The sequence below is a fragment of the Agelaius tricolor genome, unplaced genomic scaffold, assembly GCF_023055355.1.
Source record: "Agelaius tricolor isolate 1412-34295 unplaced genomic scaffold, bAgeTri1.0.p SCAF_13, whole genome shotgun sequence".
Lineage (NCBI taxonomy): Eukaryota > Metazoa > Chordata > Aves > Passeriformes > Icteridae > Agelaius > Agelaius tricolor.
This window is the reverse complement of record NW_027269273.1, coordinates 18,570,124-18,640,302: the sequence shown is the minus strand read 5'-3', so window position 1 is coordinate 18,640,302 and position 70,179 is coordinate 18,570,124. Positions and strand designations below refer to the sequence as shown.

At 43.1% G+C, this 70,179-nt stretch overlaps 4 protein-coding genes across 7 annotated transcripts in view; 2 read left to right on the top strand and 2 right to left on the bottom strand.

Moving 5' to 3' along the window:
* ALOX5 (arachidonate 5-lipoxygenase) overlaps nt 1-22,180 on the top strand; it is a 25,318-nt gene extending 3,138 nt beyond the window's left edge. The window contains exons 2-14 of one of the 3 annotated variants that reach the window (XM_071439031.1): nt 873-1,071; nt 2,778-2,859; nt 4,437-4,559; nt 7,863-7,969; nt 9,495-9,667; nt 10,363-10,530; nt 10,617-10,820; nt 11,045-11,131; nt 12,321-12,499; nt 15,128-15,249; nt 17,340-17,440; nt 19,275-19,445; nt 20,656-22,180. In XM_071439031.1, the coding sequence (XP_071295132.1) occupies nt 873-1,071; nt 2,778-2,859; nt 4,437-4,559; nt 7,863-7,969; nt 9,495-9,667; nt 10,363-10,530; nt 10,617-10,820; nt 11,045-11,131; nt 12,321-12,499; nt 15,128-15,249; nt 17,340-17,440; nt 19,275-19,445; nt 20,656-20,835 (1,896 nt within the window). In that variant the 3' untranslated portion in view covers nt 20,836-22,180. Of the gene's footprint in view, nt 1-872; nt 1,072-2,777; nt 2,860-4,436; nt 4,560-7,862; nt 7,970-9,494; nt 9,668-10,362; nt 10,531-10,616; nt 10,821-11,044; nt 11,132-12,320; nt 12,500-15,127; nt 15,250-16,819; nt 17,146-17,339; nt 17,441-19,274; nt 19,446-20,655 lie in introns of those variants that run through there. The other 2 variants (XM_071439032.1, XM_071439033.1) reach the window with 2 other exon arrangements.
* Nucleotides 22,181-32,141: 9,961 nt separating this feature from the next.
* LOC139595578 (cytochrome P450 2H1-like) lies at nt 32,142-43,434 on the top strand. Its single transcript, XM_071439029.1, has 9 exons — nt 32,142-36,085; nt 37,091-37,253; nt 38,106-38,255; nt 39,971-40,131; nt 40,345-40,521; nt 40,950-41,091; nt 41,377-41,564; nt 42,029-42,170; nt 42,638-43,434. The coding sequence occupies exons 1-9, from the start codon at nt 35,909-35,911 to the stop codon at nt 42,817-42,819; spliced, it is 1,482 nt and encodes a 493-aa protein (XP_071295130.1). The 5' UTR covers nt 32,142-35,908; the 3' UTR covers nt 42,820-43,434.
* A 2,657-nt stretch (nt 43,435-46,091) lies between these two features.
* BLOC1S2 (biogenesis of lysosomal organelles complex 1 subunit 2) lies at nt 46,092-49,870 on the bottom strand. Its single transcript, XM_071439030.1, has 5 exons — nt 49,577-49,870; nt 48,674-48,790; nt 47,724-47,843; nt 47,127-47,231; nt 46,092-46,605 (listed from the first exon to the last, which is right to left on the bottom strand). Exons 1-5 carry the CDS (start codon nt 49,626-49,628, stop codon nt 46,574-46,576), a joined length of 426 nt encoding a protein of 141 aa, XP_071295131.1. The 5' UTR covers nt 49,629-49,870; the 3' UTR covers nt 46,092-46,573.
* Nucleotides 49,871-50,314: 444 nt separating this feature from the next.
* Nucleotides 50,315-69,087, bottom strand: LOC139595577 (broad substrate specificity ATP-binding cassette transporter ABCG2-like). 2 transcript variants are annotated; one of them, XM_071439028.1, is made up of 16 exons: nt 68,682-69,079; nt 66,904-67,181; nt 66,275-66,334; nt 64,890-65,004; nt 62,512-62,664; nt 61,649-61,806; nt 60,436-60,587; nt 59,163-59,279; nt 58,049-58,314; nt 57,413-57,495; nt 56,964-57,053; nt 55,419-55,543; nt 54,908-55,062; nt 53,363-53,452; nt 52,064-52,176; nt 50,315-51,192 (listed from the first exon to the last, which is right to left on the bottom strand). In XM_071439028.1, the coding sequence occupies exons 2-16, from the start codon at nt 67,179-67,181 to the stop codon at nt 51,045-51,047; spliced, it is 2,103 nt and encodes a 700-aa protein (XP_071295129.1). In that variant the 5' UTR covers nt 68,682-69,079; the 3' UTR covers nt 50,315-51,044. The 2 variants fall into 2 exon arrangements, 1 of the variants encoding a protein (XP_071295129.1); XR_011681062.1 differs by lacking the exon at nt 55,419-55,543 and having other exon boundaries at nt 51,057-51,192; nt 68,682-69,087.
* Nucleotides 69,088-70,179: the final 1,092 nt, after the last annotated feature.

Here is a 70,179-nt window from a genome sequence, read left to right as displayed (position 1 = left end):
TCAGAACTGCCATTAAAATTGGAAGTGTGAAGGTCGTAAAAAGATTAAAACCCTCCAGGATCATTTTAGGTTAATTTCATGTCCTTCTTGCATTACACCAACAGTAACTACTTTAGGGCTCTGGTAATATAGGCATGTAGGCTGTTGCAAGAGGAATGAGTTTCTTTTGAAAGTTGGCTGTCAATGTGACATTTCTATCGACTCCTTGGATCGGATTCATATAACTCTTTACTTTAAATCTTATGTGTACATATCTCTGGGTGTGACATTGTGCTTAAATTCCTTTCTACATCTGAGCCTTACAAACATAAAATGTACAATTGTCCAAATTTTAGCTGTATAAACATAAAATCTACCATTGTCCTCATTTTAAAAAGGGAGAACTGAAGAAGACCAGGAAGCAAAAGACAAAGTGGATTTTGGTGATCTGGATACTGTCCTTAGTCTGAAGCACACATAACTAACACACAAAGGTCTTTAAAATTCCTAGTCCAATGTTCTAATCTCTTTTGCATCTTTCCACTCCAGTTGCATGAGTAGATGTGCCCTAGCAGTACCTCCTTCAGCTCTTGCTAGGAGAGTAGTGAATGGTTTCATTGGCCTGCATGTTTTTCTAAGACTTGCACACATTTCAAGGAATAATACTCTTTTTAGATTGCATCCAAAAATGTTTCTCCATTTCTGGAGTGTTTTGCATGTTATTGTTTGTTCTTTTTTTCATCTTTCTGTTGCACTGCAGTCTAATAATAGGTCTTCCTTTTTTTCACCCACCAGAAGCTGGAAAGCTGTGTGAGAAAGACTAGGTATGCCTGGGCAGTGCTGGGGTGCTTTCTGCATATGCAGTGCATCACTGGCTGTATTCTGCTCTGCAGGTTGACTCCTATGATGTGACTGTGGAAGAAGACCTTGGAGAAATTCAGCTAATAAAAATTGAGAAACGAAAATACTGGTACCAGGATGACTGGTACCTCAAGTACATCACTGTTAAAACACCAGTGGGTGACTACCTGGAGTTCCCCTGTTACCGCTGGATTACAGACGAAAAGGAGGTTGTCCTTCGAGATGGAAGAGGTGAGAGCTATTAGAAACCAGATTTCCTGCAGAACACCTGGAATTCTTCCATCTCTCCTTCCCATTTCTCCACATACCTCCCAGTCTTCTGCCTTCGATGAAGATCCTCTGCCAGTCCCCTGCTGCATCCTAGAGAGTGGCTTTCCCTCCTAGGAATGCTTTCTGAGCAGCCTGTTGGGCACTGGTAGTTGGGTTGGATATTTTGGGAAGCACATACAAGGAAGAGTCCTAATGCTGGCTTGTTACAGTGGTCTTGAATTTGAAGGTAGACCCTAATGCCAAATTTTTTACTGCTCCACATCCCCATTGCTGGAAGCCCTTTTGATCCAATTAGAATTAGTGTTCCCTCTTTGTTTCATTCTAAGCTCCTAAGTGGCCCATGATTAATTGCCTGTGAATTGTCTTGTTTTCATGAGAATGAAAGAAAACCCCAAAGTTGCTCAGCAGGTGCCAACTGAAACAGCAGCTTACTTTTCTTTCATTCTCTTTGCATGCTGTCAAGTCCAGGACAAGGCAGGATGATGGATTGGACTGCTCCAAGTAATGGTGACCAACTGAGAAAGGTGTTTTTAAGTGTCTCTGACACCTACTTGCTGTGACCAGGGTTTGGGCAGACATTTGTCACTGATGTTTGCCTGTTCCTCTCTCTGGTACCTGGGGTAGGTTGGCTACTGTAGTGTTCTGCAGCATGAGTGCTTGAAAACAGCTGAAACAAGTGTGAGGTGGTAGGAAATAAATGTTTATATTCCCCCTCCATTTTTGGCCACTCCTGGCTGGGGCATTTTGTGTTTGAAGTCTTTTGTCCTATAATGACAACTATGTGTCAGTTTATTTTTGGTGTTTCCATTTTTCATAATTTGCTTTATAACAACTGTACCACTTCCAAGGAAGGCAGCTTTGTGTGGCTTTCAGAGTATGGTGAGGCAAAGGACAAAAGCAAGTGAAACTTTCTTGGTAACTTGGACACAACCACCTGGAAACCATTAGCCATGTACATTATCAGCTGTAGTACCTCTGATATTACCAGCCCGAACCCCAAACAAGCTTCTGTCATGAAACTTCTACTGGTTTTATCTGCCTCCACATTTGTGTATGTAAAGTGAGGCTCGTACCTTGCCCTTTCTCTGATCACTAAGGAAGTCTCTTAGAGCAAAATGTCTGGAACAGAAGTGTCATTGTTTTTTCTTTCTGTTCTCATGACTGGAAGATGTGATTATTTCCCCAAGCTGGCTGGGGAGAGCATTGCTCAAGGGGAGAAGCTTGGAGATGTTTCCTGCACATGTCATTTAGCAGAGAAGATGATCTCAAGTAATGTTGTGGTTTCTCTTATTGATGGAAAGTCCCTTAGATACTGAACTGTAAAATTAGTTCCCAAGACTCTCTTCAGACCATTTAACACTAGATATGTAGAGCAAATGTCTACATTAGAAAACCAAGGTTATATACAGTTGAGACTGATATTCCTCGTTTGAGCTAATTTTCCCTTGGAAGCACCAAGTCAGGAGCTTGTCTTCTTCCACAGATTCTCTAAGGACGTGTGTGTCCACTGAAAAGTACTAAATTGGATCATGTTAGCATTTCCCACAAAAACTTTGTAAAGGTATAGATCAGAATTTTGAAGGTTTGAAAACTTTGCTGTCCATCTCAACACTTGGGCAGTGATAGGTAGAGGAGCCTGATAACCCTGTCTCTTTTCCCTGTTACAGCAAAGCTGCCCCGAGATGACAAGACTCAGATCCTCAAGCAGCACAGGCGCAAAGAGCTCGAATCCCGTCAGAAAATGTACCGGTGAGTTTGCCACTGCTCCAGGGTCTGTCCTCAGCAGGCCACAGTCTGGCAGAGTATATTCCCATTACCACATGCCTCTAATTACTCAACTGCTGGATAAGAGAAAGCCTAAGTTACCATGTTGGCATATCTGGTTTTTACTTAGATGGAATCCATTGTACAGTGACGATCACCCTGATGCAAGTGGCATCATGGATACTTGTGCCTCAGATAAGCCAATCTGTGAGACTTCCATGGAAATTCAGTGATACAGCCTCTGTGTGGGCCCTCTGGCACACTGTAGTGCTTTCAAGGAAAATCTTCAGGGAAGATTTGAAGGCATATTTCATTTGTCTCTTACAAGCGGTACTACAGTTTTTGGAACATGATCTGAACATGTCAGCTTTTCCCAGAGCTTTTTGGCTGCTGCACCAAGCTAGCTTGAGTTGTTTCCTGCACCAGGGTGCAGTGCAAACCTGGCCCTGTTTGAGTGAACTGGAATGTGCTAACAAAACACAATTGTGATGTATAAAAATCTCACATATGTGTATTTTACATATATGTTTCATATATATATATATATGTATATGTACACACACGTATGTATTATATATCACATACATATTATGCTGCCATAGACATTTTTTCCTAGTCAGTGTCATGATGAGAAAATTCTGTCTTTTCTCAGAGGGTAACTCCAGAAGGCATTAGACATTGCCTTTTGCTAGAGATGTGCTCTGTTAAAATAACAAAAGTTTCTTGCACTTGTATCTCTTTATTGGGAGAGCAGGGCAAAGGGTCTATTCAGAATTGATGGAGTGAGGCTTGGTGTATGTATTGTTTATTTCATTTGAACAAGAAAGGCCGTTCCCTACAAATTACAGGAAATAGAGCAGAGGAAAATATGGTTCAAAAAGAGGTGTGCCACAAAATTTTATTTACATATGCAAGAAGGAAGGCAAAACCATTTGTAATTTCAGGGAAATAGCTACTAAAAATTCTGATGCATAGCTGATAATACACAGTGCAGTCTGCGTGTGGCAGGCAGTTTGGAAATACCATTGAAACAGTATTGTTTACAATTCACTTTCTTTTGTTTTGAAATAAAAATGGGGCAAAGAATGTGTGCCATGGCCATTCGGAGGTTGAACAGTTGAATCAAGACTCCTGGAGAGGGCCTTTTGAAGGAATCTAAATACATGCCTGTGTAGTTTTAGCTGCTGTATCTCAGTTCTGCAGAAGTGCAGTCCCAAGAATGAGCATGGATTGGGCAGCTGTCTCTCTGTTCCCTCCCCTCAGAACACATTTGAAGCTACTGCCAGTTTCAACCAAATGTGGCAAGTGTGTCAAAATATCACAGATATTAAGTTACCTCAAGTTTTGTGAAGGTAGGTGGCCAAGTAGATGCCTTCCAGTCTGCTTCAGGATTCTGTGGGGTACTGGTAGGTGTTGATGTGGTGTAAATCACTTATTTTGGCCTAAGTGAGTCTGACACAAAATTCTTTTATAGCAGTGAGCCTCCAAAACAGTAGAGGTCAGGACACAGCTCTCATGCTGATAAAGTTTTACAGTTAATCAAACCTCTCTTATTTTCTCAGCTGGAAGGAGTGGCATCCAGGCTTTCCCCTGAGCATCGATGCCCATTCTCACAGTGAACTGCCTCGTGACATCCAGTTTGACAATGAGAAGGGAATTGACTTCATTCTGAACTACACGAAAGCGTAAGTGTTTGTGGGACTTCAGAGTCTGCAGAATCTCTTTTGGGGCAGGATAAGGATCTGACCACCTTTTGGGTTTCATTGAATCTCAGAATTGGATTATTTTCTCCAAGTGCAGGATCAGCAGTCAAAGTATGAAATTAGGAATTGAAAGGATTTGTTGGGGTTTTTTTTTGTTGGTTTTTTTTTTTTTTTTTTTTTTTGTTATCAATATTTATGTTTTTCACACTGGGAACTGACTGAACCTCTGCATTCTTGTTAGCCATGGTTTTGGCTGTAGGCAGATGGAGACACTGGTGAACACTGGTGGAAACATCAGCAGCTCTACAGGCACCTGAGACCTTGAGCATCTCACTCAGTTCTCAGCATTGCCCCCTGGAGATACCTTTCTCCTCTGACTGTTGGTGATAATTGAATTTTCTGGTGACATACACAAAGGTTGTTACCAATGCACCCTTGACATCCTGCTGGAGAAAATCTCTTCAGAGCAGCCCATCAGTTATCCACACCTGAGTGTAATCTGCTTGGGGCAGCCAAGTCACTGTACACCCACTTGCACATATCATGTCATTGAGGAAAACATTGGATGGCCATTGGATGAGCCTGAATAATCAGTCCTGCAGAGCTCTGGAATATCACAGTGTCAATGAGGCAGATGGGACCTCTCTGACCCGTGAATCTCCTTCTGTGCTGTCTCAAGTGCCCAGGTCATACAACACTGTCTCAGATATCCCACCACACTATCAGGTGGTGGAATAGTCTGACATGAGACAAGAGTGGTCCTTACATGTCAGAGCATTCTGGGTACTTTATTTATTCATTTAAGCAGCTGAATTCCGCTACCAGCACAGAGTCAAATCAGCATGGTGTTAGCCAGTGCAAAGCAGCTGTTCCCCAGCTCAGATAGAAGATCTGAGTGATGCAGGAGCAGCAGCACCTGAATGCCAGAGATGAGAGGATTGCCACTCGGGGACATAAGCAGTTTGGAGGCTGCAATCCCCTTCCCGCAATCCCATCCTCCCCATCCATCCCATCCCATCCTGCCAGGCTGTGGCATGTTGTCAGAGGGCTTGAGCCACTGCCAAGTGAAACTTGGAAGTGACTCAACAGAGTGCAGGGACATCTATCTTTGTCATTGGCTGTAAGGGGCCCTCCCCATGAAATAGGAACCTGAAACTGTGTTGCTGACAGCCAGCCATTCTGGATAACTGATACGACACAAAACAGATTTTCTAAGCAATGGCAAAGCTTCTTGTCTGGCACATTTGGCTGAAAAATTTAGACCTATGTTTCTGGTCAAGTGAGTTGTGAAAATCTTTGGAGAAGAGTTTGATAGCCCTTATCTAGCTATCCTGATGTGCTTTGGGAGCTTGGAACAACTGTTTGCAGGAATGGAGTGGAGAAACATGGGGGAAGGCATGGGGCTTGACTTCAGTTTGAGTGCAGTAGGAAGGATGGCAGAGAGGTACGTCTGAAACCCAAAGGCAAAGTGTAGCAGTGGGCAAGGAGAACTTTTAAGGGCATATGTGAGTGCTGGGAGAGTTATATGAGACATAGGAAGATGTGGAAGAGGGGAGGGGAAAGCCCTTTTTCTTGGGAAATGTAAAAATGAACTTGGAGGGAGATAAATCTCAGATATTCTTTATGCTGTTGCAAGGTTGGATTTTTGGATGCTATTGGCAGTGGATAACTCTATAAGTTTAAAGGATTAATTGTGTGTAGGTGGAGATAATCCTGAAGGTGCCTGGTGCTGACGTGACCTACACTATCTAGCAAATGGAAACTCTCAGCCTGGATTCTGTGCCAGAAATGCAGGCTTGTGTAGCTATTTTGGACCAGTGTTGCATTTGGGCAGATTAAGTTCTACAAGCAACTCTGACTTTTTTCTCCTTGCTCTGGTTTCTAGTGTGTGCCAGAAACTTCCAAGTACTTGATTTCTTGAGGAAAACATATTTTTGTTTCCTGAGTCCTTTGGAAGTTTTTGTACAGTGATTCTGTGTCCCTGTTGGGTGTGAGAAGACCTCTGGAGACGCCATCACCTGTTCTAGCCTAGACAGTTGTGTGACTTTTACTTCCAAACATGCCTCCAGGCACCTCTTACCCTTGACTGCCATCTGCAGCAGCAGAAGGAGCCCATTTTTTCATGCACCCCATCTGGGCTTAGTGCAGAAGCAGCTCCTTTGTTTTGTCTGCATTGTGGTCATGCTGGTCTAGAGCCCTCCTTCCAGAAAGCCACTGGCTGTTTCTCCAGGCTTTTCGTCCTCTCCAGCCAGTTCTGGTCCAGTCTTTTCTATATGTTTGATGATTATAAATCCAGCCTCCTGGATTGAAATATTATATATTATTTAAATCCAGCCTCCTAACATTCTCCTCAAATTCTTTTTGGGAGGCTTTCATGCAGCACTGTGACTTTACTTTGTTGTCTGCCCTGCATATCTTCGTGTGCTGTGTGTGCTTTTATTTTTGTGTTTGAAGCATTAGTGGGAAGCCAGCTTTCTTTTTCAAGTTCATTATTTGCCTTCTACTCAAAGTAAATGATTTCCATCTAATAGCAGCAGTTTAGCCTTTATGCAATAATTTAGGACTCGTCATTTCATATAAAGGGAACTTGCTTGGCTGTGCTGTGTTTGCTGAATTAGCAGATGAAGTCAGACATTTCTGGCTCCCAGCCCGCTGTGTTCATGTGATGTGTGCAGCTAAGAGCCTTGGTTTCTGAGGTTAGATGTGAGCATCAAGTTTATCCAGCAGCTCAAGTAAATAGAAAGCTCTCAAAAACTGAGGCCTCACACTTTTGGGATCCAGTCTGGCCTTTGTTGTGTAGATACTTACAGTACCTGTTGTTTTTTTTTAGGAATAGTGGCTGCCCGATCCTGGGTAATCTTCTGACTTTGTGCTCCTGTCTGAGTCTCTTTGTGTCACCACATCACTTTCTGAATTGGTGTTAGTAGTGCCCTCAGCACTCTTACCTGATGTTAACCACTGACAACGTGTGAAGCACTAGCTTTTCTGACTACAGTTTTTAGAGTTCCTAAAGCACTACTCACCCTACTGCCACTGTAGGCTGCTGAGAACAATTCTAGAATGGAGTTCTGTAAATGCAAGAGCAGAAGTTGGGCTCTTGATGTGCCTTTCAGCCTTGTGTGTAAAGGTACAGCCTGCAATATTAATTCCGTAGGGTGGCTACTCCCACATTCCACTACTAAAGTTTATTGTGTTTAGATAAAAACACTGAAAATAATAGGAGTGGATATTGAGAAAACTGGAGATTATTTTTTTCCAGATATGTTTTGTTTGGTTTATTTTTAGGATGGAAAATCTTTATGTCAACCGTTTCATGCACATGTTCCAGTCTTCCTGGAGTGATTTTGCAGATTTTGAGAGGATTTTTGTCAGAATCAGCAACACAATCTCTGGTGAGTTTATCAGCATTTGCTCATGTTTGCGTCACAGAGTGACTAATTAGTTGTCTTGTTTGATCATCTGATTAGGATAGATGTGGCTGACCTGCTCTTCTGCTCTCCAATAAATAAGCTGTATTCTCTGAAGTTTTACTATTCTTCAGGCTGCCTAGGGATCAATTCACAGAAATAAGAGCAATTATGCTTTTCTTGGGTATAAACCCAAGCACACAAGGTGGCAGAAGTATTAAAAATCAATTGCAGCAATTTGTTACGTTTAATAAGGTTGCTTCCAAAAGTACTTATAACACAAGAATTAGATATGATCTACAATTAATTTCATTGATAACATTTCCATACTCATGAGGAAAGCTCCAATTCTGTGACATTTAAACATTAGGCATCAGTCTCAGTTATGTTAATACAAATCTCAGTTTGCTTTTTTGAAAGCCTTGGCAGACACAGGGAGAAGGTGTTTCAAGGCAATTTTCCGTCATGCAGCTTCTGTCCAAGGTGCTGAGTAATTTTTTCTTGATGTAGACTTCAGATACAGCAGCAGATTCATTAGGCAGTTGATAGAGATCATGTAAATGTCATTATATATAAACTTATCTTTTTTATGCTTTATTAAAAAGCATTGTGAGTTTTAGGACTTTTTTAAAATTATCACTGCATTCCCTTGGGGCCTATATTTTTAAAATTTTTACCTTTTTTAGAAAAATTAATTGCTTTCAGAAAAACTCCTGCCTTGTTTAAAACTAGCCAGTAGTGGAAAACTTCACTACCTTTATTTTCCCCTTGAAGACATCAATGGAGCTTTTCAAATTAGCTGAAGTGACAACATGACATTACAAAACAGAACACTGCAACTATAGAAAATATCCAGTAGTACTACATATGTAATAATGAAAAGATGGAGTATTCAAAACTAGAATTTTATTGAGATGTTAATCTGGGTTTATATCAGCAATTGAAAAATAAATAGAGGGAAAACAAGTCAAACAAGCAAAACAGCAAATGAGGAGTTTTACTGAGTCAGAGTCCTAACCCTCCCCCAAATTTCCTTCACCCAGCTCTAGCCTAAAAGAACTGCTCCAGCCACTGCTGTTCTTTTCCTACACACATTGATGTGCATTACCTTTCTCCTGCTTGTGCCACCTGTTTTTTAACTAATCCCTCTGTACTGCATGCCCTGTGAATTTGAAGAGGGGGATTGGAAGACCTGAGAAGGTGGTTTACAGATGAAGAGAATATTCTTCATAAAAGTGAAATATTTTATTCCTCATTTCTTCTACATATAGATAAACAAATTATCATCAATTTCATAATTCTCAGTGTGAGAAGCAAGAATTAAATTCTCCATTTAACTTCAGTGATATTTCTTAAGTCTGTCACATTTTGAATCCTTTTTTTGCTGCTTTCTGTATTCAAAGTGGCAGTGCAGTATAACAAAAAGGTGAGGGGGAAAGGAGGAATCCTACAATGCAGTAGGTATTGATGCTGCACAGACATTGATGCTGTAGGCTTGCTTTTCCTTTAGAATATGTGATGCAACACTGGAGGGAAGATTTTATGTTTGGCTACCAGTTCCTGAATGGATGCAATCCTGTGCTGATCCGGAGATGCACAGAGATACCCAAGAAGCTGCCTGTGACCATGGATATGGTAGAATGCAGTCTGGAGAGGAACCTGACACTGGAGGAGGAAGTGAAGGTATGGCTCTGGGTCAGGCTGGGCTCCACCTGTTCCTTCTCACATCCTCTAATCTCCAGAGTCTGTTCTTACTGCCTTCAGCCACATCTCCTTTCTTCAGGATGTGTGATAGGTCATGGCAAAGATGCTTGTCTCTGCAGGCTGGCAGTGCTCCTGCTGGCTTTTCTCCTGCTGTCCTGCAGCTGCAGGCCATGCCTGTCTCCAGGTCCAGTGGAAGAGCTGTAAGCTGCAGATGAACAGTCCTTTGCCACTGGTTTTCTCTGAAAGGTTAGGGATTGACTGAATGCCTCAGAGGGGAAAGGTGCCTCTTCCTTTCCTGGCAGGGTCATTCCCACTAACATGCTGAAGAAGGGTTGACAAGGGTGGTTCCTTGCTTTTGTTTGTACAATTAACACAAGGTTCTCTTCAGCTGGCAGGGTGGAACTTGCTTGTGTGTCACTGCATGAGTACCAAATACACAGATGCTTTTTGCTGAAAGGCTCACTGCCAGACTCTGCAGACACAAGTCAGATAGTTTGTGCAATGGTTCTTGCTGTCTCAATGGCATCATTCTTGAGCTGCCATGAGCAAGAGCCAGGGGTAGCTTGTAACCACCAGGCTCATATCAGTCTCTGCCAAGACTTCCCATTCCTTTGTTCCAAACTGCTTGCATATCATTAGAACACATCATGCTTCTCTTTTGCTTTTTTGGTTAGGTTTTTTTTTTTTCCCCACAGCAAGGCAACATTTTCATTGTGGACTATGAGCTGCTTGATGGTGTGGATGCCAATAAAACAGACCCGTGCACAATACAGTACTTGGCTGCACCCATCTGTCTGCTGTATAAGAATCTGGAGAAAAAAATTGTACCCATTGCAATCCAGGTGGGCTTGCTCTCAGGGTCAACTGTTTGTTGTCTCATTTTAAACATGAAGGACTTGGGGTTTCATATTCTTTCTACATCTTTCAGCTTGGTCAAAAGCCTGGACCAGACAATCCCATCTTCCTTCCTTCAGATGCCACCTATGACTGGCTGCTAGCTAAAATTTGGGTCCGCTCATCTGATTTCCACATCCACCAGACAGTGACCCACCTCTTACGGACACACTTGGTCTCAGAGGTGTTCAGCATAGCCATGTTCCGGCAACTGCCTGCTGTGCATCCCCTCTTCAAGGTTAGTCCTGGCAGGAAGGGAGGGTCTCTGTGGGGTGGGATGGTTATCACATCACTTGCACAAACCAAAATGAAGTTCTGGTGATCGTTCAGCTGAAATAGTTTAACTGGCTGCTCTTCAGGATAAGATACGGCTAAACCACCAGGACTTCAATCTTTACATCTGGCTGCTGTTGAATTCAAATTGAGAATTTTCCTTCTTTCATTGTTTGTTTCATTTCCCAGCTCTTAGTGCCACATATGCGGTTCACAATAGCCATCAATACCAAAGCCCGAGAACAGCTTATCTGTGAATGTGGCCTTTTTGACAAGGTGGGTAAACTCCTTGTGAATCTTCAGTGTTCATGTCAGTTCATCCTTATCCATGGTTCTTTGCTCTTCATGGTTCCATATGTACATATCCTGTAATCATCACATTTTGCTTTGTTCCCTGACCTTTCTATTAAAGGGCAAACATAAGTAATGGCACCTGAGAAACATGCACACAGAGCCAATGCCTTGTTGTGCTAAAGATGTTCTCTTTTACCTCTAAGTAGCCAAATCAGAACTGGCCAATGTCAGTCAGTATCTTGCTCATCGCTGATGTGCCTTTGGCTTATAATATAGGAGTGCATATAAATTCCTGCATATATATCCACATAGTTAAGCCCCCAGCTTCTTTTAAATACTCAGTTATTCATCTGTGAGCAAGGGGATTTGTGATTGTAAATGGAAATCTTCATCACAGAAATACACATAGGTAAGACAGATTTCTGAGACCACAAAAAGTGTGTTTGGATTGCAGACTGTCTTCTTGAGTTGCCATAAGCAGCAGACCTGCTAGGATTGAATCTCAGCTTCATCTGAGTCACTGAAATGTAGCTGTATGTCATACCTTTATCAATGGTTTGGGTGAGGGCTGGCATGCGTCCTCAATAAGTTCACAGGTGACACCAAGCTCCGTGGGAGAAATGGAATGCCACATCTAGGAACTGCATTGGCCCGGCACACAGCAGTCTCTGTGGCAACATGCTAGGAGTGTGCTATGAAGTTTGGGGAGGCTTCTGAAACCCTTTCAAAGAGGGAGCCTGTGTTTCAGGACACCTCTGTCCTTGTTGCACCACTGGCACCAGGCCAAAAATAGCTTCCTTGCTTCACAGTTTTTCACCCGAGCAGAAAAGAGGGGTTAAATCCAGACACCTTTCCTTGTTGTCTGTGCTCCACTTTGCATCCCTTTAAACAGAAGTGTCATGTCCATACCCCATGCATGTGGGATGAATGTGTGGGTAAAACCTGCCAGCAAAGATCTGGAGTTCCAGAATTTGCTGGTTCTGATGCAGATGAACAACAAGCTAGAGGACAGTAAATGTAAGGTCACAACTACAACAACACTGTATCATATGCTAGAAAAGCAACTTTTGGGAACTCTTGCACAGTGATTATCTGAAGAGTTTTGCAGTGCTGTCTTGGCACAAAGGGAACACAATCTCCTACTGTTCCCATCTTGCTGTTCTTCCTGCAGGCAAATGCTACGGGTGGAGGAGGACATGTACAAATGGTGCAGAAAGCAATGAAGGATCTGACCTACAGTTCCCTCTGCTTCCCTGAGGAGATCAAAGCTAAAGGAATGGACAGCAAAGAGGATATCCCCTACTACTATTACCGGGATGATGGCATTAAGGTCTGGGAGGCTATAAAGAGGTAAAAGACCATAGTTCTAGATATTGGCTAATAAAGTCACAGGGACACAGACGTCACTTTGATCTTCATGGCACCTTGTAAACAATATCTGGGCTGGTTAGTCACATAGTGCCTTTTCCATCCAGTATATCTTATCTGAGGAAAAATACTTAGTCACGCACACACTCTTAAAAGACTGGTAATTCCTGCTTTTTTCAGTGCTATTTCCTTGCATTCTGTACTTCAGAGGACCTTTTACAAATACGTACTCTTCTACAGAATTTCACAGAAATTTACTGAGTTGGAATTTAGCCTGCAAAAGGAATTTAGTTATTCCTTTTTTAGCTATGCACAAGCCAAGAGAGGACTCAGTTCTCTGAGCCAGCCACATGAGCTCATCAAGGTTCTTGTGGGCTGAAAATATAAGCTTGGCTTCCATGATGGTTCTCTTTGAAACTCTGTAAATTAGGTATAAACTGGTTGGAATAAAACCTTTCTTAAAATGCCTTAAAATTTCGAAGTCTGAGTTTAATCAGGAAGGGCAGTAATTTTGAATAAGGAGAGGTACTGCAAGGCTGCTCGACCACACAATCATGGCTCCTTTTCAGATCTGAAACACTGTTTTGCATGATTTATATGGATCTTATTCTGCAGTGGCATTTAATTTAACAAACAATGTATTTTTGCATGGCATAAGTTGCTTACCAAATATGCAGCTGTTTCTGATCACATGACTTTTGAAAAGCATGCTCATTAAAAATCAGATCTTTTGTGTACCCAAAGTAGGAGTTTTATGTTGCAAGGATAATGTTGGAAGTTCTGGGGACATCTTTGTCTGCTGTGTTTTCTCTGTGTTTTTACAAGGGCTTATCTTGCAATATTTCCTGCAATTGTGAGTGCCCATTTGAGAGAAAAGGAAGTTGTTACTTTGCTGTGGTTGTTTTCTTCATGAGGTCCTTTTTTTTTTTCTGTCCACCTACTGTTTTCCATGTTTTCTTTGTGGATTGAGATATGCCTTTCAAATACTTAGTCAACTCAATTCAGTTTGAGTGTTTGTGGGTGTTGACCTTGCTGGAGGGTGATGTTACACTGCCTCAAGCTTGGCTGGGAGCTGTGAATCATTTGTCCTGACCCATGAACCCATGGCCATGCATGTGTCTGCTCACCAGGAATCTCCTAACTCTGCAGGGCTATCAGTCTTCACTTTTCTGATGAAATAATTTCTACCTCCAGCATTACTTCACATGTTGTAGAAGGCTTAGGCCTGAGGAAGCTGATAAGGTTGTTCCCACAGAAACCATGAGTCTCACATAGCAAATTTGTAAATCCTCTAGTCCTCTTCCTGTTTCTGATCTAACTGCAGATAGATACACCAACCCAAAGATATTTCAGCCCAAAAGGTCTCACCCACACTTCATATGCTAACTTCTGTTTGTATGGAAGGGGGTCTGAAATACTGCCATTTTTTGAGAGGAGGATCCCCTTCCTGTATCACCTGGCACCAGTGCCAAATGCATGGAGACAGAACTCATGGAGAGCAGCTTTCTCTCTGCATGTTGCTAAGTTTTTGTTTTCTTTTCATTTCCTCTGGGAGCTAAAATTACTTAAACTTTTGATGTTTATTCAGTTATTTGTCTGCCTCAATGACAGCTCTTGATTGGCTGATAGGAACCACATTGACAGATTTGTAAAAGTCTCCAAATTGCAATAAATGTATAAAATGTATAAATTTCTATTTTATTAAAGGATAAATCTCTGTTGGGTAACAATTCTTCAGTCAGCTTCTACAGTCAAGTGTTTCACCCTATGGGTTGCTGTCAAAATATTTAGCAAGAGATTCAGCAGGGTACCTGCAGAGCTAACAGAATATCTCAGCACAGCTCCATTAACCAGTCATTCAGTCATGAACTGCAGTTCTTCAGGAAATCAGATTTCCTATTTTCACTGCTTTCAAAACTGCTTGTGTTATCTCAGTGTTTTAAGAGCCTGTCTTTCAGAGGTGAGCTGGCCTGGGAAGCTTTCCTAGGAAGAGGCATCTTGAGAAGAGGAACTGAGCAGGAAGGTGTCTGCTGTGAACAGTGGGCTGTTCTGTATAGGAACAGTGGGCTATTTCCTGTATAGGAAATAGCTCTAGACCTCTTCTTCCCAGGAGAAGTTTCCTGGACCACTTAAGTATTTCACAAAAAGGATATCCAATGGGAGGGGTCAACTCTTGGCATTCAGGGGCAGCTTTGGAGAGTCCCACACACAGGGAATGGTACTGGTATCACAGTGTGGGAACCCCACTGCCCAGTGTGGGAGCCATGTGGATATATGCAAGAGAGAGTCTGTATGGAGTGAGGAGAGGAGGTAGATGTGATGACAGAGGTCTGTGCAGGAGCAAATCCTCAAATAAGAGAATAAAGTGCACAGGATTTTTCAGGGGTTGCAGTGTGGTCCAGGATCTTGTTGGGGGAAGAAGTGATGCTGCAGTCCTAAATGAATTTAAGTTGCCTTTGTTAATTCCCACTGCTTGTAGGAAGAAGATAGGAGGGTTTTGAGACCTTCTCTTGTCCTTTTCTGTTTAGCATCTGCAAGGTCAGAAGATCATCTTCTGGAATGGCAGACTTGCATTCTCCTTTCATTTTGTTTGTTTGTTCCTGTCTGCAGTTTTGCAGAGGATGTAATTCACATCTACTATGAGAGCGACGAGGTGGTGTGTGAGGATGTGGAGCTGCAGGCCTTTGTCAAAGACATTTATGTCTATGGAATGAGGGGTGTGAAAGCCTCAGGTAAGGTGGGATGGCCCAGCTGGGTCTGCAGCTTGTGCAGTCCCTGCTGGCAGCAGTGCTGAGGGCACAGCACAAGACCTGCTCTCTTCTTGGGCTGAAGGAGCTGGTTTTTGTTGTGAGACCCTGGCCCAGGCCATCTCTCAGGAGACACAGATTCTCATAATGAGCTTGAGCAGCTCGTGTAATCTCTCTACAAAGGGGACAGGGCCTTTGATTTTGTCTGCTCATGCTTTAAGCATTGGGGCAGTGTCTGTGTGTGTTACAGCCACCAGGCAGACTGATGGACATCAAGGAGCAGTGAGGCCCCTTGAATCATCTCCTCCAAACCTCACACCAAATAAGAACATGTAATAATCTCCCAGGGGTATATTGCTGCATTTCACATTTGTCCAGCATTTGTGTCATCATTGAACTTTTCTACTCTCTTCAAAAACAGATACTCGTAATTTCCATGAAATGTTTTCCTTTGCTCTGTCTCTTCTCACTGCCTCTTTTTTCTTGCAAACCATTACTTGGCCATGACAGCTCTCATCCATAACATGGCTCAATTTGCCTACCTGAGTAAATACTCCCCTGTTGTTCCCTAAACATGTTGCTTTTCTCTTCCACACACATTTTTTCCAAGCAGATTTTCAGGAATTTATAGAGGTGGCTGGGGATTCTTCCTATTGTCCTGTCTGATTTAAATCTGTCAGCACCTGTTGGCCAGTGACCTAGGGCAGATGGCTCTGGTTTTGCATGCACATTGGAGTGCCAGATGTCCAGGCAAAAGTCTGATGTTTCCAATCATTATGTTCTGGTGGATAAAACGCTTCTGGGTTCTATCTGCCTGGACAAGCAAAGGTTCATTTTTGTTTTTCTAGCTGTCTCTTAGCAAAAGCTTAGAAATGTTGTTCCTCCTATTAAGGACTTCATGCTTGACCTAAGCATCCTGATATGAGAGAAGTCCTGAGCCTTCCAGGGCTCCAGCTGGGGTGGGATGCTACAAGCACCACTGGTGGAAGGACTGCCACTACAGATGGGAAACCTACCAGGCTTGCAGCATCTCTTTCTGCACTGCTGCTGCTCCAAGGGTTGTATCATAGAGAATGGAGATTTGGCAGGGTCTTTAAAGTATGAGAGGCTAAATGAGGGAGGCTGTGGCTCCTGTTTCTTCCCTGGGAGGGCTGCTGTGACTGGGAGAATGCCAAACTCCTTTAAAGATGAGCACAGTGTACTTAGACACAGTGTACAGGACACAGGTGGGGATGCTGCATCCTCTCCTCTTTGGGCTTGGTGGCTGGCCAGAGCTACCTCTTCCCTCTTGCAGGCTGAGTTCTGCATCAGGTTGGTGATGGAGATAGGAAGCACCTGGCACAGGCAGCCTGGGCAGGGGCAGCTTGAATACTGGGACCAGTGGTGACGTTGGGCTGGGACAGGGGTACAGTGATACAGAGGTGGGGTTACTTCACTTGCAAACTATTTCCCTAGCCCCTGACTACTCTGGTTTTTCTTTGTATAACTCTGATTATTCTCCTTCAAAGACAGCTTAATGCAACTATTTCTGTTCCTCATTCTGTTTGTTTTTCAGAAGTTCTCATTTCCTCACTTCCCATTTCAGCAAATCAACTCTCCCTGCACTCTTTCTTGCAATACACTTGATTGCTGAACCTCAGACCTTTATAAATACAAGCACATGGTCGCTTCCTCCTTGGCATGAACCTTCCCTGCTCGCACTGCAGACTGAAGAAAAATGGAGCAACTGAGGTCCCTGCCCTGGGGACTCTGGGAGTTCCTTGCTGCAGGGGAGGTAGGACAGGAACACTGGTTTTTAAAGGCATAATTATACTTTTTCTTTCCCTTATGGAACACCACCTACTTTGCAAACAGTGGTGATGCCTCAGAGACTTGTATGAAGCAAGGCTGTTTTTACAGCTGCACAGCCAAGGCACAGAGAGGTGAGGAGCTCCTGTTGGACCACACAGCAAGACCCACAGAATGCCCTGCTCTTCAGACACTGCTGTATGCCCCTCTGACCCATGGGTTCTCATTACTGCTGGGTGGCAGGGTTACTTCATTGCTGGGTCAAGCTTTTCTTCTCCCTCATTTAGGGTTCCCTAAGATGATCAGGACACGAGAGACACTGGCAGAATATCTCACAGTGATCATGTTCACTGCATCGGCTCAACATGCAGCTGTGAATTTTGGTCAGGTAGGAACCTGTGGGAGGACTGTTCTTCTTCCTGGGCTGGGAGGTACATCTTAGAGAAGCATTTTTTAGTAGATGTACAGAATTTCATTGCTTTTTTTTCTGGTCAAAATACCTGCAGAGCCATCTAAAAATCCCTGTGAAGTCTGTGGAAACGGAAGTAATTTGGAAGCTGAGAAAGGCATTTCAAGTCCTACATATGTACCAAAGATCAGATTAGGTGTTCTAACTCATATATTTTAGTTTTGTTGATTTTATTATGGGAATAATTTTTTTAAGCATTTAAATGGCATTGCTGCTCATTTCTTGAGTTTACAAACCAACTGGCAACTTTGAGCTTCCTCTGTGATGTTTGATGTGTCACATACTGATAACCTGTGTTATCCCTGCCTGCCTTGACTGACATATACCTGCCCTGAATCTATAGTAACAACCTGCCTTTCAAATGCTGTTTCTTTCAACATCAAGGCATTTTGGAAAGCAGATTTAACAGCCAGAAGCAAATCACTTTGTCAGTCGCAGAGCTTTTTCACTGGGTGCTGGTCAGTCACTGGAGCAGGCTCCCGGGAAAGTGGTCACAGTTCCAAGCCTGTCAGAGTTCAAGGAGCATTTCAACGATGCTCTTAGTCTGATGGTTTAATTTTAGGTAGTTCTGCAAGGATCAGGGAGCTGGACTAGATGATCCTTATAGGTCCCTTCCAACTTGAGATATTCTATGATTTTATGAGGTTTGGTTTTGGGGTTTTTTTGCATGTTCTCACTTCAGGCATAGGTGGTCTCTGAGATATCATCTCAGAGACAAGCAGAGAGACCATCTTTCTTATGGTGGTTATTCCCAAATACCCTACATCACTTTTTATGCTGACCCTCCTGTCCACCCCTGCAGCTCAGGAGCCCTGGAGAAGGTCTGGAACCTGGTGTCTAATGAACTCACACTATTGCTGTGACATGTCCATAATCAGGGACCTCTGCAACTGTTCCCTTCTAACTTATCTTTAGAACTGATTGAGACTACTCCCAGTGCCCCCCTCAGAAAATCCTGTCTGTTCAAGTACCACCAAGAAACCATCTCTTAATTTATCATACAGAGGATATGCAGCCTATCAGTAAAAGCATCTTCAGCCATGGAAGCAAAAGGCAGAGAGGGCCGAGGGGAGGAGGAGGTGGCTGTGGGCTTCCCCTCAGGCAGAGCAGGGGCAGAGAAGGTAATGAAAAAGTGCTAGGGATAGAAAGGGTTCTGGTAACTGCAGCATCTTAGATGATGGCAAAACTCAGGGTCATATCTGAGGCAAAATGAGTCATCAGCATCTCACTGCTCTGAACCAGGCCAGAAGTGACTATGAGTTCCCAGTCTGCTGCTCACCATGGCCATATCTGCATGCCATAGTTCCATATTTCTTGATGAACCAGCATGCTTAATCTCTGTTAGTATCTGAGCACGTGGGCATTCACTGTGGGCATGTTCTTGGAGGAAATTTAGCATAAAAGAGAAGCTGGAGTAAAGGCAATCGCCTCAGGTTATCAGAAGGGAACTTTGTTTAATAAAATATTTAAGGCCTTAGCCAATCTGCTGAATTTGGGCTGTGTGGCACATGCCTGTGGTTAGCAGAATAAATTCTCCCATTTAGATTACCCAACTCAACTCCTGAGCAAAACAGTAGGGACTTCCTTGTCGCCAGCTCTTCTCTAGAACTTTTCTGTCATTAGTATCTTCTCTTTCTGAGGGGCTCCTATTACAAGAGCAAACTCCCTGCTGGCAAACTCCTGATTTTCTTTGGTGTGTTCCTAAGCACCGGCCACTGCTGGTTCTCACTGTGGTCTCCTGCTCTTTGTGCAGTATGACTGGTGCTCCTGGATTCCCAACGCCCCACCAACAATGCGCTGCCCTCCCCCAACAGAAAAGGGCACAGTCACCATCGAGCAGATTGTGGAGAGTCTGCCAGACAGGGGACGTTCTTGTTGGCATCTTGGAGCTGTCTGGGCCTTGAGCCAATTCCAGGACAAAGAAGTAAGTCAACCTCCCTGCTCTAGGTGCTGGAGATGTGAGACCATGAGGGCCACGGCAAGGCTGCACAGACTCATGAGACTGTTCAGCTGCCCATGCTTGACTTGGCCATTTTCACCTTTCTGTGGAGACGTGTCAGTGCTGTGGGTTTGCCTGTGTTCTGCCAGATGCAAACCAGCTCTGAGAAAGAAGTTGTATTTTTACTCTGAGGCTGTCACAGCTATAATCAAAGTTCTTAAGCTTGAGCATGGCATTGCTTGAAAAGGATGTTGGTGTGGGAGGCAGAGGGCTGCAGAGGCATAAGGGTTGTCCCTGTAGTGCTGGGGAAGAATGTACAGCAGTGCTGTGTCCCCATGTCCTGCTCCTTTGGAAAATCTGCTCCTGTGCCATGTGCACTACAGCTGTGGCTCATGCCTGGCAAGTGAGGAGTGAAAACAAAACAAGCCTACAGAAGGCTTTGCAGGCATGTAAAGCCATGCCTGGTCTGTAGCCATTTCCCTCATGTAAAATGAGGTTGTAGGTACCTGGTTGTTTCATGCCACGGGCTCTGGAGAATGTGTTTTGAAATCCTTAAATAGAAGATGATGGACAGTGGGTACTTTAAATTCAGTTTCTCTGTAAGAAGAAAGCAGTACTAGCAGAGAAGCTTGTACTATGGGAAATAGTGCCCAAAGTGCCCAAAGCACTGCCAGTGTGCATCTTGTGCAGTGCACTTTTCAGAGCACCCTTAGAGTCCAAGCTGACTAAAGCAACTGTTGTATTGAACTCTGAAGAGCAGTTTGAAGTCAACAGAAACTTCCACTGTCACTGAATGAAGTAGTCATTTTCCTTTTAAGCCTCTGGCTGGGAATTCCCCTCTATCCTTTTTTCTAGCAGCATAAATGTTTGGGTGGCTATACAGAGATCTGGCATAGGAAGCTCATCGGACTGGCCTCTTCCTGAATACAAGTGCATGGTTTGCAGTGGATGAGGTCTCTTCAGGTCAAGGAGTGCCATATAGACCCCTAAACCAGCACCACAGAATGATGCAGGAATGGAAAGAAGCAGACAGCAATAGAGAGAAGGTGTAGGCTAACTTAAATATTGATAATACTATTTTAATAGAGGCATTTGTGAGCAGAGGCTCTGGGTGGTGTCCTGTCAAATGGCATAATATTGAAAACTAATTGCCTTTGCTTTCTCAAAGTGTGGTTTCTTGGTGTTTTCCAATCAGCTGTTTCTGGGCATGTACCCAGATGAACACTTCGTGGAGAAGCCAGTGAAAGAGGCTATGGCAAAATTCCGCAAGAATCTGGATGAGATTGTCAGCACCATCACCGAGCGCAACAAGAACAAGAAGCTCCCTTACTACTACCTCTCCCCAGATCGTATTCCCAACAGTGTTGCTGTTTGAGCACATAGCCAGGAGAGTTTGAAGGCCTGTAAAGCTAATGATGTTTTTCTGTTATATGCTTCTTCAATTAGCTTTTCAGAAATGGGTAAGAAACCCATCCTCTCCATCAGAGCTTGCTTAAGTCTATTTGAACTTTCAAAATAAATTTGGTTATGACCAATCTTGCAAACGAAATCTAACTGACAACCCTCTAGGTCAAATTTGTTACAAATTAATTTTTCCAGGATTTTTAAACTAATCTTAGAAGCAATAGACATGTTATCTTTCCCTCTCCTTGTCAAAACAATGTAATCACAGATTCACTTAGTGGAAATAGTATCTTGAGCAATAAGCAAGTCACATTTTAAAATCCTTCCTGTTTTTAATAGGTGACACTGGTGACATAAAAAAATATAACATTTAAAGTTTATGCATTGCTTTGAATCTGATTAATGTGAAGTATTTTCACTACCATCATGAATATCCTAACAGGATGAAAGTAGAAGCAGGAAAGTTTTTTTACATAGCTGATGGGGTTTTATTGCTTTCTTACCAAGTTCATGTGAAATGACATCTCATAGGAGATGAAAATTTTGTACCTTCTCAAACCTAAGTATTTTTTACATGAAACTAGGAGGATTTGTTTTAGCCCCTGCCAGCAGAGTTTGATGTCATTCACATGTAGGGACAAATGTCCTCCTTAAGGCAGTGTCAGCAAGTACAGACCTATGCTCAGTTTGTTTCATTGCTGAGGCTGGGGGGTTTGTGGACAGATTCTTCTGTTTCGTGGGGAATGAAGAGGCTACTTTGGATAATGGAAAAATTTATGGAGAAGGCTCAACTGACAGCTTCTAAGAGGAATCTAAGATTTGGCCAATTAAGCATAACTGGCATGTTCCATCTTAGTAATTAACCACTGAGTTTTGTCTGTTTTGTGTAGAGGTGTTTATGTTCAAACACTTGGACTCTGGTAAAAGTTGAGAAAGCCACTGAAAAAAAAACCAAAATTGAGGTTTGTGAAATTTAAGTTGTGGTTTTGCTGATTAGAATTTGGGTTTATTTTTCTGAGAATTTGTTCCTTGTACTTGATCTGCCAGCATGCAGTGTGTTTTCTCAATAGATAAGAAAGTTCCTTGTGCTAATAAAACAAAACTGAACATCTAACTTCTATTTCCTAATTCAGCATCTAATACTATATGTCTCGAAAACCTTGTAGGAATAAACAAAATGTGCTGTGTAGAGAAATGAAGCTTATGTAATTGAGAAATACAGTTATTTTTATGTAATTGAGAAATACAGTTATTTCTATAATTCATGTGTAATTTGGAAAATAGTACTACTAAAATATACACCCTTTCATATGAAACAGGTGTGAAAACTGATTTTAGACCCTTTACAGCAGACTGATTCCTGTTTCCCACCCCCCCTGCAACCAAAGACTTGCTCTTAGCCATGGCTTGCTCAGAGCTGTCTCCTAAAGTCATGGCTCTGGGGTACAGCACCCACCTGCAGGTGCCCTCCTAGGTGGACATTAAAGTGTCAGCTCTGTCTGGAGTGTGTGGTGCACTCAGCTTGTGACAGACATTAGAGCTGGATGTACCTGGCCCCAGCTCTGCCAGGGTCTGAGAGCTCGTGGCTTGGCTGGGTGGCTGCTGCTACTGCCAATCCAAGGGAATGGAGCCTGGCTCTTCAACTCAGTCTCCCCTGCTGGAAAATCAGCTGCAGCGATTCTCAACTGGCTGGAAGATTGAGCTAGTTCCAGGAAGTCCTGCCAGCATACCTGAACCTGCTTTCCTCTTTCTACAGGGTGAATTTAACTCTATAAATTACTTTTTGTAGGATTGTCCCTTTCCCATCCCCCAAACAAACCTTGCAATAATATGATTCTCACTGCCCCAAAAACAACGCCCTCATACTTCTTAGTCATCCCCTATGAAGTAAGCTACCCTTTTCCCATCAATCCCCATTTTACCTGTGGGGAAAAGGAACAAGAGTGATGGAATTCAGTAGATCAGCTCTGATTTGAGGTTCTTCCTTTACAGAGAGACTGTGAGAAAGCTGTGTATCTGAAGCATGATAGTTTCATCCTTCTAGAGAGAGAGCAACAAGTTCAGGCTTGGTTGCTCAGAATTACTTGCTCTGTTGTTGTGTGTTGAGCAGAACACAAAGTAACCCCCAAAGATGTATTTCTAGCTAGCAAGCTTCAACCAGCAACTGTCCTTTCCTGCTGCAGTAATAGCGACATGGTATCCTGGAAGAAATCACTCACACTGAGATAGTATCACCAGGGCATAGTTTGCTTTATTTATACTATAAAAAGGCATAAATATTGCACAATCTGATGTGGCTGGTACATTTAGAGCTTAACTGAGTCATGGGTTTTTATGGCCAGAAGATGGGGGTTTGATTGCTTAGACTGATCTCGCCATAGCACAGGCATTTGGATTTCCCTGAAGCATTTCCCTCTCCAAATTCAATACAGGGGTGCTTGATCTAGGAATCATCTGTGAACACATCCACTCACCATGTACCAAAACATGATTCACCCTGGTGCTTGAGACACTTGTCTCACTGGTGCATCCCTCATGCTGTGAAAGATAAATGCTGTGTTTCTATTCAGTGTGCATTCTAGCTTCACATCTTGCAACAGATGGCATGCTTCTTGCAGCAGCCTTGTGTGACTGAAAATCCTTCTCTGACCATGTTCCCTACTACATGCTTCCCCTTTCTTTTGATAAACTGAATAATTTCCTGGGTCTTTTTCTATAAGACTTACTTTAAACCTCTTATCTGTTACCACTGTGTGCACAGTGTGTGGGCAGATTACAATGATTAAATGGCTATTTCAGTCATTATTTCATAGGCTGCATTTCCTCATGCTTGCAGCTAGGTATTTGCAGTTTTTCTGTGGATTTTTGTCACAAACCACACAACAAATTGTCTGTGTTACTGAACAAATTTCCTGTTTTCACATTTGCAAGCAGTGGACAATACCTTCAGAGTAAAAGAAATAGTAAGTGAGTTGTTCAAATATTTCCTTCTAAGAATTGAGTGGGAACCTGAACTTCAGTAGGCCCCTATCAAGCTTCAAATTCAGCATACTGTACATCCAGCAGCCTTTTGACTTTAGATTTGCAGTGTTTAAAATCCAGTACTTGGTGATTAGGCTCAATCTCTAATTACATAGCTGAGTTACTGTAGAATCATAGAGCAGTTTGTGTTGGAAGAGACCTTGAAGATCATCTAGATCTAACCCCGTGCCATGGAGAGTTCTATCATCCAATGCTAGAAATATTTAACTTGTATTTAACTTAATCAGGGTTTGCTCTAATTTTAATTCAGGCTTTTGGCTACCTGCATAGAGCAGAATACAGCAGAGGTTTCTGGGGAGCCTGGCCAGCCCATTCTGTGGAGCTGTGCAAGACACAGCAGAGGAAAACCTTGAACTCAGTGCAGTTACCACAGTCTGTGTCAGCAGTGGGAATAAAACTGAGAACATCCTTTAATACAGGACACTGGAGAACCATTTCTTTCCCAGCTTGGTGCTTGTTTGTAGAGCTCTTCCTTCACTGTCCAGCACCTTGTCTGAGCACCTCCCTCACAAGCATGAAGTCACTAATGTCATGTGCAATCTAACAGCTGTCAGCCTCCCTCTCCCCTTGCTGCCTTTTCAGGATCCCTTGCAGGAGGAATCCCCATAGGCAAGGGGTGTGCTGGCCTTCCTGCAGACTTGGGAGCCTCTGAGTCCTTCTGTCTCTGTGGGAGTACAGCAGTGTAAGAGCCTCTGTCTCTGGGGCGCTAAAGCACTGCATGGTTCTCATCTCAGTTAAATGGCTGTAGATACTTTATAATGCAGTGTGCTTTGGTTACAGCCTGCTGCTCTCAGATGGATGTTTTGTTTCATTTCACCAATAAGTTGAGCCATACCATTTGTCTCAAAAATACTGCAGTCATGACAGTAAGGGGAGCTCTATTTCTGCCCTCAGGCAGTGGCAAATAAAGACTCCAACCTTTATTTTCTTTGTGGTTCTAAGGTCAGCTCTAGACAAGCCACAGGACATAATAAGCCAGTTCTCACTCATCTGTGAGGAAAATATTATAGGGGTCAAAGCTGGTTGGTAACTTTTCAGATCTGCCAACTTTATAACAATCTTTTTTGCATGTTCTTGAGAGCAGTGATCTGTGGCACTGTCTGCTGCCACTCATATCTACTAATGGTTAGCAGCCATCAATCTTCAGCAGTCATCAATAATCAGCATTAACCACTATCCTAATAATTGTAGGATAATCTGTCTGATGACATGTTTACTGATAAGCAGGCGTGCATGGTGACAAAGCCAGCCTGATATGCTGATGATCAGGTATCACAAAGTGTTTGGGTAAAGCTTTGAACAGTCTGGCTTCATCTGGTGCTTGCCTGGTCAGTGCTGAGCTTCAAATGGTACAAGAGCTGTGTTTGGCCTAAAACAAGCAGATCTGGTTTGCCTGGCCCTGTGGAAACAACAGGTCAGAGGCAGACTCCCTGTCCTGCTGTGTTTGTGGAAGTATGTAAGTGTTGCCTGATTTTCACGTGGCCACTGCATTTGACCCAACATAAACATACTCATTAACAGGCTTCATAATGGACTGCACAAAATCAGATGAGATTTTGGCATGAAGAAATTTTTTTTTTTTACATTTTAACCCAAAAGCAATGGATTTACACCACTGGAATCCTACTTAAGCCTGGGTTGTATCAATATATTCAAGCTGTTTCAGCAGCATCATTTCACAGCAGGCTTTTCTTGTTTGGGGTATAGAAAGCCATCTGGAAGCCTTCTCCTTCCCAGGAGCTGTGCTGCTGAAACATTATTTTTCTGGAATCATTATATGTCAAAGGCTAATGAGCCTACATGATTTAAAAGTGGGAGTACTGGTACTTCTGTCTGCATAGATGGAAGTGAGTAGAAATAATCAATAAGCCTGGCCAAGATTTAGTTATGTTTCTTCTCCCTTTGTTTTACAGGGCTAACTTGACAGTAAAGATATTAATAGTTCTCTTAAATCATGCATGAGAAATGTTTCTGGAAAGAAAATTTTCTTAACAGTACTTGTGTCACAAAAGGAAATCAACAGATGTAGTAATAGTAGGATGCTGGAAGCTTTGCAAAATCCATGTACTGGAAGCAGAGGGTCTGAAGAGAGCAGAGACAGAGAAGATTTGAGCTGCATTTGGGTGATCCACAGAAAGGTCTGAGGCGTTGCTGAAGTAATGGATCACATTGAGATGTACAAATTGATCGAAGCAGCTAATGACAAAATGTCTTTCCATAAGGTTTTTGGGAGTTATACAGGTGGAAATCTATAAAGTAAGTTTGGGAATAAGCTAGCAGCTCACCCACAGTTTGGATGAGTTCTGGATGAAGGTTCTTGGCTCTGTTTATGTGAAAAATCTCCCAGAACAGGTGTTACCAATCATGAAAGGGGAATCTGTGCTTCAGCATTTGACCCAGCATGTGGAAAACTGCCAAAGGAAACCCAGTGGGACTGACCACATGTGATGGGTCAACACTAAGAATTCAAGACTTTATAAACACTGACATCTTGTGAAATCAATTCCTGAAAGACCTCAGAAATTATGTGAATCACAGTATTATAGAATACCCTGATTTGTTAGGAACCCACAAGGCTCACTGAGTCCAAGTCCTGGCCCTGCATGGAACAGCCCCGTGAGTCACACCACATGCTTGAGAACATTGTCCAGTTGCTTCTTGAATAATGTGTTAATAGAACAATAATAAAAATATATGAAATCAAGAATGAAAGGTGTCACAAGCAGGGTGTTGTCTGAAGGCTTCAGCTGCTCTCAGAAACATGCAGTGCAACCTCACTGCATGGGCTAAACTTCCCTGTTCACATTTCCTTTACCTTTGGCACATGCTGTGCTGGAAATGGGAGCACCACAGAGAGGAGGAAGGAGTTTGTTCTTTTGTGAGATATTGCTCTGAACAAGTTACTGGGGAGACTTTTGCAAGAGTCATGTGTGACTTGGCACTGGTAGACAGTTAAACACACTTTGTTTAAAAATATGAAGACTGATAAAGAGCAATGAGGGATAAATTAGGAGTAACTTTTTGGACACCTATGCCCGTATGTCAGCATACAGCTTGTACATATATGAAGAGAATTAGGGTTACTGGTATGTTTGCCTGGCTGTTTCTTCAGGCAGATTCAACAAAAGTGATTCACACAACATACTGCCAGTGAAGCATGAAAGCTTCACTGTTGAGTGAGACAGTGCTTTGGTTTGGTTTCATATCACTTTATCTCTTTTAAAATTTTATCTGTTTTATCAATAGAATCACTTAAATGTTGCAGTCAAAATCATGTCAAGAACCATCAGCTAAAGAGAGAAAAATTCAAATAAGGAGGACTGGTGATTGATTTATCATTTTTGAACTCAGTCTGGCTGAATCTTGAAAGATTATGCTGGCAGTCTAACAAGCAAAAATTCATTGTTCTGTAGAGATGATCATGTCAAACTGCATTAGTTTATGGTTTTATCATTTATAAATGCACATTTTAACAGGTGAACCCAGTCTAGAGGAGTCAGCAGAATACGGAAAAATCCTTTAACAACAGGAAAAAATTTAGTGGGTGCAGTTATATATCTGAAGTTTTTCTGTGATATTTTATGGTTTTGTTTCTTGCTTTTGGTCTTGTTTGATTTGCCAAAGTTTATCTGTCTCTAGGCCTTCCACGATAAATGTTTTCACTATGAGTAAATTCACTGGGAAAAAAGTGTACGTAAAACCAGGTTTCCTGTTAGTAATATGCATGGTACAAGTAATGAATGGTATTTTCACACCAAATCTTCTTAGGCCAATAACATTTCAGAATATATTTTGGATGTATTTTTGGTTTTTCAAATCTCGGGCCACCTAAATCTGAAAAATGTCACTTGTTTGTTCCTGATGCAAAGTTAAATATCCAGACTGTTCTTTTACTCTTTTTACTCTTCAGTCATTCACACAGCTAATTAAATTCATAGGACCAGTAAATGCAACTTTTTTTCATTGCAAAGAGTGCAATTCTCCAGTCCTTCCTTTAAAGTCGGCTGGCTTTCACCAAGGTTTTTGAAGGAGAAGCTTGACTCTGTATTGCCATAACAGGTAAGATTGAAATTCTGCCCTTTTCTTCATAAATATGACAGCATCTTGCACTAACAGTGTTGATTTTCAGGCTCTGAAAATAACTCATAACTGCTTGTGTGAGTTGGTGTCACCCAGATTGAGCCATATGACCAAGGTCGCCCTTCACATACTGAGAACAAGAGAACATACTGGCAGTAAAAGAAATCATGCACTGCTTCCCCATGCCCCAGTGCTGTGAGGGCAGCAGGAGGATCTGTGAGAGCTTTGCCAGCTCTCTGTGTCCCCAGGCATGCAGTGCCTGTGGCCTGACCTCCCACGTGTGGAGCACTGGCAGGGGACAGCTGTGCACTCACACCTGGAGGGGAGGTAAGAGAGGGCAGGTGTGATGCAGCTGTGGGAGAGTTTTGACTTCTAAGGATCTGGATGTGAGCCAGTGAAGAAAACCAGAGAGAAATACCTGACACAAGTATGATGTGAACCCTGATCCAAACCATATGCATTTAATACTGTGGGTTGTCACTGCCTTTCTCTTGCAGACCTGGAACCCAGCTGGTTTCAGGTGGAAGGTGGTTTGGTTTGGTTTGGTTTGGTTTGGTTTGGTTTGGTTTGGTTTGGTTTGGAAGCAGCTTTGTGACTGTGTTTAGCTATTCTGCTGTGCTCTGGGAGGTCATTGGGAAGGCTGAGAAAAGGAAACTCTCTCTTCATAGCAAAATTATGAGATCAGAATTTTCTAGAGTGTTTTATGACAGATTTATGAAAGGAGAGTCACAGTGGCCATGACCTGCCAAATTCCAGGTGTGGGTCCTTGTGGAGGATGGGAAGGAGTGCTGGAATTCCTGGAGGGGTAGTCATGGGGCAGGCACATCCCTGGGGGAAGCACCACAGGCTGTGGGGCAGCCAGGGAGAGGTACCTGTGGTGTGACCCCTTCCATCCGGGGCAGGGCACCTGAAGCAAAGAGGGAAGGATGCTGAGGGGGCTCAGAGCACAAGCTTGGAGTGGGACTGGTCATGGCATAGGTGAGGATCACACAGGGAGGAGTTAGGACAAGTATCATGAGAGATGAAACTGAAGCACTGCCCAAAGCTGAGCAGCAAGAGAAGCTGAAACACCAGAAGTGAAGCAGCCCTGCAGAGATGCAAAGAAGAGTTCTGGAGAATTGCTGGAGCCTCCAAGGGGCCCTGTGGGGTTGTGGGGACTGCCCTGGCTCTGGACTCTGAAGCAGTCAGATGTTCTTGTCACTGGTGCCCTCTGCTGCTGCTCGACCGCAGTAATATTTTTTAGAAACATTTCTTGTTCTTTGCCAATAGTGTTAATATTTACCACCTGGTAAGCAGCATGCTCTGGCATCTCACTGTGGGATTTCTAAGAGAGTATGTGTAAGCATGGAGATAGGATTTTACTCTTTGATAGACTTTTACTTCTGAGACCGCTAAGGTCCCACTTCTTTACATCTCAGCAATTTGTGCAGCTGTCCCTAGTGATCCCTGCTGGTCTGCTTTCCTTTGGAATCAGCACTCACCTCAGATTTAGATTTTCCAGGAGCTTATGTTTTCACCTGGACATGTCTGACATTCTCCTGGTACAGTGATTTTTCTAGTTTTAATCACACAGTCATGGCTTTACATGACTGACTGCTATTGACTGCATCCCTCATTCAGTGGTTATCAGTATAGAAACACTCAGTCATTCCCATGCCTTGGGTGGGTATAGCATTTTTTCTTGATGAATAGTCAACAGGTTCCATTATCTGAGATCATAAAACATGTTGATGACATTTGCTGAAGTTGTCCCAGCACTTCATCCAGCTGCAGCCACACAGAAGACTCTCTTCCTTTCTCAGCCACAGCAGAAACACCAGAGCAGCAGTTTCTGGAGCCAGGTGGTACAAGGAGAGCCCCGTGGTGGTAAAGGCAGTCCCACAGCAGCAATGTGGCTGTGAGGTATCAGTGTGGGGCCCTTGGGGCTACCACAAGCTCTGTGACTGCAGGAGTGCTCTCAGGCACATCATGTCGCCAACCAGTCAGTGCCTCATCTCTGTCTCTTCCTGCATCTCCAGAATTTTGCAACTGAAATCTTCTGCCACTCTCTTTGTGCTTCTTTTGATATCAACAAGTGCCCGAGCATTAGTGTGTGTGGTGGCAGAAACAAGAGATTATAGGAAACATCAAGTTTAAATTTGCTCATTTTATAAAGTCTGTGTTTGTGCCGACCCCTTGCAAAAAGAATGGTCAGAGCAAAGCAGGGAGAGAAAGGTCAATTATCTTATCTCTGAAAGCAGACATGGAAACCTCAAAAAAGGAACATTCATTGTCTAACTCCACAGCAGAATGATTTTGTACACAGTCTGTGAGACATTCAAAGTTCAGGACCTACTTCTAAAGGTTGGACAGATGATTTTCTGCTGAGGCAGGCCTTTGCCATCACATGATCTACCCCAGGTAGGTAGTTACACCTGGAACAAGTAATAAATAATAATCCATCCTTAATAGCTCTTAGTCTAATGAGTCAATGTACCTTACATGAAAGGTGCAATGAAAAAGGTAAGGGAACACTGAAAGAGGTCATGGAAGTTAATTTTCAGTGAAACCTAGTTACAAAGTCTGACATTGGAACTTTTCAGGTAATGTTTGGATTAACTGAGTTCATTAAGCAACATTTAACCAACTTATTTGCACTGATAAATCAAATATCCTTCGTTCCAAGTCCTTGTGAAATAGTAGATAAGCTGTGCAATGTTTGTTTTGCTTTTAGCAGCTGTGTCATCTGAGCTGTTGAATATCAAGAGAATGTTTTGTACAGTACTACATGTGGATCACTCTGCTTCTTTTGCCATAGCCCTACTGGGATATTTATTTCAATTAATAATTTTATCTGAAAGTCACAGAGAAAGAAGGAAGAGGTACCTACCCAGATTTTTTTTCCTGACAATTTTTCACTGAAATATCATATACTTCACAGCTCTTAAGTGGGAAAATAAATCATAGTTAATGTGCTCCTCTTTCACTATTCCAAAAAAATGAAAAAGGACAGGGGGCATCTTTCATGTATGTGAGAGAGAATGCATTAGTCATCAGCATTTCCAGAGGAGGTGATATGTGTAGGAGAAGGCAGTGGTTGGGAGGGGGGGAACAGCCACTTCCACACTTGAGGGAGACAGGGATGACACCTGAAGTGGGAGAGTCTTTGTGTGGGCCCTTTGTTGGGGTCACTTCTTGGGGTTGTTGTGCTTCTTTCATTTCCTCCTTCATGTTCTCAAGCCACTCTGTTACCTCTGTGCATCTGTCTCTGGCAGGACTGAAAGGCATGATGAAGGCATACATTTTATCACTTGGTGTCAGCATCAGTTACTGCTTTTTTTGTGTTTTAAATGCCTGATTTATCCTCTGTTTCCCTTATGACTGTAGTTATTTGGTATCATGAAATGTTAACAAAGGTTTTGTTACTTGATGATTACTGAATTCTTCTTGAATTTTAAATTATTTGGTGAGTTTTTCTGTTATCATTTTTCTTTATGATATGCACTGTTTTCAGAGCATACAGACTACCAGCAAATTATATGCTTCCATGATTTTTTTGTGATGATGATAAGTAATTTTCTAAAGTTGCAGAATGCCTCTAGTTAAGGCCCTAGCTCGAGTTTGAGCAGTTCTGTGCTCAAACCTTGTTTGTGCTGCAGATCCCTGGTCAGCCTTTGGAAAGGCACGGTGGGCACTGTGCCCGTGACGGTGTCACAGCTGGGGACAGTGACAATGCTGCCCCTTTGCTGCTTTGTCTCCCAGAGCACAGACCTTTTGCATGACCTGCTGTACCCCACAGAGGCTCTGCAGCTGGTCAGGAGGAACTCAGCTGCTCATGCAGGTAGCTGAGAGCAGCACTCTCAGGAAATCTGCCAAGCTCAGACACCGTCTCTGAAACTGGCAGCCTTCATTCCTGCGCCTCTTTTTACTGTGTATAGCACCTGACTGACTTTTCCCATTTCCTGACTCTTTTTTTCCTGACTTGGGGAAGTGCCTGTTCTTTCTTTATGGTGACCATAGTCTGGAACTAAGCACCTTACTGAGAGATGATGGGGTATAGCAGCAACATAGAGACTTGCTGTTGGTGGAGTCACAGTACAGGTCCAGTGGAAAGGCTGTTATGAGCTTCATTTTTGAAGCTTCTGATTACTAAAAAGCAGTTTGCCAAGTACTGCAAATGACTTCATTGACTTCACTGCGATGAACTTCATTGACTTCATTGCAATGAACTTCATTGACTTCTTCCTTTTTCAGTTGTGTTATGTTTTGGGTCTAGTGAGTTCACACATAAATATTTAACCAAGTTTTTTGATCTAGCTAGTCAAATGTAACTTCTGTGATCTGAAAACAAATGAAGTGGCTTGTATCTCATCTGTAGTACAATGTGTAGCATTTTACAAATACGGGTGTTACATAAATTATTGAATACTGAAGATATCACTGAACCTTAATACTTGCTGATCATGGCAGATTCTTTGTCAAATTACTGCCAGAAATAAGGCAGAGGTTGATATTGTATTTTCTGCATAGCACTAAGGAAAGTTCTGTCTGACAGCAGTAAAAGTTTAGTAGCTAAGATGTTGCTATTCACAGCAGAATGAGCAAGATGATTTCCACAGGCTATTCTGCCAACTTGCTGTCCTGGTTTTGGATGGGTAGAGTTAATTTTCTCTATAGTAGCTGGTATGGGACCATGTTTTGGATTTGTGCTGGAAACAGTATTAATAATTCAGGCATGATTTAGTGATTTTTGAGCAGTGCTTGCGCAGCCTCAAGGTATTTTCTAATTTCTTCTACCACCCAGTCAGCAAATACGTTGGGGTAGCACAAGAGGTTGTGAGGAGACAGAGCTGGGACAGCTGATCCCAACTGTTCAAAGGGATATTTCATACATATGGCAACATGCTCAATGCATAAACTAGAGAGAAATAGGCTGGGGGACACTACTCAGCAGTGGCTGGGCATCAGCTGGTTGGTAGTGAGCAATTGTTTTTAGTTTCCATTACTCTTCTTTCTTGAGTTTCATTTTTATAATTTCCTCCTCCTTCTCATCATCATCATCATCATCATCATCATCATCATCATCATCATCATCATCATCATCATTTACTTCAATTATTAAAATGTTCTTAAGTCAACCCATGAGTTTTCTCACTTGCAGTGTTCCAGTTCTCTTCCCCTCTATCCTGCTGGAGAGAGAGAGTGAGTAAGAGGCTGTGTGTGTGTGGTGCTCAGTTGTCAGCTGGGGTTAAAATATCTCAATGGAAATGTTTAGTGAAATGTCACATTTTAATGTAAGGACATAGGAACCCAAGGATGGGTGTGCTGGATCATGACAATAGTCAAGGCAGCCCAGAATTCTGTCCAACTCCAACACTAGCTTAAAAATCAGTTCCCAAGGAACAGAACAAACCCAAACCTGGCTGCCACAGAGGAATATTCTTTCAGACTGCTTCAGTCACCAGTGATTCCTGAGCTATCCCCAGCATCTGCTTTCCTACCACACTGGGAAGAAAGCTTGGAAGAAAACAGAGTCTTTTAGGTGCTTCCTCTGAATGTGAACTATATCAGGATGGGTCTTTCAGACCCAGATAAAGCCTTCATACTCAAACAGCCTTTCACACTCAAATAATCCCTGTCTTTCTGTCATCAGAGGTGACCCAAGACCTTTGGCAGTTAAATCTCTTCCCAGTTAAACTCATGGATCCCTCCAAGCAGCTCTGGCTTTATTCCCAACACCATTTTGACCCTTTGGGGATTATGTGAGTAATTAGATAAATAATAAAAAAGCCATGTCCGGATGTGGGATGATGCTGCAAGCAAAGCTCTGCTTTTCCAGTGCATTAGGCTTCACAGCAGTTGCTCACCCTCAGGGCTGCCAATAGAGCAATGCAAGGCACTTTATCTACAAAAGCAAAGAAAAGAAAAAGCAAACAACAGGAGTTTTTCCTTGAAGACAATAAAACTAACTGTTTTCAGCAATATAATCATCCCTCAAAAGCTTAGAAGGTTCCTTTCAATTTCACTCATCTTCCCACTTCTGGTTTTAAATACCCTGGTGTGCAGTATTCAGAGTAATGCCCATTGTACTAGAATTTGTAGAATTTGTTGCTGATAAAAAAAATCCATTAGGACCAGGAGAAATGATCAGGGAATTAGAATCATGTGCCTCAAAACAGATCCTCAGCAGACAGACATGTAAATCTGTATGTCTCCAGAGCCTTCCTTTGTAGTCAGGAAAAACAAACTTCTTCAGTGACTGGCTCGTTTCACAAAAACAAGCTCATAAGCAAAGTGAGATTTCCTGTTCTCTGGAAGTATCAGTATTTCCCCACTAACAGGTGAGACCTTCAGCTCATTTGTACACCTACCTTTTTAATATCTAAATTTAAGCTGGATATGTTTCTTTCCTCACTGTCGCAGAATCTGCTAGTACTCAGCTAACTGGGCTAAAGATAAAATCTACCTATCCTTAAACCCCATTCTGACAACTCAGTAGAGAACAAGGTGTGGTGTTTATAGTATGTCTGGCCATTTTTGTGCACAGGAACACTCAAAAACTGATTGAACAAATATGGACTCAAGTTCTAAGCCAATGAGTTCATGCAGGAAGACAAATTGCTTTCCATTACCATTATCAGGGAGACAAAGAAGAGATTAAGATACATATATATTCTCACATATAGGATATATATTCTCACATATAGGATATATAAGATGATATACATTTTAACACATCCTTCCATCATCACAGCATCTAAGGGGTCAGTATCATTTTCACTCTGTGTCAAATGATGGAATGTGATGGGAAGAGTCTTGACAGGTAGAAGAACCTGTTTCTCTGACTGAAATGGCCCCTGACATGGTTGTTTGGGTGGGATACCCCTAATCTGACATTAGTTGTCTGAAAATCTGGATGAGCTCCCTCCCTGGTGGGTAAAGAGAAACAGGCACTGTCAGAGGACACTGACACCAATTTACGGCTCATCCATTGTCAGTAGGTGCTGTACAGAGACCCAGGTGTCTGAAGCAAAGAGCAGGAGAATGGTGAGAGTGTGACCAGAGCCTCTGGGGGTGATAGGTGAGGGCTCTCCTGTGGGGCAAGACCTACCCAGGGAGCATCCCCTGCTAGGGGCCTGGGGCTGTAACACATAAAGCTTCTCAAAAACAGAGGGGAAGGCGGGAGGGGGAGGAGGGAGAATAAAAGAGAGAAAGCTGTTTCAAACAGAACTGTCCAGAGAGATTTTGCTACAGAGAACTCATACGGAGCCTCGCTGAACTGATAGAGCATGGTGCTAATAATGTCAAGGTTGTGTGTTTGATCCCTGTAGGGGCCATTCACTTTAGAGCTGGACTAGATGATCCCTGTTGGTCCCTTCCAACTCAGAATATTCTGTAAGTGTTTTACACACTTCATTTTTTTTGCCAGTATTATCCACTGCATTGTCTTTGAGCACCAGTTTCATAGATCAGAGATAAACAAAGATAACCAATCTTCTTCTGCAGATTCTCATTCAGGATTACTTTAAGAGTAATGTCATGCCCCTTTCTTATTGCACAGAGACTTCCTAAGGTAATGAAAGCTATGAAAGCTATTTCTTTTTTTTATTCCACTAATACTTCCATTTCCCTTCTTAAGCTACAGTTTTTACCATCTTCTGCTCTCTACATGTTCTCATCCCTTGTTTACTTTGTTCTCTACCAGGGCTTTGCCAGGTCTTAATTCCCATTGCTTTAGGACTATTACATAACTAACAAAGTCAGCTTTAGTAACATTCATTCTTATCATTACCAGATTAATAAGTAAACTCATATCTCAACAGGAATGGCAAGGCACTATTGGCTAATTTCAGCCACAGGATTTGGTACCACAGCATATATATAAGCATGGATTTACAGGTCCAGCACTGGGCTTTTCTGACACTTGACTTCCTCAGCCCACCATGGAGGCCCTGGGAGTGACCACTATTTTGTTGCTGGTTTGCATCTTGTGCCTCCTCTTTGCCACATGGAGAAGCAGATCTCAAAAAGGGAAGGAGCCTCCTGGTCCCACTGCACTCCCCATTGTTGGAAACCTGCTCCAGATAAACCCATGGAATTTGCCTGGAAGCTTAAAAGAGGTAAGGGACTGTCTTATTCTTTCCTATGTTTTCCTTCATGGCATATAAAACAAAGTCCAATCCCACAGTTCTCAGCTAAATTCACAAGTTTAATTTGCATTGACCAAATGTTAAACTGAAACAAAAGGTTTCCCAGATATACATGCTTATTAAGTCTATATATAATCACAGTAATCTATTGTATTTTTAAGCCTATATATTACAGGTGTGTATATATAAATATATATATGTTCATATATGATAAGTCAGTCTATATATTGGCAATGACCATAGTGAAATGAGTTATGTGCTGACCTCACAATCTGTACCACAATACAACAATTTGCAGTGGATTTGCAATTAAGGCATTGATGCTGTTGCAGATAATCTTCCTGTGCTTAATTCCTCACCACGTTGGCAACACAGCCTGGCCATTTTTGGGGGGAGAGCCCTGCTCCATTTTGCTGCCTCTGCTCCCTAGCAGATATGTAGGATCTCCTGGGAGTGGAAGTAGCAAGTGCAGAAATTGAAGTAAAAACGTTTGGAGGTGAATTGTGCTGTCCATTCCCTCCCCTGACTGATGTCACCCATCTGACAAAAATACCCCTTTGAGAGGCAGTTTCACTGTTTGTGGTCAAAAATCCTTCAGGCATTTGCTTCATTGCTCATAAACAACATTACATGTTGTTTATGTAACTGATTTTAGAGCTCATGTAAATTGTTATCCACTATGCCCTGCACAAAGGTATTCTAAAATGTTTTGCCAGCCCTGTAAAGGGCTATTTTCTTTTCTCAGATTTGGACTGGATACTTGCCATTTCCATTCATATTCCTTATTTCTTGTATCATTCCCTCATCCCTCGTCTGTAACTCATAATTGAAAGATCACTGCACTGTTGTTAATCAATGTCATGTCTCAACAGTGTTGGGACAATGACACATCACCTCTCAGACCTCTTTGCTACAAATGTCAAAAGATTATCGTTAGCGTTGTCATGTTGCTCTTTGTGCTCACCTTTCCTGCAGCTCAGTGAGAAGTATGGTCCTGTCTTCACAGTACATTTGGGCCCACAAAAGGTTGTGGTGCTGTATGGCTATGATGTGGTAAAAGAAGCTCTGGTTGATCAAGGAGATGACTTCAGTGGAAGAGGCATCCTACCACTGATTCAAAAACTGTTCCGAGGCACAGGTATGTACTTGGTAAAGCCAGCATGCAAAACAGACACTTTCAGTGCTTCAGAAACACAGCTGAGAGGGCAGAGCAGAGGGGCATGGTAGATTTAATTTACTACTTTTATGCAGACAAATTAGCAATTAAAGGCAAAAAACCCAGCTCATTACTTGTAACCTTGAGCAAACTGGTCCCCTGGAGAACTATCTAAAGTCCCAGGATGGCTTCACTGAGTGCCTTTTTATTTCCAGCATGCTTCAAGCTTGGCTAAAATTTTGTACATTAAATGTGCCTCTAAGGTCTTACATTCATTCTCTCATTTCTGAAAATATTCTGAATATAGACACAGCTAAGGAACCAGCAAAAGGAAAGTCCACAGCACAACAAGATAAGATAATGTAGGCTGACCCAGAAAGGGCCACAGTCCAGATTAGTTCATGAGATTATTCACCAGGTCAGTCCCTGGTATGGCATTTATAGCACATATTCCATGATATTACATACACAGTGCAGTACCATTGGTATTGTCAATAATTAAATGCTCTATGCAGGTGCACAGCAGAACATTTGAGTGGTTATGTCAGTGCAAAGGCCTTGTGGCCAAGACCAATTCATTGTTACTTCTTACTTACTTTGTAACATAGTTTTTCTTATCCTGGGAATAAAGTCAGTTTTATTCAAGGGCTGTGACAGATGGATCAAATTTGTCACCTTCAGAATTGCAGAGGACTTATGGTTTGGGGCAGATAGCAATTGCAGTGCAACTCCTCAGAGAGGTGTCTTTGCATGCTGAGTACCTACTGTGTAGTTCCCATTAAAGAGAAAAAAACTTGTTTCATCGTGAAGGTCTATTTTTCCTCCCCGTGTCAGGCATTGTGACCAGCAATGGGGAGACCTGGAAGCAGCTGAGACGATTTGCACTCACCACCCTGCGGGATTTTGGGATGGGGAAAAAGGGCATTGAGGAGCGAATCCAAGAGGAAGCTCATTTTCTGGTGGAGAGGCTCAAGAACACACATGGTATGATAAGGACTTTCTGCCTGTTGAGATACTGCGTATCTGCAATTAGACAATGAGGGATGTAGGGCGGCTTCACAAAATCTATGACCTAAGGAGTGGGTGTATGGCTGCTGTTTCTGCTCCCTGCTTCTGTAGGCAAAATTATCAATCAAAGGTACTGTGACAATATGGAGGATAAAAGTAGGAGAGAGAGGCTTGGAAAGCACCTTTTAACCTATTCTGCTTGAGGAAAAAGACAGGAAGGGGCAAAAGGAATGGCTTTGCCACAGAGCCAAGGCTTTGATGGAATTCAGCCATGGAGACAGTGCTGGATGCTGTCAGGTAACCAAGTATGCTCTTCTTCACCCTGTCTCCTGCAAGTCTGTGTAAACAGATCTTGAAGAAGTAGGTGACCAGAGAACTCATTTGCAGATATTTGGGGTTGGATCCATCTGAACACAAGACAACAGATCCCAGTATTGATGGGGCTGTCCAATGGGAACAGGTATATAAGCTGCTTCTGAGGGCAGGGTACAACGTTACCCACTTGGCTTCAACCTGTAAATGTGTTTTCTGGTAATACATAAGTCAGTGTTACTTCTAATGTGTCCCCTGAGGGTGGCACAGTACCAGCCACCCTTTTCATTGCCAGCCCTCAATGTGTGCCTATTCTGCAAGGGGGAAAAGCAGATAGATCTAAAAGATCTTAAGCATCACTGTTTTCCATGAGCCACTAGACAATTCAATCTGGCTTCTCAGATAAACATTTGTTTTATAAATCAGAGAAAACACTCTCACCTGCATTGCTTTAATCTTTTGACTATCACAGTAATACTATATTTCTTATGCCCTTATGCAAGCCTCTAACTCTGGCTCACCTTGTTGCATCAGCTTTTACTGTGTATTAAAAGGTTTTACAAGCAAGATATATACAACCAAAAAGTATAAATCCATTATTTACCCTAATGCAAATAATAAATAGCTATGACTAGTGTCTTCTACATTCAGCATTAATATACTCACCACCTCTGAAATATCCACTGTCTTCAATAGGCATGGAGTCACCAGTCAGGCAGAGAACTGGTGCTATTGCTCCTTGGAATAGTCTGCTACTAAGTTGACATTTTCTCACTCTGTGGTTTTCTTTCAGGATTTTATACCTTTTCATGTTATTGTTTCTTATCTTGAACCCTTGAGATGCACCCTATCACTGTAATTAGCTTTCCTTTTTTTCTTGGGTCTAATCTTGCTTTTGCTTACACCATAATTCTCTGCACAGGAGTCATGCAGCTGTGCTATCAAAAGTAGACTTTGATCACAGGCATTTGAATGCCAAGGAGAGGGTTATGTAACTGAGATTACACTAGTAAAGTTAATAAGGATAGTGCAATAACCTGAAGACATGGTTCAGGCAAAGTCCCCATGGTTTCATTGGGATTTTGTGGGAATGTTAGGCTGTTTCTAATAAACAGTCTGTAAGGCAGACAGGCATGTGCTAGCTGAAGAGCAACTAAGGTACTCAGACCAGTGTTCTGCTGAGAACAAGACAGAAGAGATAAACCACTGTAAGAGTGAAATTAGTTCACTTCAAGAATAAGTTGGTAGACCCTTCACTGTCCTTTCAAAGGAGTGCAAAATTCTGGAACTCCAGAAAATGTGAAACTTTGTAGGGTCAGAGGAGGGGTTGATCCATGAAATACTGAAAGCAAGATACCTTTTTTTGGTGGTTGTTGCAGAGAAACCTCTGAACCCCAGTGGTTTCCTAATCCACGCTGTTTCCAACATCATCTGCTCCATCATCTTTGGGGATCGGTTTGACTATGAGGACAAGAATTTTCTAAATTTAATTGATTGGATAGAGGAAAACAACAAGCTCCAAACCTCTGTACAAGCACAGGTGTGTCTGGTTTTATTTAATATATTTGTTAGTTATTATAATATTCAAATCCCTGAATGTAGTGATAAAGTAAATGGCCATAAAATCCTGAGTAACAAAGACCTACTGTTCCAAAACAGTTTAACTGCCCCATTTTCACAGTTACAATCAGGGGAACATTTTAGTTTATTCACAGTAATCAGAATGTGCTTTTCCATCCCTTTATTTTTACAGCTATATAATTTCTTCCCAACTGTCATGGATTATCTACCTGGACCTCATCAACAACTGATAAAAAACATTGAAAAAATTGATAAATTTACAACAGGTATTGTAATGGAGCACCAGAAAACCCTAGATCCCACTTGTCCTCGAGATTTTATTGATGCTTTTCTCAATAAAATGGAACAGGTACTGTAAGAGTAGAGATGTATTAGATTATATGGAAATCACTACTTGAATCAGATCTTTTCTTTTTACTTGTGATGGGGGACTGGGTTTTTTGCAAATACAGAGGGGAACTTACTCTTCATGACACATTGACTTTATTTTATCCTCTCAATTTTTTATCAAGGATTTTTAAACACAGAATTAACAGCATGAGCCAAGTGATGAAAGCTGAAGACCAAACTCATTAATATAATTCAATACTCCTTCCATATCATAATATTACTTAGTTAACCTACTATAAATGCTGGTGTTCTGGAGAGTGAGTGACATATTTTTGAAAGAACATTTATCTTTCTAAAGATAAACCTACATTATGGGTACAGGATTTTTCTTTTTAAGCAAACTTCTTGGGTTTGTCATTCAAAACCTTCTGCCAAATTTTCCTACAGGAGAAAGGGAATGCTGACTCAAAATTCACCGTTGAGACCTTGAGCAGAACCACACTCGACTTATTCCTAGCAGGAACAGGGACCACAAGTATCACAATGAGATTTGCAATTCTGATTCTTCATAAATACCCGGAAATAGTAGGTAATGGAAGTAAATAGTTTAAAACTTTTTAATAGGTTGTGGGATCAGTTTGGACAATTCCTGTCACTACCACATGTGGCAATACTCCCCTGACTAAGGAAGTATGTTTTAGCAGTGTAGAAATGTGTGTAAGTCTTAGTTGTCTTCACAAGAAGCAGATGTTAGTACTAAGTATAATCATATATTCCTGGAGTGCTAAAAGCATATTTTGTTGTATATATGGAGAGAGGTTCAGGCAAACAGATGGGGGACTTGTTCATTCAACATTTACTGATTTCTCAACAGAGAAAATGCAAAAGGAGATTGATTCTGTGATTGGCCGAGAGCGAAGCCCTCGCATGTCGGATCGGAGCCAGATGCCCTTTACAGATGCTGTGATCCACGAAATCCAGAGATACATTGATTTCCTTCCCCTTAATGTCCCACATGCTGTAATCAGAGACACCGAGTTCAGAGACTATTTTATCCCCAAGGTCTGTTACACTGTGTCTGAGAAAGGTCATAATCTCTTGAAAACAACAATTGAGTTTTGTTCTTTGTATTTATTTTCAAAAGCATTGAAATGCAATACTGAATTTTATTTTTCTTTGTAAGGGGATTCTGGAAGTTATTGAGTCCAATCCCTTGTATTAGGAAAAAAAAAAGAAAATACTTTTGCATCCTCTGTATGAAGAGGGAGATATTTCTGGCGTTTTTTTTTTTCACATCAGTGTACGCTGTAATTTATTTCGATACAATATTAAATACTCTAAACAGACTTTTTATGAAAATTCCCTAAAAAACATCTTTGCCATACCAATGGCATATATTTTTGTGCATTAAATGTTCATTTAAAACTGGTTACATTTTGACTACCCTTCTGTTTAGCTCTGGGAACTTCTTAGGGCCTCCTTGCTTTAACATATCTCCATTGTACCTTTCGTTTTTGTTAATTCAGGACACTCTGATATTCCCTATGCTGAGTTCTGTCCTACATGATAGCAAGGAATTTCCAAATCCAGAAAAATTTGACCCAGGACATTTCTTGAATGCAAATGGTACCTTTAAAAAGAGTGACTACTTCATGCCATTTTCTACAGGTAAGACCTCTTGCTATTTCAGATCCGAGACCATCCTGTCCTGAAATCTCTCTGAAGGTTTCATGGCTCTGTCACCATTATCTGTACAACGATGTCAGGCGACATCTGCTAGAGTCACTTCTGGGAAGCTCTAACCCCTGCACTACAGTTCCAGCTGACTTCCTTTTCCAGCAAACACAAGAACTCCTCCAATGCCTTCTACAAGATGTGTATGAAGTGGGACTCAACCACACAACTTATCTCTCAAACCATCAAACAGCAGCAGAACTTGAGCAACCAAAGCCTTCAAACTACCTTCACACACTGAGTACTCTCATTGTTCTAGACCTTTAGTTCCTAGTTTCATTCATGCTTCCCCAAAATACTGCAGTGCTGCCTGTGCATTCTGAGATGTCTGAATTTTCATGTGACTAAAATCAGTTATCAGCAAAATACTCCACTATGACCTCTTTTTTTTTTGGTTGTAGGAAAACGCATCTGTGCAGGAGAAGGTCTGGCCCGGATGGAGATATTCATATTTTTAACATCCATCCTGCAAAACTTTAATTTGAAGCCTGTTGTGGATTACAAAGACATTGACATCAGCCCAATAATCACCAGTCTGGCAAATGCACCCCGAGACTATGAGGTCTGTTTTGTTCCACGTTAGCCAAGTGAAGAATTTCCAGCTCCCAAACTCAGGAGTGCTCTGAGACAGGAATGACAGTCATTCCCCAGTCTGTTGAGAATGAAACACTCAGACCATTAATGGAGAGAAGAGTGCTTAGAAAAGAAAATTGTATGGTGCTTTTACAATCACCACAGCCAGCTCTTAACAGAATAGGCAATCACACAGGGAAGGACACAGAACCCTGTGCAAAATTACACAGATTCTCCTCTGCATCTACCTCACCCTGTGGTGCTTCCTGTCTGGCTCCTGACATGCCAGGCTGTCTGCACTAGCTCTCTGAGAGCCCTGCTGCTGCTGCCCCTATCACCTGAGGGGTTCCAGCAGGAATAGATGCTTGTACTCCAGGGTTTTTACAAACTCTGCTTGAAATACTTCTCTCTGTACTTTCAGTTTGTTTGTAATCTATTTGTAAAGGCAATCCTAAAACAAGAGGTTTTTTTGTGGTAGATAATGATCATCTATAGAATTCTTTCCCTAATACTTACTGTGGGGATAATTTATCAATGACTGGGCAGATGGGTTATCCTCTGTGATTACAATGAGGGTTTGTGAAATTACAATTTATACTGCAAAATAAAGAAGTAGTATACTGAATTGTTGTTTTTCTGATACTCCAGAACATCTTTTAGTGAAAAACCAGTGTCCACAAAGCTTATACTCCAAATTCTCTTTCAAGTCCTGTACACATTTGACTGCTTCATTTCACTCATATGAAATGTACTGTGGCTTGAAGAATGAGCTGGTTAATGATCTATAAATGTCCATTCCCAATTTGGAATAAAGCTGCACTGACCCTGTGGGACCCATGAGGACCCCATCTGTGGTTACAGAGCTGTTCATTGGGGAGAAAAAGGACAAATTAAATAGTACCAGGATCCCCCCCAGTACCTTTTCCTAAATGAATGCCAGCTTGCATCTTCCCAATATTTTATGAAGTACATAAAGATCACTACAGCAATGTTACAATCAGGAAAAAAAAATAAATAGAGTTTATATGACTTGCCAAGCATATGTGTACAGATCAGTGGCCGGCATTTCCTGCCTTGATCACATTCCCATCAATGTATAATATATGATTACATGAAGAGAGAGAGCTGAATCTGCATTATGTGGGAAAAGACAGAACTGTAAAATTACCACAATGCCATTAACTGTTTATGTGAAACAGACAGAACTTGCTTCCTTTCAAAGATTAATAAGCTAGATATACTATGCATTACTAGCATGATATTGCAAAGGCAAAAAGCCACAAATTCCACAGAATCACAGAAATAAATTCTCTTTACCATATAAAAAGAAGAATGCACTGTACTTCCTCTTTAGCTGTGCCATGACTAAAATAGCCAAAGCAAATTAGGGAGCAGTTTTCTTATTCCAGTTATCTTTCTTCATGCTGAGAAGTCAAGGAGGCAGCCACTGCAGATCAGCAAAACAGCTTTAGTGCCTGGAGACTCCACCATGGTATGAAGTGGGCTTTGGGATTAGAGGAGGGCTAAAGCCATGTGCCCTGATTCTGCACATTGGATATCTCCACAAAGTACTGCTCTGAAACTTGAATGACTTCAGAATAACCTGTTAGAGCAGCTGGGCAAAACTGTCTTCAGATGCTGGAAAAAAAGTATTCTCTGGAACTCTTCTGCTTCTTCTAAAAGAGCTGTTATTTGCTAGGCTGATTTTCATTCCCTGGTTTGCAGTTGCAGTCCAAACCACCAAGAACTGCTTCAGCTCCAAAGTGGTTTGCAGACCATTTTGATGACTCACCTTGCCCCTGGACTCTCATTCATCAGCCCTCCCTTTTCTGTTTTCCTCTTGTTCTTCCTTTTAAGAACCCACTATTTTCTTACTCTATTTTCCACCAGAAAATGCTGCAAAGAACTCTGAGATTTAATCTCCTTCTGTATCGCCTCTGGAATTTCTCAGGGATTCTTCAGGTGAAACATCTGAGCAGTAACAAAGTTGTGGCTTTGCTTTTGGACTGACTATACGTTTCACCAGTACAATGCTGTTCACACACACCTGTGTCTCTTCCATGGTGCTACTCTCCAAGGACCTGCCATCCTTGACAGGATGTGGATTCTACCAGCGGCCCCTCAGGCAGGGAGGGTAACAGTTACTCAGAGACAACTGGGAACACAGCTGTCAGCTCTCAGGCTAACTAGGATGCCACTCTCACAGTCTTCCAGCCAGCCAGGAAGTCCATCTCTAAAATTTCCTCTCAAAAAGAAAATCTATTGTGGGACAAACCCCTTCTCTCATTTTTGCTTTCTGGAGGTGGAATACTCAAAGAGTTTGTGAAGGAACTATTTCTTACCTTTCTTACCTGAAAACACTGAGCACTTGGTGACATTGCATGGCTAGAAGGATTTCCATCTTCAGAGCCCCTGGAGGTTTTCATCCTTGTAGTTTTAAAATGGCACTGTATTTTGTATACACAGTAAAGCAACTTTTTCAAGAGGAACAGCCCATGGTGTGTCCTGTGCCTTTCCTGTGGGATCTGTGGTTTTCCCTGCTGGCATGGCTCCTCCCTGTGTCGCCCTGCAGTCCTGCCAGGTAACACCATGAGCACAGAAATGCTATTTCTATATCAAACCCAGGATTTTCAAAGTGATGGTGAAGGCACTCAAAAGTCATCTGCTTCACTCTTCAAAAAGAGCACTAAGGAAAAGTGTCCATCCTGACTAAACAGTGGCTGTACACAGCCTGACAGCATGATGATCTTTATCTCACTGGCACCTGACTAGACATTCTTTTAAACACTCTAAGTTTGAACCACGTTCTTCCTACATACAGTACTGGTACTGTCCTCAACTACAACTCACTCAAAAGCCAGCTTGTACTACTTAAGGTCAAGAGGTACAGAAAAAATATCCTTGGAGTGGACAAATAACTGTTCAGTACAAAGGGCTCTGCCAAATCAGCAATTTGGAACATTGTAAACCTAGTAGAGAAGCAGATTTTTGTGGTAGGCATGCCACTTCAAAAACTACTAGGATCAAAATTCACTGGTGAAGTAGTGAAAGAGTCTGCTAAGTCAACTGAGCATGTGATAAAAGTAGTATGTCTTGAAACTTCACCAGAGGTCCAGACAGTCGAAGAATATAATGGCAAGAATAATTGATGCAAAGGTTTAAAACATGTTCTCTTCTATCATCCCTAGTAGCTTGAAGGAGTTTGTCTTTATTAACAGACTTCTTAAAAAAATAAAAACAGCTTGTGTAATCTTTCCAACAGAACTTGAGATTCCAGAGAAATATATACAGCAAGTTTATTGTAAATTTGTCTATTTCAAACAGATAAAATGAAGTGTTTTCAATACCCCACCCATTAAGTCCAAAGTTCCAGGTATCTTCCCAACACAGAACTCAATGAAGGAAAAATTTAAGTTTAGGTCCTGCTGCTACTAAGGGAAAATGTCTTTACAGATTATGGAAGACTTTCCCTAGACCAAGTATTTCATGTGGAAAACAGGACTAACACACATATAGCCAATATCGACATGAGTTAAAGACAAGCTTCTACTTTTCACTGCAGAACTGAGGGAACAGTACCCCTTGAGAAGAGGAAAATATTATTCAGCCTTAGGCCTGAATACAGCCTACCAATAGCTGGAAAAAGTCCCAGTCTCCATGTCAGCTGTAAACCAAATCCTTGTCAAAATACAGAATTGCTGCTGTGCAAAACCAGAGATCAGTTGGATTCACTGCCCAACTCCAGCTCACAGACTATTGTATTTTCATCGTTTCTCCAGTTTTTTGTACTTGGCTTCTGCAGAAGGAAAAATAATATTTTAGTATTGGGTAGGTAAAAGCTTTGCAACCTGTAAGCTAATTTACTGTATCATTCAGGATCCTTATTTTCTAATGCACTTAGGCAGATATACTTGTACAATAATTTTTTTAAGAACCCGGTGCTTAAGTCAGACAATAATATTAAATTAAGCCAAGAGGGCTTGGGTGGCTGGTGGGACATTATGAATCCCTCAATTTGCAAGGTTAAACATCAGCCTTTAAATTATAAGTCAGTGTGTACCATAAAAAAGAAATCAAGCCTCACTAATAAGCAGTAGTTTAACAATACCTGTACTAGTCCACCATAACATAACTCATTACATGAATCTTTTCCCAATGCTTATCACTTCACAGATAATATTTGTACTCAAAAGCAGCATAGGCAACTCTGCACCTCAGATTTGTTAAACAAAACAGAGTTTACTTTCTTTCATTCTTTTTAAATCCTCTTGCAAGGCACTATGCTGCTAGGTCTTAACAGTAGAGGATGATAGTTACCAAGTTTTTTGGAATAAGCATCCAGTTTATAAGCTGCCTGCTCCAGAGCTGCAACCTGTTCCTCAATTAGGTCTATCTGTTCCAGATATGGCTGAAGATCAGCATCTTAAAAAAGCATAAAAATTTTATCTGTCAGTTCTCAGTAATGCACTTCCAAAAAACAGTTCACACTTGAAACACAAGAATTTCTTATTACATTCTTCAGATAGGACACTTCAAAAGGTGCCCTCTCCCAGCCCAAAATTAAGTGGTGACTCTGACAGTCATGTTCCAGGAAAATATTAAATGTTTAAGAGTACTTCTAGTCTCTAACACAAGTAACAAGAGAACATGAATTAAAAGAAGTGTTATTCCTATCAGATCCAGAGTCTGGGGTAAATCAGGACACAAATTCAGATGTATTTTCTCTTACAGTAGTCTACAGAGTCTAAAGCTGTTAAGAAATATACAAGACTGGCATTGCATAGCAGCACATCTATATCAGTGAGTTTTATTTCCTCCAGCACTAATGGAGTGTGAACCTTCTGACTCTAAGATGCTTTATTTCCCAAACAAGTGTGCCATTTATGACACCCCTACCTTATTTAGTGTACTTACATTTTTGGTTTAAATCCTTCAGATTTCTACTGATGTTTATAGCAATATCTTTCATTTCTAAGTACTTCAAGCTAGTCAGCTTATTCATGTTTTCCAAGAGTTTGTAGTCTTCACTGGTGGCTTAAAAAAAATATAAAGTATCTTTTAATTAAAGGTGATGTGGTTTGAATTGCGGGCAGACTCTTCAAGAGGACAAGGGATTTCAATCCAACAGCCAAATAAAGCACAACAGTTTAGATGGCAATACAGGTTATTAGGATACACTCTACAAAAAGATGACATTTTGTGAATTCCAAAAATAAACTGCACTGATGAATTTACTTCTAAATTTTTTTGAAAAAAATTTACTAAGTCCTCACATTTCTATTCTTAACTCTGTCAGTTAGACACTTATGTTTACAAAACTGATAGCACAAATCCAGACTCGTAATTTGTATCATATATTCCTCCAGTCTGCAAATCAGGAGTGCTTTCAAAATTAGAGCCTAGGACATGCACTAATTTGGTGAACAGTTTACTTCGCTCCAGTTAATTTTGCACAGCAGTTTATTCTAAAGTATAAATGTTGGAAAACATATATGATCCTTGCTCTCAAGAAAAAAATGGCTTCACTCTCTGTAGTGCCTCCTTCCTACTCTGTCTTAACCTAGACGCTTTTGTTAGATTGACTTTCCATGTACAAACTTCTTTGAGATGAAAAAGAAATATTTTTTAAGCTGCTGATATCACACTGAATTGTTCTGAAAAATATTTGTACTATTCTGGGACTTCATTAAATTATTATAACTAATCTCACTGTTCTTAGCAGCCTAGCAATGTGCCAAATTTGGACTGCCAGTCCTACCAGATGCAATCTAAATAGTTACAGATTACACAAACTATCCAAGAGATTTCTTTCAAACAAAGTGAAAAGAAAGAAGAACTTGCAGGTCAGTATTGCAGTGCCTTACCTGTCAGTTCACCTGTCAAGTAAGTGGCCATTTTGCTGAACATGTCTTTGCAGAGTTCATTGATATCTGCTTCTGCTGGCTCCTTAGCTTCCTCTGCAGTTTCAATAGCAGGATCCTCTACTCAGGGTAAAGACATTACAGGGTTAAGACAAACTATAGCAAGTCCGGAAGCACAACAGAAAGATTACATAGTTCCCTTTTTCCGCCCTTCAGGCTGCCTACAGCTGCTTTCCATGTAAGTTGCCTTCTCTACACGTTACACTGTTAAGGGGTAACAAACTACGGCAGCTTCTTCGAAGTAGCGCCATCATAATTTCCAAATAATACTAAAGCATTCAAGAGAGAGGCACCCGGTCTGACAGCACTGACAAGCATTAGTCCCCCTCGTGCCTAGACAGCAAAGCAGTTTGGGGAGAACTTCTGAGTGGCTGCGCACGGCGCTGCTGTTCATTTCTAGTCACCGATTCGGAAAAGAAGCACCGCTGCCCCAATCCGCTTCATATGGGCTACAACAGATCCCCACCTGCGGAAAGCGGCAATCGCCGCTTTCTTCTCAAACCCGTTTCTCCCACAATCTGCCCTTATTCGGCCCCTTCCCGGAGCAGTCCGGCACCTCTCCCCCAGCCCGGCAGGCCGCTCCTTCCCCCATCGGCAGCGTCTGCCGACTCGCACACGAAGGCTGCCCGAAGCCCGCGGCTCCCTCCGACCGAAGCGGCGGCAGGGCCAGGACCCGGCCGGTCCCCAGGGCAGCAGCGGCAGAAGGCGTATGGCCCGGCCCGGCCGGCACACGCCAGGCCGCGGGCTCGCCGGGAGCTCCTGCCCGCGCCGCGCCCTCCCCGGGCCGGGCCCAGCCCCGCACCGCGACCCCGGCCCCAGTCCTGCAGCCCGGCCCCGGTCGCTTACGCTTGGCGGGCTGCGCGCCGGCCTCGGGCGGCCCCTCCGCCGCGGCCGCCATGGGCACACAGCCGCTCCCACGGCCGGAGCCGCCTCCTCCGGGCCGCGCCAGGCCCGGGCCCGCCCCGCGCCCGGCGCAAGGAGGAGCGCCCGGAGCCCCCGCCCCTGAGGGGCGACCGCGGCAGGTGTGCGGTGTGCCGGCACTGCGGGGACTCGGCTGCAGGAAAGAGACGAATGCCGAGGTGTAAAACGTGTACGAGGTTACTTGGCTCCAGGCGTTACAGGCAGTGAAGCCGAACCGAGAGTGCCCGGTCTGTGCTCGATGCGGCTGCGCTGTCAGTGCGCTCACTTCCCTCTTCCCACCGCAACCGGAGCGCTCATTGCAGGAGCACCGGCAGGACTCTCACACCGCACGCCCGGCTCAGAGGCTGCGGCCAGCCCGACCCTCACAGGCAAACTCTCCAGTCCTGTGTTTGAGGATGTTTTCCTTTGGCTTAGCTGATCCGTTTACATCTGCAGGTCTTCATGCGATTTAAAAGCATCTCTTGTGCTGCTGATGAGGTGGCCAGGAGACCAGTATCGGCAGGATAGCCGGTACTTGGGGATACTGTGGGGACTGTGGCACACGTTGCTGTAGTTGCCACAGCCGTAGCTACATAGGTTTTTTTCAGTCCATAGTGTAAGTAGCACTATATACAGCTAGTGCAGCTAAGAACTGAGTCTGTTGTTAAAAACTTCTGCCAGTACTAAGTATACAAATTTTTATTTAGAAAGTAATAAAGAAAAAGGACATTCCCTCTCATCCTTTAAAGTAGTAAATATATTTCTTGCTGTTTGTGGGGGGGAGGGGAGGTTTTTTGGTTTCTCTTTTCCTGCAGTACAACAGTACATATTTCTCTTCTTAGGTGAGATGTCTAACACCACTGCTATTTATTAAACTAAAGTTGTTTCTGGAAGTAGCTTCCTCTGAGAAGCTACTACAAGTACAACTGTTCTTTCCTGGTAATGAGTGCTTGGTCTCTACTGACTTCAAACTCAAATGCATCTCCAACACATTGTGAATGGTCTCTGTCTTTCCTCATATGTTACAAGCACTAACAAGGGACAACATATCATTGTATAAATGCCACCACCACCTTCCACCTTTTGTGATGGAGAAGCTCACATGTCCAATGGAATATTTTGTGTATAAGCTGGCCACGGAATAATAATGGTTTACAATAGAAAGTTTGATATGTACCTAAGGAATTATGAGAATTGTATTTTCTTGGGAAAAAATCACTTACGCAATGTACATTAATGCATTTCTTCTTAAAACCCACAGTCCTGTGGAGATCATGCTCCAGAAACAGGGGAATAGGCCTCCCATCTGAAGTCCAGTAAAGTCAGCTGAAACATTTTGGCACTCTCCAGCAGGCCCTAACAAGCTCTGCAGTTTTAACACCTGAGAAGCTGCAGGGCAAGGCAACACAGGAGTCTATGTGAACTTCCTCATGAACCGGAGTTTTGCATAGGCAATGATAAGGAAGATGACAGTCATGCAGAAGAGAGCCACTATGTTTTCCCACATTGCCCAGCTGGTAGGGGCAATTCCTTGGCTGCACAGGTATGCTTCACCAGAGCACCTGCAGAAAAGCACAGGGCAGAAGTTAATATTACTATGTAGCACACATCTTCAGTTATTACTATTTCTCAAAGATCCTTCTACCCTCAACTCTGCAAAACAGGTGATAGAAATAGACAATCCATCACCAAATAAAACTCAAGGGACAAATACAGATCTCTAGTTCTCATAATTTTTTAGTAGCAACCTAACCGTTCTTTATAAATAACTGGCAATTTATGAGGAAACCTCAGAACCATCTTAAACCAAGGTAAGTACAGAAGCATTAGCTTCCCCTCAACAGTCACTGGAAGTCCAAAAGCCATGGAAACAGTACTCTAGCACTGCTCCCTGCAAAATATTCAGCTTGCCAGTTTTCTAGTACCAATCATGAAATAGTTGCACTGCTACAGCTTAAGGTATCAATAGCCAAGAGCATTTCAAATGGGGCAAAATGAAGCACTGTGAGAGAGACATCTTTCTCTGGATCTGCAGGGAGGTTAATATTTAGAAGTTCTGTGGGAGAAGCATGTTTCTGATCACAGGTCTACTGCTTTCTAGCAACTCTGTAGCTGTCCACACACTGCCTTTCCATTGTTAAGTGACTCTCGATTTGTTTAGGAAAACTGATCAATCAGGCTAAGTTATGAAATACAAAACTTAATTTAGCTAATCTGCCTATTTTTACAAGTAAAGTTTCATCCCTACTTTGCTCTTGGGTAATTGTGGAGTTTTACTGTATAATCCTAAAATACATTACTTTGGGACATGTTGAGACTGGCTTGTAAGTGGTTATTCTGAAAATAGTATAATAATAGTATAAAAATTTGACACAGTCAGACTTCCCTTCAAGTAATCACTATTCAGGCCCAGAACCATCCTGAGTTACTTACATTTCTTCTGAAATATTGGGGGGACAACTGCCTGTGTCTCCCACTAACACTGTAGTATTTGGATTCTTCTCACCACAGAAGTAGAGATCTCTATACTCATTTACCTGAAGGGCCTGGGGAAAGAGGAAGACACAAGATTTTTGCAGAGTTCATGGTTTGGGCTGTTAAAACTGAAACACTTCAAAGGAACTTGATTATTAGAATACACATACCACCATTCTTGGAATCATATGTTCACGTTCCTTTTTATTTTCAAGCTCTTTTAGTATTTTAGACACTGCTTTTCTTAGCAACTGCTCCAAGTTCTACATGCAGGGTGGTTCAATGTCCCAGGCCTTGGCTTCAAAGTTACTCAGCCACGGGTTTCTGTCTTGCCAGCTACAAATTTCTGTTCATCCACATTCACCTGGGTCAATCTACTGATCCAGAAAATCATGTGGCTGCATGGAGATACCCCAGCATCACCACACTGAAGGCATGGCAAAGTCAGCCAAAGCAAGAGGTGAAAGGTTCCCCAGCACTGGCATTCTGCACTCACTGCTATGTCAGAGGACTCTTCTACATTGAGTAACACTGATAAACCATCTCAGTGATACCCAAGCAATGAGGTCTCACGCATCTCCCACCCTGCACCAGCTCCAGCATTCATTTCAGTCATTGTTACTTGAAGTAGGACACTATTCCTTCCAAAGAGGCTTGGCAAAGATGCAAACAGGAGATGGAAACAACTCCACCTGTGACCTGCTCTATTTTCTGTTTCAAGCAGCTGCACCCTTAGATTTCTGGTACCCCAGGCTCCTTACTATTCAGAAAAGTCAAATTTCATTTCAGAGGAGGCCACTCTGAAGACTGAGACACTCATGCACTATAGCAAATCCCTTAACCAGTTGGCAAGTCATTGGCCCCAGCTGGCCACCCATACAGTAGTGTCTGGAGAGGCTGGACAATATTTGATTTTATTCTAAACCACAAGGATCAACTACTCAGGCTAGGAATTAGTGCCTGACTGGACAGCTTGCTCTACAGCTGTCCAAGCAGCACTAATTCTGTAACACAAAATGTTTGTTCAGTCCCTGAGACTTCCAGCTCTCACACAGAGTTCTAAATTTCGCTTCCTTTTTGAGGCTGGCTGGTTTTTTGTTGTTTTTTTTTTTTTTTTTTTTTTTTTACCATGTTCATGCAATGAAACAAACCAAATCTGGCTTTTAAGAGAATTTCAAACTTTATACTCAAAACCTTTCCAGGAAGCAGCAGTGTGGCTACATTACTCAAAGGAGACCAATGCTACTTTCTACTCACAGTGAGGCCATATCGGGGGATGCTGAAGTACTTGAGCCAGTTCAGCCAGCCCATTACTGAAGGGAGGTTCACTAAGAGGCCAGAAAAGATCTGAAATAGAACACAGGAGATTGATGAGTCACAAACTGTTTATTGCAAATAATACCATTCCTGCACAGATGCTGCAGCTCCCAGCAGAGGTGCACTGGGATTGATGGACCTCCTACTGCTGTCATCCCTGTACCCACAGACATGAGCTGGAGCCTTGCAGCACTCCCATGCCACTGGCCCGACAGCACACCCGAGTACTCCAGCTGAACTGCTTGCAAAGTGGTCAGGAAGGTTTTCTACACCCATATGTGAGCTAAAAAGCATGATCACAACTTCTTACCCAGGAGGACTATCCTATGGTAGAGCTAGGCAGAGAGTAAAGAAGAGAAGAGAAATAAGAAAGAGATGAGAGACTGGAGAGATGAGAAAGTGGAGAATCAAAAAGGAGAAAAACGGGGAGCCTTATGAGCTGTTATTATTTCAGTCTTACATCTTTTATGCTCTGTCCTACATCTTTTACCCTCTGTCCTACATCTTTTACCCATGCTTTCTCTCATCTGGAAAAATATAAGCTTTTACTTCTTATCACAAGTGGTCTTCATAGGTAAATATGATACTTCAGCCTCTGCTTCATCACAAGTGATCTTGTGCTTACCCCGCTGACTTTCAGGACATGCATGTGTCACTCCTTATACACTATGACCTAACTCAATGTACATCATGCCCTTCACTACACATGCACACTTCTCACCCACAGTGAGCAGTTAAAGCAGTGCACTTGGCTTATTGCAAAAGCAGCTTAAATTGCAAATCAAAGAATAAGGGAGATACTGTGGCTCAGAGTATGTACACAGACAGTGACCAGGAATCATCTAACAAGAAATATGTAACTTGGTAGGTTTCACAGTCAAGACGTTTCAGCACCAGCATCACCTTTTTCAAAAAGAACTCACAGCTCTCATCTCCAAGTAGTCAAAATTTCTTTCTCTCTTGTTCTCTTTCTTGAGAATCCTCAGGGAAGAGTATTGAAGTAATTTCTTGAACCCCAAGGTAATATTGAATTACAAAAAAAAGAGAGGTTTTGTGCCTTTTGTACCACTTGGGCAGCAAAAAATAATGCAAAAAATCAACAGATCTAAAGTTTATTTCAAAGCTTTTTTCCATTTAAATGATTTAGTTAATCAGTTAGATTTCTTATACTGGAAATGCAAGATTTTTTTACATCAATCTTTGTAAGGACAATTTAATTTTACAAAAAGCAACACGTGTTTGGGGGACACTGTTCGGAAAGCTCTGGTGGCATCACAATACTGAATTGCACCCAACCCTTAGACTACAAGCTGGCAGAAGTATATCTTTGACTACGGTGATAATAAAATCACAAGCATGGAGCTGACATGCCATTGGACCATGGGTATTTTAGCCCGCCTAGGAAAAGCTCAACTCAGTCCTCTTAGCTGGTCTCACCTCTTCCCTCCCGTCCACCAAAGGAGCACACACCCCAAATATACTTACAAGCATCAGGACAAAACAAATGGTGATGAGCAGATTGGCCACAGCCACCACATCCATCCCAGCACTGATGGCCAGGGACATGGCTGTGGCAGTGTAGGACACCAGTATCAGGGTCAGCATGAAGAAGAAGAACCGCCCCGCAACAGCTTGGTATCCTGTCAAAAAGCAGAAAGGTGAGAGTCCAGTAAACAACCACATGATGAATTCCAGAGTGGTACCCTTGGATTCCTATACAAGACAGGCAAATCAGGAGGAAAGACCAAGTCTGGAGTTGGCAGGAACTTTGCATGCTTCAGAGGCCCAAAGAGCATTACCAAAAGACGTTGTCAGGCAGGTCCCTGTGTTAGATTGCTGGTGTCTCTGCCCCTGCCCCAGAGTCCTCCAAAGTTATGATGCCAAGCACTTAAATCAGTTGAAAGTTCAAGTAGCAGTATGTTATAGGTACAGGAATCTGGCCAAGTCAGAAATGTGTTGGAAGACAACATGTTCAATGAAAGCATCAATTCTTTACCAATCATCCAGTAACTGATGCATGAGAATATGATGGCTGGAGTAGTTCTCATGGGCAGCAGATCTCCTATCATCAAGGCCAGGAAGTAGGCAGACACACGGTAATATCCACTGGTGTACTGATGGCTGCGAGGACAGGAAGGAGGGGAGTTGCACAGGTTTAGAGGTTCTCTAGGAAGCAGGCTCAGAGTGTGTGTTTGATTTATCCTGATTTGTTTTCTACCACTGACTCCTCTCTATACAAATTGCTTATATTCTCTGTGCCATCACTGATACTCTATGAATTAAGGGCCGATCTGTCTCTCAGACCCTACAGTCAAACAGCACACCAAGGAACGTGAATGAAACACTGTGTGACTGCTAAGTAAAATATCATAAAAAAACTCTTAAGTCTCTTTTCAAAGAAAAAGATCCTTAATACAAGAGCACGGGGAAGCATTAGACTTCTATAAACTGGAGGAACACTTCATCCACTGCTAACTCATACAGCTGCTTCCAGGGAAGAAGGAATGATACCCAACAATGGGAAAACACCCTTGGGATATCAACTCGCCTCCAGTTCAGGGCATTATGATTGTTTTGTTGCTTAATGGAGCTCATGAAAAGATGCTTTAACAGGTAATGTGCCTAAATCCCCACTGACAAAGCTGGTAAACTACACTGGCAAGCATGGCAGACTAGCAAGAGATGGTAATGTGGGGGAATTTCACTCCTGAGGAGCTGTTAGGGACAATATCAAGCTGCTTTGAGCAGCCTTTGGGTGGACACGAACATTTCAGGCATAAATTTCCAGTTTCTGTTTTACTGCATAGGATCTGTCTCTTGCTCTTCTATTGCATGAGCTGGAGGCACCTCCAAACTACACTTTCAACATAAATGTATGTATACATGTGTGTATAGTGTATCTACGTGCATTTACATATGTATACATACATCCAAAAAAAAAAAAAAAAGATAAAGATATTATATATAAATGATACGTAAATAACTATATTTAATTATATATTAATTACTTTTAACAACAATGTAATAATCAAGCACATCCCTCTAAACACAGATGCACTTGATTATTAAGGAGTTCTTGTAAGCCAGACAGTGGCCCCCTTTATCTGAGCATCCATGGCAAAGTTTTTCCAGGAACTCTCCCTTCATTTTTGCACAGTCTTGCCACTTTAGGACCATTGCAAGACTGTGTGTCAGCCCTTGTGAGAAAGGGGGCAGGAAGGGTTCACAGTCTGCAGGATTCACACGCAGACTTCAAAACCAGCTGTTACCAAAAGTGGGTAGGAAAAACAGTAAGTTGTTACCAAAAGTGAGTAGGAAAAACAGTAAGGTGTCACACAGCAAGCAAGTAAAAGCATTTCCTCCTTCCCCCAGCTCTTAGCATTTCAGCTCCCTGCTCTACAGACTCACTTAGCATTACTATTACAATCTGATGTTGCAAGGGAGCAATCAAGTCTTTGGTGGTAATAATTTTGTTCAGTGTGTAAGATACTGCCCCATCTCATTCCAGGGTATGAGACAGTCCAAGTGCCTTACTACTTACACAAATAGTTTCTTGTCTCTGATGAATAGCTCAATTGCAGAGACACTGGAAAAACACTGGTTTGTCGTGACAAAAAACAAGGATCCAACCCTAGAAGGCAAAACAGAACAGTGGAAAAGTGAGGGAACGACTAGATCAAACAGTGGCAGCCTCCATCACCATCCCATAGAGTCAGTGCTTTTCTCTGTCCATAGAATGGAGATATTTAATTGCTACTGTAAATCTTAGCTGTATCCTTATCTTCCCTTTTACATCCCCTTTGTACTTATGTGCAAGCCTGACAGAAACTGTGGCCCCTTTAGGACCCCTGGCAATTCCATGCTGCAGTACACTGAGACTTGTGAACCCAACACTCCTTTGTATTTCAAGTGGATTCCAAGGTCTTCCTTCCCTGTGCCTCAAACCTGTCTGCTACAGATAGAAAAATGAGCAAAGCTTTTTCATCTTACCGATTCTGAATGCCACTTCGGTCCAGTTTTACACCAAAAAAGATAGCACCCACAACCAAGGCTAGAATTACAGTCACTGCAATCTGGAAGTGGAAAGAAAAAAGGTAAAAAGAAATCTTTCAGGTAAGTAAAAAAATTAGGAACTAACATTATTAAGTCATATGCAGGGCTTAAGATTCACACCTGCCTAAAGCCTTGCTCTTGTGAGGCAATGTATACCTGTGACACACCCAATTAAAATCCTTATGACAGTTTTTCAGATTTTATCCTCTTCACTTTTCTATTCGTTCTTTGGCTAGGAGAATTTAGTAGAAACATGCTTATAGAATAACCAAGTTTAAGTTTCAAAGTGAGGCACAAAATTAGTATCACCCTAGAAGATCCCTATGTGACCCAGAGAATGGAGCACTTTCCCCCCCACCCCAATCTTCAGTGCAGTATTCTTATGCTAAACTAAACTGGAGATTTTTTCCAAAGGCCACAAAGGTAGCTGAGCATCTCACTCCATTTACATGGCAGTGGCACAGGACTTTTCTGTTTCCCTAACTGCCTTTGAAAACATGTTCTGCCCTACAAACTACAGATTATGAGACTGAGAGCAGCAAGAGTTTGAGACTTTTAGCAATTGTTACCTACTTGTGCAATGGAGGCCTGTGGGTTCCTGATGAGATTTTTCAGGGAACGCTTGGACACCCAGTAGAGCTGAGTGAAGAATCCATTTGCATAGGTGATCTCATGCTCCTGCTTGGATAGTCTCTGCTTGCTTCCCCGTCCAAGCTCCACTTTCCCCAGTGCTTCCTTTGTGCTCTGATACAGGCTTGAGCTGAGATACTTCTGGTGCAGCACGTCTACCACACTGCTATCCACGTTGTCTTCTGTCACTCCATTTTCACTGCTCACTTCTGAGTGAGAAAAAGAAGATATGGCTTGTGATTCCCTATGAACCTGACCTTCAGATATGGCCCATCAATAAGCTCAGCAATTCTGGAGGCTGAAGAAAAAGGCAGAAATGCCCAGAGAATTTGAGTTGTTCAGGCCTTAGCCCTGAGTTTAGGAGGCTAGCTTGAGTGAGAGGTTTGTCCTACATTTTTAATTGAACCTAGCTAATCTGCCCATTATTTCTGGCACAAAATGGTCATATTCTTGTAACGTGGCACCAGAAAACTTTTGTTTCATTGAATTTGGAAAAAATCAATGTTTGCTCTGATTCACATCACTTTGGTGATGTGAACTGCTGTGTAACTGCTTTACAAGATCTGTTCCCTTACAGTCCTTCAGTCAACGATGTGCTACATGATCCCCAACAAGCATTTCCAAACATTTCGCTCATTATATTGGTAGAGAATTTCTTCCCTAAAAGATCCAATCTCTTTCACTCTCCTGTAAATCCAACACTCCTTAGCCATCTACCTAGTCTTCTCTGCAGCAGCCTCTTATGTGACTGAAAACTTGTCAGCTGCCTCTTGAGACTAAGCAGTTCTAGTTTTTCCACTTTTTCCCTCACAGGCTTTTTTAAAATTTTGGTATTTGTCATTGCTCTCCTATACTACTGAAGTGAAAAAAATCCATTTAAGAAGTTTTCTGATCTCTTTAAAGAAGCCCAAGACAAAGTATATCTATTAGTAGGAACACTGTAAAGATAAAGATATGCCCTTAGACTCAAGGAAACCCAGAGAATAAAAGCTTGCCATCACCACATACAATTTCCCTTCTACACTAGCCAGCAGAGAATTTCTCCTTTGCAATTTACCTTTTCCTGTGTCCACAGGTCCATGATCATCCTTGCTGGCTGCCACAGCAGTTGAATCACCATTTATGACATCAAGGAAGAAGTCAGCTGGATTATTGAAGGGTTCACAATCATATCCTTTAAAAACAAAAACAGAACAAACCAAAACCACACATGCAACGTGTTTGCATTGCACAGGGCACACCTCAGAAGGTCAGGTCTAATACTATATCATTTTTCCATAACCCTGCTACCAGAAAACTTCGCTGCTTTTCTTAAGTGTTACTTTACAGCAGTAGATGGACAGGATTTAGGAGATGGTGAATCCAGGGTATCTAAAAAGCTTCAAAGCTGCTTATTCACTGATTTCAGGTGAGGAGGAATCTCTAACTTGCTTCTACCACAACTCAGTATGGACAACTCTTGCCTCCTTGCCATTGCTGTTCATCCACTGAAAGACACACAGTTCCTCAGCAGAAGTTCCTGGATGTCTGCTCTACAGCCTCAGATATTTTCTCCAGAGGCTCAACCCTTGTTGGTGTTTCCCTGGTCACAAGGATGAGGAAGGGCTGTCCAAGAGCAGCTTCTTATAATACAGTTCTAAGTATGGGACAAGGAGGAAATTAAAAACAAACAAACCCAAAGACACTTCTGCATCTTCCCTGAGAGAAAGGAAGTGGGCTACAAGGAGGAGGAGAAGTACTGACATTGGTTAAAGCACCTCCGTTAAAGCCAGGGAAAGCTTACAATCTAATGAGTCCATGGTTGCATCTTAAGATTGGAAGTCCACTCCTCATTCTCTGTTCATTATAGTCAGACACCCTCACCCTGCTTACTTGAACAGAGGGCAGCCACCCAACAGTGCAACTATTAACCCATCTTAAGACAGAGCTTAATTCTGTCCTCTTGGTTGCCCACCTGCATTCAGTCTAGAGCATATTTTTGGATCAATCTGTACAGATTGCTGCCAATCTGCAGGCTGTGGTTCAAAAACCACTGGATCTGCCACCGAGGCCTGGTACAACTACAAGCATTATCTAGTGATTCTTGGTTTTGTCCTCATGCAAGGCAAAACAAAGGCAAGAGAGAGCCATGGTCTCTTGTCTGAAAATTTTTAGGTTTCTCATTCTGTCTTTTCCCTGTTCTAACATAACACTGCTTAGACTGTATGTATACAGTTTCTAACATCCCAGTGATAGAAAAGCATGGGCCTATTATCCCATGCTAGGGCAAGAATCTACACACAGATTTAACTCATGAGCCAGCTGCTTTGCTCTTGGCATGGAAGACTTACCAATAGAACTGAAGTACTCCAGGGCGTGTTTCGCAGGACCGTGGTACAGCACCTTTCCCGAAGCCAGTAATGTCAGACTGTCAAACAGCTTGAATATGGAGTAGCGGGGCTGATGGATGGAAAATATGATGGTTCTCCCCCTTCTTGAGAGCCTGACATAGAAACAAAACATCTCTTAAGTACACCACACTTTGAATTTCAGGAAGGCAAACCCCAAGTATCAAAATCCAAGACAAATACTTGGCAACTTCTCAGGGTTCTGACCCAGAAAAACCTTCCCTCCCTTCTCTGTCACTGTATCAGATGCTGCCTGCAAGACAGCACCATCATTACAGGAGACCATCACTGCAGCCCAGGTAGCCAATGTATGATGTTGTCTGCAGCTAGCAAAGCCTGAGGCCACAGCTGTGTATAAACCCTCCTTATGTGTTTTTTATACCAGATGTCCACCTAACTGCAAGTCCTACTGCGCTCAATGGCAGTACCAGGTGGTACTTATCAGGCTGTGGAAGTCTGGCCAGCTGAGATTTCTCTTAGCTCTTCTGCTGAAGATTTACTCTAAAGAAAATTCAAACCAAGTTTTCCTTGAAATTTGTAAGATGCTCTTTCAAGTGCTTTAGCACTGATGCCCCACAAGGACCCTTGATGATCAAAGACCTATATCCACAAACCCCAGACCAAAGCAACCCCCACAAGCAAAACCAGACAATTTGCCACAAACCCAGGACCAGGATTACAAAGTCATTCTCATTAAATAACCCTCTTTCGTCCTCCTTGCATGTAACTTTATTTTAATTGTCAGAAGACACCTCATCTCCAAAACACAGAACACTCAGGATAAATTTGCAGGTGAAGTTTTATCTGAGTTCAAGACTGTTGTTAGGTAATAGACTCAGATGGAAGGCCAAGAAATTATGATTACAAGGTTTGACCTCCCAGTCCACTCTTTGTTGTGGCAAAGGGAAGCTGTCCAAGCTCCATCTGCTTTTTGGGCTCCAATCCAATGCTTGCTGTGGAAAGATTCCCATAAGCTTGAAAAGGCTTTGGAAGAGACCCAAACAAATAATTTACCACTACTTCTGACTATATTTGTCTAGTATTTATGTTTTTGTTTTTTAAAGGAGGACTAGAACTACTCAGTCATAAGAACATCCCTTTTTTTTACTAATGATTTGACAACCAAATTGCAACACACTGAAGCACTGACTCTTACTTCTTCAGAAGGATGAGGACTGCATTGGCTGTGCTGGCATCAAGACCAGTTGTTGGTTCATCCAGAAAAAGGACTGGTGGCTCTGTGATGAGCTCCATCCCAATGTTGGTTCTCTTCCGTTCCCCTCCAGACACTCCCCGGATCAATTCAGTTCCGACCTGCATGCAGAAGAAATCAGATATTTGCAACAAGACCCAGTCAGTACATGCTCTGGACTTGGGGGCTTTCCACATCCAGCAGCCATGCTCACTTTCAGAGTCCCTTTAATGAACTCTAGGACCAACAGCAGGTGAGTTTGACCCAGTGTGAGGGACTGTGCAGCAATATGCTAAGCCTGATTTTCAGAGGTACCAGGTGCCTTATGACTTCAGGGAACAAGGATGACACTGACAAGAGACAGAGTGGGGCCACAGCATTCAGAGGAGGCATTGATGTGTGGAGATGCCTTTTTTTTGGTAGCTTGCTTGTTAATACAAGCTCTACACAGAACTTTTCCATCGAAGACCAGTGTTTCATCCCTCAGAGCTTTCAGAAATGAGAAAAAAATTTTCTTGCCTTGTTCCACAAAGCCAGGAAGTGACTGAACAACTTTCCAAGATGCAATGACTAAGCGACTCTTTCCCTTCTGAATTTATACAACATTCTGGACATGGTCCAAAATCTTCCCCTTTTAGTAGCAAATACAAATACCTCTCTCCAAGCTCCCTCCTGAGCTGGAGACTGATTTCTCGCATGCAATATGGTTTAGTCAGGTTCCTGTTTGGCTTTCTGTAGCTGCACTACACACACCATACTGCCCAGAGACAAGTTATTCAATTTCCAGAGGTAGTAGGATTTCTGAGAAAGGTGTTCTTGCTGCTCACCTTAGCATCAGCCACTTTGCTTAATCCCAGCTCATTGATTATCTGGGTGACTCGCTCTTCCTTCTCTTTAATGCTGATGGAGCTGGGGAGTCGCAGCGCAGCAGAGAATTGCAGGTTCTCCCTCACCGTCATCGTGCCCATAACAACATCATCCTGAAAGTACAAATGGACAGTTGGAAAGACTCCTCAGCTGCTGAGTGGGCACAGGAGTCCCTCAGTGGCACTTACTGGATAAGTTGTTTGCGTACCACAGTGGAACCCAGACTGAAGGACAACTCCCTCAAATTTTACATGACATGAAATTCAAAGTTCTTCAGTAGCAGTTAAGGAGAGACTGTAGCTCTGCAGGCTCCACAGCTTAAACCCAGCACCCCCTCAGCCTCCCTTTCAGGCTGAGAAGTTCAAGTGCAGACAGTAATGCTGTGTAGTGCATGTGCATTTTTCTTACTAGCCAGTGAGGCAGAGCAGGTAGTGATTTTGTAGAGTTAAACTTCTGTCAGTCCAGTTAGAGCCAAAGGACATTGCTAGTGCTCAGTGTTCCAGGTAGAGATGCTCAGGGAACCACCCTGGTCAGCTCTGTTCCCAGTTAAAAGCCATACCTTGTTGTGGTCCAGAGCACCTGCTGAGTTCAGCTGCCAACAAGGAGCTCATCACTGGCAGCAGTTTCTCAAGAAAGAGTATTGCACCAACATGCTCCTGCCATGTCTTAGTTATGTACAACTCTTGGACCTAAACCTTTATTTTAAGTGCTACAAAAGCTTTAACAGTCACATGCCCTTTGAGGGAGAATCAAATCTATCCAGCTGACAGACCTGGGCAGCCTACAGCAACCTGCAACAACCATGAGCCAAATAAGAGGTTTGTCATCAGGTCCATTCAGAGCTCCATGCGTCTCCATCACCCCCACTTTGGTATTTGTACCAATTCTGTATCCTACAATACAATGAGAAAAGGGCTGCAACACTGGATAGCTGCTAAGAAACAGGCCTGTTACATCAGCCATCTTTGGAAGACATTCCCTAAGATGCAGGGCAGCAGATTCTTGCCTGCTTTGGGACTCTGCCCACATAAGATGTAGTGCATCACTAGCACACATGATATACCAGTCAACCATGTTTGGCACTGGAGTTAAGAGAGAAAGACAAGAATGTGCTGCTTTGTTGCCAAAGATGGTTTAGGCATTTCAAACTTTCCCTTCCCACAACCCCTCAGTCTCTGACCCCAGCCTCCCATTCTCCACTCTCAGATCCACCAATAGAATTACACTGGAAACTAAACTGTGAATTTAAGCTTAATACCAAACAGAACCAACAGTGGCATGACACCTTCACTCTCAGCATGACTGGAGAGACCATCAGCAGCTTTATAGGAATAACATATGACTTAGCATGCCTATATGCTTCTCTGCATAAAAATGATCCTATAATTATGTATTTAGGACTTAAATGTTGTTCATAGTTTTTGGTCCGTCTTTACTGATCCAGGGAGCACTGCATGGGGTGGGAAGGGAGAGAGACCATTTAACATTTCACCAAGTTGCTTATCATTTTAAAGTTATGTTTGGTTGCTTTGGACATTTGAGAGAAAAATGTCTCAAATTGTGACAACTTGTGAGAAACTTACTGGCTTTTTTCATCAACCACTGAGGATTTGGGGATCTCTGACCTGCAGGATCAAGATTTAGCACCAGTCTCATCCCATGGATCCTGCAGAGCCCCCCAGCTGGCAGCTTTCAGCTGCCTGTGTCACATCTGCCTGCAGTCCAAACCCTGGATCGTTTCCAGATTTGGCTTCTCATACGACTGCCAAGAATCCCCTTCTCCCCAAGCTCCCCAGGGCTTTGAGGGTCTATTATTGGTCCAGGCCTCCACCCACTTCCGCAGATTCAGCTGGCTTTTCCTGTCTCCGAGTGGAATGGACCTCTGTCACAGCCAGCTAGAATCAGAGGAAGAACAGCAGGGATCTATTTATTTCCTAGAATTATTGTCTGATAGTTTGAAGCTACTTCTGCCAGCTAGAACGGCTTCTGAGTTTAACACAAGAGATTTTGGGTGTCATGTTTTTTTTCTCCTTTTTTTAAAAATCTTTGCTAGCACTTCAGGGCAGAGCCCAAAGGTGAAGTCACAGTAGCCCAGCAATTTGGGCATCCATGTGGCTATGGGGAAGACACACCTCTGTTCTTGACTAGGCTGGAGTAATAGTTTGATCTTATTGTCTTCCATATCCCAGATTAAAACTAAAAACTGTAACAGCTGAGTTATCAAATTAGGCTCTGTAGGGATCACTGAAAATTACCTAAACTAGTTGTTGATGCTTCCTCATGTTATGTGGTCTTCCATCCCAAGGTCTCCCAGGCCTCCAGGAAGGCAGTTACTCACCTGCACAACGTATCCTGAGATGCACTTGAAATTTGGAGGTTGTGGGATGCCATCTATAAGCACTTCTCCAGACAGACCTGCTGGGTCCTTTCTGGCAGCCAGCACATCTAGGAGACTTCAGACAAACACCAGGCATTAGGTTTTGCAATAACTGCTGCTTTTACCCTTGACTGGTTAAGTACCACCAGCCAGGACTGAGTTACAGCCTGCTCACAGCGTGCTGCAAACCAGAGGGCACAGGAAGGGGCTTCCCCTACTCTGCATGCTTTAGCTCTTTGTACAGAAAGTCTGGTGTCCATCCAGGATTTTCCAGCACACGGTGTGCCACAGCAGTATGGCAGTGTACAGACGCTCACAATTCACAACAGTCAACCCCCTACAGACATAAACTTGGTCTGTGTATTTACAGATAACCTCAAATGCACAGAGACAAAAGCACCCTGCTGAGTCGTTGCAGGCTGCTCTCCAGCCAGGGCAGCACTGAACTAACTCCTCTCATCTCAAGGAAATTAATCCATATGGGTGTAAAGACAGGAGTTAAGATTAATTCTAGAAAGTAATTTTTTTCATGTATCACTGGATTCTCCTTACTGCCAGTGCAGAGGCCAGCCTGTCTGCCAGATAAGTAAACTGCCCTGATGAAGTGCTGCTCTTGAAAGCATCCTGATTAACCAGCAGTCTCCTCAGAAAAGAAGATCAATGGTCACCACAAAGACAGGCCTGTGTAAACCCTGGCCATATTTCCAGAGTGTCTGACACTCTTAAAGTCAGAGAGTGACAAAGAGCTCTCTTACCACAGAAAACAGCATTAGCACTGGATGGAAACAGTCTACATGGCATTTCTTTGTGCCTTCATCCAAACAACTCAAGAATGTGTGCACCCCCACCAGCAGGCCACAGCCAAGTTGGGTAAGGATCCAGAGCATCCCACAGACTGCATTACACCATACTACTGTCAGTTGTCACAGAAGGGTCTGGCCTAGCAGCTTCAAGGAAATCTTGTTGCAGAGAGTTCAGAGGGGGTGACATCTTACACGCCCCAGGGGAGCTTGTGCCCCATCCCCACCCCGTTACCAGTCAGAACAGAGCCTACACCTGAGTTCCAAACACCCAAGTTCTGCGTAGTATCTTAACTTGGGCCACCACCAAAGATGACTGCAGTAATATGGAGCACCAACTGGAGCAGATGAAGTGTGTGACACAGTCATGGTGCAAGAACTTCAACAAGACTGACAGAGGGGCAGGAGGTCAAGCTGCATCACCAGATTTCTCAAAGGCACGCAAAGGTCTAAGCGTGCAGATACCTCACATCTCCCCTAACCCTCAGAATCCCAAAAATACTTTGAAGAGGTCACTGTCCATTTAAAGGAGCAGAAGGTACTCACGAAGATTTCCCACTCCCTGTTGGCCCCAGGATAGCATTCAAGCCTGGTTTCATAATGCCACTGGAAGAAGGAAAGAGTTGTTAACAAATAAGGACATTTACAAGGACCACCCGTATGCAGATTTTAGTAGATGTGAACAAAATGCTATAGAAAGAAAAACCTCAGAGATTAAAAACTTCTTAAATCTGAAATCAATAAGCATTTTTCCTTTCTGTCCCAGACTGCCAGTCAGAACAGAATGAGAACTGGACATAAAAAGCAATCTACATAAGACAGAAATTGTCTTCCCTGCTCAGCAGGGTCTTGAAAAGAAGCAACAACTGCTCTCTGTTGCTCATTTCCTCTGACTGCACCTTGAACCACAGTTAGCAGAACCCTCAGATCTTCTGGCAGAGGAGTTCACATAAGTTTGGTCCTAATTTGCTCAGATCAATAACTGAAACTGCTTCAGCTATATCCCACCTATTTTGCCTAAAAGCAAATCAAAGTGCTAACAACAACTGCTGACTGGCAGGAGGGCAGTCATTTCTGTACCAGCACAGCTGGATCTGGAAGGTGACACGAGGTCACTGGTTCACAGCAGCAGATTAATTCCTACCCTCTAGTATTTCATTTAAGCAAACACTTACTTAACGTTATGAAGGATCTTCTTTTCCACGATTTTCCGTTTACAAAGGAATCCACTGGACTGCTTAACGGAGTACTGGATGTCATGGAAACTCACAACAGAGCCACGAGGAGATCGGAGGGACTCTTGTGTTGGAACAGAACGTTGGAAATTGCCCACTCCTTCCTCTTCTCCAACAGAAACAACGCTGTGATCGAACGTTGTGTCCGACATCATGCTCTTGTTACACAGGCCAAGCTCCACTGCATGGAGGTCACTGCTGTTTTGAGCAGTTCCCATCTGTTGAGGCAAAGAACACGGAAACATGCAGGGAAGGAGACATGTGAACAAAGATTTCTCCAGAAAGTGTCTTGGAAGAGCAAGTTCATGACACCACACCAATCGGTACACATGGCAAGTTTCCAAAAGGATGGACATCCGCACCAGGAGACATCCAGTAGTCAGTCCCCAAAGGCACAGAAACCTACAGATTTAGAACTAACCTTTAAGGACAAGAAGTGTGTTCTTGAAGTAAATAATGCCTGCTCAAAGGGCATCTAATGAGGCAAAACCAAGCCTACCTACGATGGTCACCATCTTTGGCAACACAGTCGGTACTACTAACGGAAGCTGTTACCACCTGTAGAGACTCAAGCTCACCTTCTTCAGTCGTAACATGCTTATCCCCCTACTCCCCAACAAACCTAGCAAAGAAAGCCTATTAATGAATCCATATAAAGAACCACAGCAAGAAAAATGTTTGTGTTTACAAAAATGAAGGCCAGTCACACGCATCTTATTTGCTGCACAAGTCTGTTTCAGAGATATCAATGTGATTAAAATAACAATTACACATGCTAAAAATTACTGTGATACTGCAGAAAGCCAAAGTACTCATCAGGTTAAAAGAGCAAGGAGAAAGACCTGTCCACAAACACATCCATTGCTAGTTCCTCGAATTTTGTGTGAAGGTAGAAGTATTCCACCAAGCACCCCTTTCCCACCATCTGCACTTTACTCACAGGACTGAGAGGGTGATAACTAGTAAAAACAGCACTACAGCAGTAGTAGATTTCTCAGGGAGAGAGAGATGGCCACCCTATTAGGAAACTGGAGCTACAAAAGCCAGGTTTAAAGAAATGCGAATTGTCCTTTCTACCTCTTCCTATCACTGAGAGCTCAACAAGTTGCCTAAGTTTTCTCCTGTATAAGTAAAATAAAAATCAGGGGCAAAGGAGGGGTTGTTTAGTTTGAACCCATACTGAACTCTAAGGCTAGTCACCCCTGGGAAAGAGCACAGGATATGCCGGTTACATCAGCAAGAGATGGCTTATACACTTGAAAGGTTGCACAACAGATGATGAGAAAAAAAAAAAAAAACAACAGGATGATAGTGACACTAGGGACAAAGACCTTGTTAGACTTTCGAACATTTTTCTTGTATCTGTCCTGGCTAGGTTCTGCGGTTTAGTTCACCGTATACCCTTTTATGCAGGTTTCTGTAAAGCTACCGATTAGCAGTGGCAAGCACGGACGGCACGAGGACGAGAAAAGCCCAGCAGAGGCTACAGGTAGGCTCGAGGTGCAGCAGCACCTCACGGCAGTGCCCGCCCCTGTGTCTCCCACCCACGTCCCGCGGGCCGGTTTCGCCACTAAACCGGAGCCAGGACCCGACCCGGCCGACCGCGCTCCGCTCTCCTCCCGCATCCCGCGCCCGCCCGCGGCGCAGCCCCGGCCCCGCCAGGAGCGCTGCTCGGCCGCCCCCGCCCCGGCCCGGCCCGGCCCGGCCCGCGCCGTTACCTCGCGGCTGCCGCGGCGCTCGGAGTGGCGGCGGCTCTGCCTTGGCGGCGTTTTATAAGCGGGTCCGACGGCGGGTTACATAAAGCGGCGGCGGGGAGTGCCGGCGGTGGCACGCAAGCCCCGCCGGTCGCGGACGAAGGCGGCGGTGATGGAGCCCCGCTCCGCGGGCGGCGCGACCCCCGGGGCGGTGCCGGCGCCGCGCGGGGCCGAGCCCAGCTCGTGAGGGCCGCGCTGCGGGAGCGCTGCCCCCGCCGGCAGCGCTGGGCCCGGGGCGGCGGCGCGGAGCAGCCCCCGTGAGCCGGGGTGCCGCGGGCTGCCGGCGCCGTCAGCCCGCCTTCCCGGGGCGGGGAGAGCAGCGGGCAAAGCCGCGGTGTTCGCCCCTGGGAACCCCCGAGCGGGCGGCGGACACGAGGAGCCCCGTGAAATGCACGCAGCCCCTGCGCACCCCGGCACGGGAGGGACAGACCGGCAGTGGGAGGCAGCGCCCGCTCTCCCTCCTGCCCTCCCACCTCCTGGAAAGGTCATCACCCCCGGGGCATGGGGCCAGTCCGGCCGGGTCAGCTGGGGCCATTGGCCGCCCTAGCAGCCCTTCCCAGGGTGACACTGCCACTCGGACCTCACCCCTTCCGTGGCACTGTGCTCCTTGGTGGACCCGGACGGGGTCAGGACCTCCTGACAACCCCTTGTCCATTAGGTTGCCTCTCCGTGCTGCCATGTGTTCGCGGCTAGGGGAACATGTGAAATCAGGAATATCGGATTGCCTTCAGTTTATGGTCAAGCCTTCTTGTCTTCCCATTCTCAAGCACTATTGTCTTTACAAATAAGCTCTGTCTCCCCAGGTTCCTTGATATTGTGAATGCAGGAAAAGCCCAATTTTATGGTTTACAGATACAATTTATGGCAAAGCTGTCGAGTCATATTGCCTCTGGTTTGATTGCCCTCTGCAGCTCTGTATAACATTGCTTTTTTTCCTACTTACACCTTTTGCTAGATCAATTTAAGTCTCAGCTAGAGTAAAATAGATCTCTGTCTATCCAATCTACAATAATAATGGAAACTCCAAAGGCTCACCTCTCCCTTTTCCTCACCATACCTCCTAGGGTATGTTGATAAACTCAATGCCATTGATGCTTTAGGCAGAAGACACCCACATCCTATGAAGCTGCATTGCTCTGCAGGGCTGACAGGAGTCAGCAGGTGGGTTTATGGGGGTATTGAAATAGCCCTAGAGATCTCTCAGAAGAGCGGGTTTTGCCATAGGATTGCTGAATGCTATCTTCAGTCATTCTATGGGTCAGAAGTGGACTTGAGTTCATGTTTCCTATGTGATTTAACTTCCTCTTTTGGGGAAAATCTGCCTACATTGAAGACTTTTGCCCTAGTGTTTCACCAAACATGCACATCTCTGCCTCCAAAAATATTTCAATGCCAAATACTCACTACCCCTCAACAAGCTGCAGAGGCAATCTTCTCTTGTCACGTGCCTGAACAGTGAGAC

Coding starts and splice junctions, on each gene's coding strand:
- LOC139595578 (XM_071439029.1), top strand. CDS start 35,909: ATGGAGGCCCTGGGAGTGACCACTATTTTGTTGCTGGTTTGCATCTTG. Junction 37,254..38,105: donor AAAACTGTTCCGAGGCACAG/GTATGTACTTGG, acceptor TCCCCGTGTCAG/GCATTGTGACCAGCAATGGG. Junction 42,171..42,637: donor CTTCATGCCATTTTCTACAG/GTAAGACCTCTT, acceptor TTTTGGTTGTAG/GAAAACGCATCTGTGCAGGA.
- BLOC1S2 (XM_071439030.1), bottom strand. CDS start 49,628: ATGGCGGCCGCGGCGGAGGGGCCGCCCGAGGCCGGCGCGCAGCCCGCC. Junction 48,791..49,576: donor CGGCGCGCAGCCCGCCAAGC/GTAAGCGACCGG, acceptor TACCCTGAGTAG/AGGATCCTGCTATTGAAACT. Junction 47,232..47,723: donor GAAGGATTTAAACCAAAAAT/GTAAGTACACTA, acceptor TGCTTTTTTAAG/ATGCTGATCTTCAGCCATAT.
- LOC139595577 (XM_071439028.1), bottom strand. CDS start 67,181: ATGGGAACTGCTCAAAACAGCAGTGACCTCCATGCAGTGGAGCTTGGC. Junction 55,063..55,418: donor CATCAGTTACTGGATGATTG/GTAAAGAATTGA, acceptor GCTTTTTGACAG/GATACCAAGCTGTTGCGGGG. Junction 51,193..52,063: donor CCCAATATTTCAGAAGAAAT/GTAAGTAACTCA, acceptor GCTTTTCTGCAG/GTGCTCTGGTGAAGCATACC.